Below are 53,384 nucleotides of genomic sequence, written 5' to 3' on the forward strand. Positions count from 1 at the left end.
GTGTGACAGAGGGTCAGGGTTGGTTTGGGCACACTGGCAGGAGCACTGGACTGGAACAGTCACTGTGCCCACACCACCCTGGCCACTGCCCCTTGTCCATCCCAGTACATAGCAGTGAAGCCAGATTTGTGGCACCACCCTTTCCCAGGAGCTGCTTCTGATGTAACCACTGCTTAAGATGCGGCCTAAAATGCAAATATATACACGTAAAATGTTAAAGCAATACCTCTTGGTGCTCTCCACAAATGATCTATAACATTCACTTTCAATGGTGCACCACAAAACCTGGCATAAGCCTGCAATGAAAGTTACAAAATAATTAAACTCAATGTTTTATTCTTCAGAATTTTGACAACCTAAATGTTAGGTAAAGAAGCTACTTATTTGATTTATAACCTGACTCATCTCAAAAGCTCAGGGTGCACAGTCATATTATGCCACTCCCATAATCAACATTAAATGCAACACTCAACTGTCACAATTAATGGACAATTTACTATGGACTTCAATGGGATGTCAGTTGGCTATGGGGCCAAGAGGAGCTAAGACAGTGCTGGAAAAAAATTGGGGCTCTCCTGGGGTTGTTGGATTTCAACTTATGTTATCTATGATGAATAGGCTATGTTGGCTGTGGCTGAAGGGAACTGGAATCCAATAACATCTTGAAGGTCACAGGTTTCTCAGCATGAATTATGGGAAAACATTACTAGTTTTAAAATACACTGACCTAGTTCCACCCAAGGAAATCCTTTCCAGCCCCGCAGCTCATGGGTATATAAGCTACATGTTTTATCTGTAAAACTCTCTTTGATTTGACTGGATGTGACCACTAGCTGTTACATTCCACTACATGCACAAAAACAGAGCTGGAATTGGGCTGAGATCAACCTATATTGTTAATATATGCCACAAGCCCAAGTTCACACTTCATACTCAGCAAAACTATGATTTCGCTCTAGATAGTGTGGTGGCAGAAGGACCCAGTGAGGTGCGAAAACTTAGTACTACACGCAAACTGAGCCACTATTTTTTAAAAGACATACAGTACAGACAACTTTAAAGCAATCGGAGATATCCATGGACCGTTCTCAAATTACCATTTTTAATACATATCAGCTTGCTTTCTCTTTTAAAAAGATGTGGATGAACAGAATAAGTCTGTGACAATATGCACAAGAGACAAGTTAACATCTCAGTAGTCACAAATGCTGAACTTTACTTTTAAAAAAACAAATGCCTGTCTTGAAGTGTTGCTGTAAGAGTGGACTCTGAAAGGAGACGCAACCTATATTCATTTTCTATTCCTGCTACTCATGAAGATATGTGAAACCCAAGTGCTTAAAAAAAGATTTTCAGGACTTAAATGAAATTGTCCTTATAGACAATAAAGGTTTTCTGATGGGACATTTCTATATTATCTTTTGGGTGCTCGATTGCACATTGTAGTCTGTCCTAGAGACAGCTGCATTACAGCACACTTCACTCAGAAGTTAAGCCTCACTCTGTCCAGTGGGGTGCCTCACGGGTAAATGTGCAACACTGCTGCAGCCACAGTCCGCTACAGCAAGCACATACACCTCCAGGATTAATTTTTTACTGTGACATTAACTCTCGTGTACTAGCACCACACCATGTCGGATCCATCCCATGAAGTGGGCTCTCTGATCCACAACATTTCATACCACAGTTAAGTGCCGGATATTGCTTATTTCCAGAATGTATACACCACTTTTGAAAGGCTCTTTAAAAAGCAGGATGGAAACTCCTTTGTATATTAAAATAAAAATAAAAATGCATAAATATATATACGTGAAAGCTTTCCCCCTTCAACACTGGAAATGTTTGAGGCTTTCCTCCCTAGGTGCAATCCATTGTGGCGGCTCCTCACAAGCCTCTTTCCGTCTCCCCCTCACACCCGAATCTGGACCTTCGCCCGCCCGCGCAAACCCGTCAAACCCGCCGTTACCATGACAACGAGGCACTCCGCGTGCACGGACGGCAACCCCCAATCACCGCCCCAGCAGCTCAGCTCCATGGCGGGCGCCATATTGGACGCGGCAAACCCTTTGCCCTCACGAAGCTCCGCCCACGGCCCCGCCCTTCCCCACCTCGCGGAGTGTCCGCCCTTCGGCATGGGCGGGGCGAAGAAGAGGCCCGAGCGGGATGCTCCGCCCTTTTTACGTTTTCTACGTGTTCCAGCGGCTACATCGAGCGCCTCTCGCTGACTGCGCGGCCTCGGGGCTAGAGCAGCGGCGCATATACCCAGCCCTACAACGGCTTTGATATACTTTCTTGTGGTGGTTGTGGGGCAAAGGTTCGAGAGTGCAGCTACAGTACTCATCTTTATTTATCAGGGCAAAGCATTGGCGTTGAAAAACGAAGGTTTGGTAGTGCAAAACCAAAACCCCAAAAAGCCCACCTCCATGAATTTCCTAGCTGTTGTTTGGCCAAAGGGTTAATTTCAGATTAAATAAATAAAAATAGTTGCCTTCTTACTTGCTCCATTAATGGATCCGCACCTTGCCTTACAAGTCCGTTGCAAGCAGAAAAACGCAGCGTAATCCCAACAAAGACAAATTTGGAATCCTAACCTTGTTTATTCAAAAGTAAATCTTGATCTCAGCGGGGCTTATTCCCAAATAGTTATGCAAAATTGTTATGCAACCTACACTTGACATTAAAAAAATATGCACATTACAACTATTAAGGAACTGTCGTCTCTTGTGTCTTGTCTACCCTACCCCTAAAGTGTGGATAATAGCAGCCAGGGCCTATGCCCGTTTACTTTGGAGTAAGACCCACGGAGTTCAGTAGGGCTTCCGAATAGGATTGTGGCTTTCATTGCAACTAAGGATACAATCCTTGGTAATGCTGCTACAAAGAGACTTTTATGTTCTTAGCTCCCCCACCTCCATCCCATAAATATATTTTTTTCTTTTGTATTTATGCCATGTGACACAGTTACTGAGAGCACCTGAGATGTGCCATGGTTTAGGGTTGCCACCTGTCCTGTATAATACAGGATTGCTCCGCATTTTAATGTAAAATGCTATGTCCTGTATTGATAGTTTTGTCCTGTATTTCAGGTCTCTCTCTGCTAAGTTAGGGATGCTCTCCAAATGCATGTTCATATATTTAAGTTCTAGGTAGCCAAGAACAGACAGATTTTATTTTTATTGAATTCATATACCGCCCTATACACGGAGGTCTCAGGGCGGTTCCCCCTGAGATTTACAAATTCGTGTGTGTGTGTGTGTGTGTGTGTGACAAATTTAAGAGGGGCATCCTGATAGGCTGCAGTAGATTGTAATTGATTGTTCTGAAGTCACCAGATGAAAAAAACACCATCCACCCTACCCTGTCCTGTATTTCGCCAGAACAAAGGTGGCAACCCTACATGGTTTCTATGTTAAAATACACACCTGCGCCATTCTAAAATTTTCCCAATTGCATCTCCCTGTAAAGAAGCATTTTAAGTGTTCATGCACCATTCCCATCTGCTGCCAGGTGCATGTATTTTGTCCCTGTATTTTGTGGTATTCATGTCTGCGAGTACAATACAGCCTCAATTGTTAAGTACTTTCACACATCCCAGAATTAGCTCAATTGGGCTACTATAGAAACAGCAATGCACTCATCTCGAAAGCACTTTACTGGATAGGCATTCTGAGATAACAGGTGGTGTAAACTTTATTTACATGTTATTAAAGCTGCGAGGCTTTTAATTTCATTCAAGTCTCATTATTTCATCTTTAAGAATCTAATATTCAAAAAGGTTTTGGAAACCTTTTTGAGGCACTTTGTAAGCAGATGCAAAGTTCTTTGCTGCACAACTAATTTTCAAGTCCTCTTTGTTTTCACAATGGATAGTTCACTCAGAATGAAAACTGCTATTTTTAAGAGAGAATATTTGGACAAATTAATGTTTATTGCACCTGGAGGCAGAAGGGAAAGTATTTCAGAAGCACAAATATTCCTTGTACCATATTGTATTGAGTCAGTGTTACCAACAGTTAAGGATTTTTATGGAGAGTTTATAGACTTTACAGAGAGACTTGAAATATTTTGTGGTTTCAGTAAAACCCCTTTTCCTGGAGTTGGAGATTTAGTAAGATTTATTTTTCACCTAAACCCTTGCCCACCATGGATATAGAAACTTCAGGGCTTCAGAAGTGAGACAACCAAAGAACACCCAAAAATATCCAGCTGCTTTTCACATTTCTGTTGAATTAAATAAACACATGCTTGACAATTACAAGCTAAACTTTGCATGTATCTTTGTGGATTGTTTCCAAACACAGAACTTCATATACATGTCAGGAAAAGTAACAGAAGCAACCTAAAAGACTATGGGGATTAAAAAGCAGGGGGGTCCTGTTGATCTAGTATGTCAAAACACAGGAAAGCTCAACAACAATTGATGTGATGCTACAGCAATAACAGGATAAAAAATAAGACAAATTGTTAGATGGCATTGGCCATGGTACGGGCTGAAAAATGACATATAAATACAAAATGACAACACAAAATACATAATAAAACAAGAACAAAAGCCAATAACCTCACTCCCACAAACATGTTTAATGTTCAATGTTCAATGAGCCAAAGGCCTGGTTTTAGAGATTATGTTCCCACAACATTGAAATCGAAGTACAGTGGTACCTCAGGTTAAGTACTTAATTCGTTCCGGAGGCCGTACTTAACCTGAAAGTGTTCTTAACCTGAAGCACCACTTTAGCTAATGGGGCCTCCTGCTGCTGCTGCTGCGCTGCTGGAGCACGATTTCTGTTCTCATTCTGAAGCAAAGTTCTTAACCTGAAGCACTATTTCTGGGTTAGTGGAGTCTGTAACCTGCAGCGTATGTAACCTGACGTGTATGTAACCTGAGGTACCACTGTATGTACTTTCTAGAGAGAAAGGACTGAAAATTCTGGGTAACTTTCATTGAATTTTTGCAGCATTAATACTCATATAGGAAAAAGTGATGTAGAAAGTCCCAAATCAGTGATTTGAGTATTGCTACCTTATCTAAGCAGAAAAGAATGCCTCTGCTAAAATCATCTTTTCCAAAACTCTGCCATGCCACTTCTCTTCCTAAGCCTCTCTGCACTGTCTCTTTGATATATTACACACCAAACTGCTACTCTGCATATGTGGACTTCTTAGCTTTTTATGCCTGCCTAAGGCTGAAGTCCTATACACAACTACCTAGAAGTAAGTCCCACTGAACTCTGTGTAGATATGTATATGGTTGCCCAGTAAATTTCTGCTTTCATGTCTGCCACACTCTTGTCCTTTATATTCTGTCTCTCCAGTAAGGCTCGTCTGCTGCCTTTCTTCCAGTTCTTCCATTGTAACTATGCTTCATCTTGGTAACCAAGCCACCCTACTTTTTCAAAAAATACAATACAATAAGCCTTTGCCCTTGAAGATTTTAGTTGACCAACACTTTTCTGACACAAGTATTAATGTTTCCTAGTGTGGTCCAATCAGAAAATTTAAAATATATTTATGAACATATTACAAGTATTAATGCTTACATCAGAAAAATTACAATGTAAATTAAGCTGTAGTTAGGCCTGCCTAAGGAGGAACTCCATTGCTGCTAAATTCAGTGCAACAACATCTAGCACCTTGTTTGCACAGTTACAGAACCAAGAAACGGGTAAATAGCTTGTAAATAGCTATCAAGAACAGTAAAGACATCCTATGTGAGTGCCTGGAGGTGGTTGGAGGGTGGATGGTTGTTAATGGATTGAGGTTGAATCCCAACAAGACAGAAGTACTGTTTCTGGGGGGCAGGCAGGTGTAGGGGACACCCTGGACCTGAATGGGGTAACTGTGCCACTAAAGGACTACGTGTTCAACCTTGGAGTCATTTAGGACTCACAGCTGTCCATGGAAGCACAGGTCAATTCTGTGTACAGGGCAGCTGTCTACCAGCTCCACCTTGTACAACAGCCCTACCTACCTGAGTCCTGTCTCACCAGAGTAATACATGCTCTGGTTTTCTCCCACTTGGACTATTGCAATGTGTTCTACCTCTGAAGGTGACAACTAATCCAGAATGCACCAGCTGGACTGGTGACTGGGAGCGGCTGCCAAAACCATACAACAGCAGGCCTAAAACATCTACTTTGGCTCCCAGTACATTTCCGAGCATAATTCAAAGTATTGGCACTGACCTTGAAAGCCCTAAACGGCCTTGGCCCTCTATACCTGAAGGAGCGTCTCAACCCCGGACACTGAGGTCCAGCTCCCAGGGCCTTCTGGCAGTTCTGTCCCTACAATAAATGAAGTAGCAAGGAATCAGGCAGAGGGCCTTCTCAGAAGTTGCACCCACCCTGCTGAATGCCCTCTCATCAGATGTCAAACAGATAAACAACTATATGACATTTGGAAGGCATCTGAAGGCAGCCCTGTACAGGGAAGTTTTTCATGTTTGAGGTTTTATTGTATTTTTAATATTTTGTTGAGAGCTGCCTAAAGTGGCTGGGGCAACCTAGTCAGATGGGCGGCATACAAATAAAATAATAATAATAATAATAAATAATAATAATAATAATAATAATAATAATAATAATAATAAACATGGTAGCAGTAGAAAAGCACTGGTAAGGATGTGAATGTTGGCTCACAGGCCACAGGTTTTGCAAACACTAAGAAATAAGCAACATTTGTAGTGCTTTGCAAAACTCTTTGAGCATGGTCAGAAGTGATTTTAGGGCAATGTGACTGGTTTGGCCACAGGGCGTGCCAAATTTTAGAGTTGCACAGGGCGCCGCTCAAATTTGGGAGCCCAAAGTGTGCCATTGGCATGGTGGATGTATACAACAATCAGCTCATTAGAGGCTATCAGCCAATATGCAACAGTTACCACATAACCAAATAGTAATGTGATTTGACTGTTAGTTGCTTATTTAAAATGGTGCTGGTCTCTTGCATTCAGAGTTGTAGATTCAATTCCTGGTATCTCTAGCTGAATGCTATATATGGTAATCAGTAGGGGGCTAAAGGAACCAATGGCCTGACTCAATACGAAGTAGTTTCTTGTGCTGTGACTTCCAACAGGATGATGCGAGTGTAAATGTCCAGGGATTGCTGCTGCATAGCTGTGATCTTCATCTCACTTGATTCACTGAAGTCATAGAGGGGGTTTGATCCAGAGTAAGTTATTTGAGAATGGCAGATTTGGTTCCTTCCTAAAAATACTGACTCAGAACTGTTTTTGAAATACAGTGGGTCTTCTGTGCTGTTTATGAACAAATGGTAAAACCTGACTGAATCAGTGAGTCAGTTTTTCGTAGCTTGGAATATGAACGAGCCACTGACATTTTCTTAAGTAAAAATCAACAGCAATGGACAATTTTTCTATAGGCCAAGCATGCAGAAGTCTGTTGATTAAATAAAAAGGAGGAAAAACTAATATTTTAAGAGTTGAGCTGAAACTCAAACACATATTTTTTTAACCTTACAGTTATATGTGGCTTAAAAACATTTTACAAAAGAAAATAGCTAAAGTCTCAGAAATTATCTATATGTACTTTAGACACAGGCAGACTACGACTTTGTGTTAATGGATGGTTAATAATAATAATAATTGAGAGAACTTCATAGTAAGAGAACTTCAGGGGTGCCAACTTGAATAAAATTTTGGGGGGCAAGTAAGCCCCTCCCCACATAATTGACCACAAGACGTGGCACACACATACCATGTGAGTGACAGTGCTCATCAACTTTGGGGGGCAGCCCTCTCAAATATTTTATGGGGGGATGAAGGGTCCCCTTAGGAGTTGGCTCATATGTCAGCACCGCATAATAATCAAGATGGCACCATACCATTTCTAGCATGAAAACTTCTATGTTTCGAAAACAAACAATGAAATTCAAGGCACTAGAACAAAACATGAGAAAAGCAACCAGGGCACATCCAGAATGCTTGTTTATTAGGGATTAGTAGACTTCATACTTGTAAGTTTTTTACAGATCATTCCAGAAACAAAATTTCCCCATTTAATCTGGATTTACCATTTCTGAAGGGAAGGCCAATGTGTAAAGAAAAAGCCTGTTAACAACAACTTTGCAGAGTAAACCTGCATAGTGACTGCAACAAATCAAACTTGGTAACCAAATCAGAACAAAAATGTGGAAAATTTGATTTGAAAGAAAGTAGAGCCAATCCAGTGCAGTGGTTAGAGTGCTGGATTAGGACACGAGGGTTCAAATCCCCACTCAACTCCCTTGGCCCCATTGGCATCTTGCAGCCTCAACTACCGTATTTTTCGCCCTATAGGACACACTTTTCCCCCTCCAAAAATGAAGGGGAAATGTGTGTGCGTCCTATGGGGCGAATGCAGGCTTTCGCTGAAGCCTGGAAAGCGAGAGGGGTCGGTGCGCACCGACTACTCTCGCTCTCCAGGCTTCAGGAGAGCCGCAGCGCCAGCGCCACAAGGTCGGGGGACAGCGGGGAGGCGGAACGCCGCCATCCCACTGTCTCCCGATCTGGTTTGGAGGCTGACGGCGGGGAGATGCGTGCTTCTCCCCGCCGCCAGCCCCGCAAGCTCCGGGGACAGCTGGGAGGCGCAGCGCGTCTTCCCGCTGTCCCTGTACCTGATCTGCAGGCGGGCGACGGGGGGAAGAGCGCTTCTCCCCGCCGCCTGCCCCGCAAGCTCCGGGGACAGCTGGGAGGCGCAGTGCGTCTTCCCGCTGTCCCCAGACCTGGTCTGCAGGCGGGCGGCGGGGAGAAGAGCGCTTCTCCCTGTTGCCGGCCCCACAAGCGCCTGGGGGGGAAAGAATTTTTTTTTTATTTCCCCCCAAAAAAACTTGGTGCGTCCTATGGGCCAGTGCGTCCTATGGGGCAAAAAATACGGTACCTCATAGGGCTGTGGTGATGCTAAAATATTATTATTAATATTAATAAATTTATACTCTGCCCATCTGGCTGGATATCCCCAGCCACTCTGGGCGGCTTCCAACAAAATATTAAAATACAATAGTCCGTCAACCATTAAAAGCTTCCCTAAACAGGACTGCCTTCAGATGTCTTCTAAAAGTCTGGTAGTTGTTTTTCTCTTTGATATCTGGTGGGCGGGCGTTCCTCAAGGGAGAACCACATGCGCCACCTCGAGCACCTCACAGGGAAGGTGGGAATGATGGACGTATAATAAAAACAAATATAAATAAAGCAAAGAAATGCCATTTTATATATGCACAACCATTATTTTTTCCCCATTTACAATGATCACAGCATCAAGATCGACAGATAGGTATGAGATTTGGAGAAGGACTATGCGCCCAGGCTGCTCCCAGAGTGCCTGAGCGTGTTGTCCCTATTATTTGACACAAACTTATTGGGACTGGATGGAAGTTGGGAGAGCTGGGAGGCTTCTTCGCGCTTTTCCTGCCCTTTGCAAAGATTCCTAAGCGCCTCCTCCTGGTCCTGAGGCAGCGCGAGCCTCGCCCGTGGCAGCCAATGGCTCGCGGCCCCGGTCCCTTTCGCTCCGCCCCTCGCAGCCCGGCTTAGGGTCTGCCTGCTCTCCCATTTAAACAGCTCCGGTCGGGGCTGCTGCAGTTCAGTGAGCCGGTGTCCGAGCAACAGGTGGGAGTCTCCAGAGCGCCGCGCGCCTCCATGCCTTTCTCCTAAAGAACAGATCCCGCGCGCATCCCTCTCTCTATCCGAGGCGAGCCTCGAGTGAACAGCAGCAGCAGCAGCAGCTTCTCAGCCACAGGTTTTGGGCATCTCTCTCCCTTCGCTGGACTGCTGGGCAGGATGAACAAGCGCAAAGCCGCCTTCCTCCTCTTGCAGATTGCCCTGCAGCTTTGCCCCGGCGGGGCCACTCATGCTCAGCCGCCTTCTCCTCAAGGTAAGAAGCAACAGTCCCAACCTGGAGGCGTCCAAAAAGCGGGTGGGGGGTGGGGGTGGGGAGCCTCTCGTTTCCCTCGATGGAGCTGAACTTTACAGAAGGCTGGGACAGGGAATAGGTGGCCGACAGTAGAATTCCCACCAGGATTAAGGGAGAGTTTCTTGTCCAGAAACGGGAGATTTGATGGGAAACATATGGCAGCAACTTGCAGCCTCTGATGGGGTGCCCCAAATCCATCTCTTGAGGCAAAAGAAAAGGAGCAGCTGGAGTTTAAGCAGACTTAAAGCCACCTTTGTAATGGGTGATGGTAACTGCGCTGTTATGAAACCGTAAGTTTAAGGAGTTCCTTTAGAACTGAATTTTTGATAAAGCAAAATCAGAATCATTGGATGCTTTTCTTTTGAAGGGATTTGTTTAGAATAAGGATAGTAAAGCCCTTTTTTAAAAAAAAGGTTTGATTCTTGTATATGTGGAAACACATTCCACAGATTCTTGACTCTCAAACCTTCAAAAAGATCTGTAGGAGCACAAGGGGGGGTACTTTTATCTTGATTTACCTCTGCTCTTTTCCTACTCTCTTGCCTAGGAATGGAAACATCTGTTGCTTTAATATTTACAGTATGTAGGGTTCTAGCCTGTTTGAGTAGCAATGATGTGAATACAGTATCAGATATTATTTTTTTATTCATATATATATATATGCCACTTTACCTTGTAAAGACAAAACAACAAATCAAATCAAAAATTGGACAAACTAGCAATGAAAAACAGTGCAGCACAAGCAAAACAACAACAAAAGTTGCAATAATAACAACCGGGGTCAACAAAAACAAACAAAAGCCTGACCAGGATCAAATAAATCAACTTCAATTTAGCTTAAATGCTACTTGAAAAAGCCAGGGTTATATGAAATCATATATTTGTTGCATCGACACATCATAATAAACTATGTTCTTTGTAAGAGAAAGAAGCCTAGTTGAGCCATGAACTCTCATTCCTCACCCCCTCCTTCTCCTCTCCTGATGCAACTGCAAGGAGATCAGAATCTTGTGCTTCTTATTTTGTTTCACCACAGTTAAGTCTTGTGCTGTAACCTTAAACTGTGGTTAATCTCAACTATTGTTTGTTGATACAAGGTAGTTTTATAACTTAAGGTTTGAAATTAATTTGTTTCAGACAAATCGGCTAAGTCAGTTTGTCATATTCAGATAGCAAGACAAACTGCAGATAATCAAAAATGGAAGTGAAAGCTTCTGAACTCCTTGTGAAGTGTGTGTGTGTGTGTGTGTGTGTGTATGTGCAAGCCAAATGCTCACCTGAATTCAGCCAAATGTCTGAATTCAGCCAGAGCCTGATCCTGGTGGGCTTCATTGGGGTGGCAATTCCACATAAGGTCAGCACCACACCTGTAAAATCCTTGCTAGACATATGATGAACCTCATTCAGTAAGAGTATCTGCAGCCTCTAAACTATAGCTATCAGGATTCTTTGGGGTGTGCGCACTAATTTAAATGTGCTTCAGAAATTGGGTGTGTACACACCCCTAAACATGCTAGTGGTTAAATTCCATTAAACTTGGGATTTTATCTAGTGACAGAAGACAGCTTGATGCAGCAGAGGCTTCTGCTAGCAGAAAAGGTAAGGAATGTGATTTTTACGTATTCACCCTCAACAGCTGCAGCCCTCATCTGTTCCCAATCTGCTCCCAGGGGTTGGGAGACTCACTGGAACAGTATAAGGAGCTACCAGGGAAGGGTGAATTAGTGAAAATAGTTTGCGTCCCCATTCCAGTGTCAAAACCCCACTGTTGGGTCAAAGAGCCTTTAATAAGAAGAGGGACAGCCTTGGATACATCCAATGTAATTTACCTCTGATTAGGATGGTGTTCCTGAAGATATTTTAATATTGATTCCAGATGGGGATAATTATTCAGCTTTGAATTGGCATTCATTACTGTATATGATTTGATTTAAACAGTAGTGTCTCATACGTTGCTGTGTTGTTAATATTACAAGGACAATAGCATAGTACTGTTGTTGAAAATGGGGATGAACGGTTTTTGTAGCTGATACCTGTTTGCAGATCACATTTTTATGGTTTTGATTTTCCCATGTAGGCACAATGCACCGCTGGTGCTAATTACCTTTGCAGAAAGGGCATGTTTTTAAATTCAAGCTGTTTAGTGGGCTGTGTGATGATAGATTGTGAAGACACTAAAGAATCATTCATTCGAGATTAATCAGTTAATCAACTGAACCACCTTGACTCCTTTCATGCATTACCCAAAGGCTGTAGGTGTGAGTAAGAATGAAATCTAAAATACTGTAAATGGAATGCAATGGAAAAGAATCTCTTTCATGCTTCCCAAGCGGAATTATTTCAATGAGTAGAATGTTGAATATGTTGTGATGATGCATGTAGGTTAATTTTTTTGAGCTGTATTATATCTATTAACCTAATGTATGCCTCCCTAGAACCATAGAACTGTAGAGTTGGAAGGGACCCCAAGGGTCATCTAGTCCAACCCCCTGCAATGCAGGAACCTCAGCTAAAGCATTCATGATGGATGGCTATCTGAACTCTGTTTCAAAACATCCAAGGAAGGAGAGGCTCTCATGGGAGCCTGCAGAACAGCTCTTACTGTCAGAAAGTTTTTCTGAATGTTTAGTCGGAATCTCCTTTCTTATAACTCGAAGCCATTGGTACGAGTCCTACCCTCCAGAGCAGGAGAAAACAAGTATGTGACAGTTCTTAAAATATTTAAAGATGGCTATCATATCTCCTCTCAGTCTCCTCTTTTCCAGGCTAAACATACCCAGCTCCTTCAAGCGCTCCTCATAAGGCTTAGTTTCCAGACCCTTTATCATCTTGGTTGCCCTTTGCACATTTTTGAGCTTGTCAGCATCCTTCTTAAATCATAGTGCCCAGAATTGGACACAGTAGTCCAAGTGTGGTCTGACTAAGGCAGAATAGGTAAAGAGACCCCTGACCGTTAGGTTCAGTCATGGACGACTCTGGGGTTGCGGCGCTCATCTCGCTTTACTGGCTGAGGGAGCCGGCGTACAGTTTCCGGGTCATGTGGCCAGCATGACTAAGCCACTTCTGGCAAACCAGAGCAGCACATGGAAACGCCGTTTACCTTCCTGCCAGAGCAGTACCCATTTATCTACTTGCACTTTGACGTGCTTTCGAACTGCTAGGTTGGCAGGAGCAGGGACCGAGCAACGGGAGCTCATCCTGTCGCAGGGATTCGAACCACCAACCTTCTGATCAGAAAGCCCTAGGCTCTGTGGTTTAGACTAAGGCAGAATAGAGTGGTACTATTACTTCCCTTGATGCAGCCTAGAATAGCATTAGCTTTTTTTGCTGCTGCATCACACTGTTGACTCACGTTAAGTTTGTGGTCACCCACTCACTGGATTAAGGATGATTCATAAATATTGCAGAGCAATTTTAAGCCCCTAATCCACTGGCTGGAGGGGGTTAGTATGGAGCAGAGATTTTTTTTTGGGGGGGGGGAATATCAGAGAAAAACAATATGCCTATGACCAAAGAGAATAATGAATGAATTGAGGGAAACACTTCAAAAGTTTGGTTATAAAATTATTGTTTTATTATAAAGTTAACTTTTGAAGCCTATTATGATACTATTTTTTTCAAGAAATTAAGGGTAGCAAATATGTACAAGACTTGAAACAACAGTATTACACACCTTAACATCTATCTAAAAATGTGTGCAGTCAGGGTTTTCCCATTGATTTTCCTGAACTGTAGCTGCCTTCTCACCATTTTGGGGCTGCATTGCTTTAACTTCACTTGAATTGGGGGGGAAAATATGGTGTTCTAACAGAACAGATGTGGGAAAGAGCATTTTGTTTTGATTCAGGAGACTTAGACCTCCCCCCCTCCCCAATAAGAATCTGAAAAAGCTATCATTGGCCATATTGTGAGTGTGCCCATAGTCCTCGAAGAAGTTAGCAACAGTAATATTGTCCACTGTGAAGGGTTTTTAGTTTTGTCTTAATTGCTTCATTATGATTTCCTAAATTTAAGTACAGGCGGTTGCTAGTGAAACACAAGATAATGAGACTGCAGTCCCTACATATCTGGGAGTAACCTCCCTTAATTAAACTCAATAGGATTTACTTCTGAGTAGACAGAGACCTGCACTGTTAATAGAGCGGGAAAGTGAGCAAAATGTGAGCAGAAACAGAAGGTGGAAACAGGACAGGAAAATATTTAAAGACAAAGTACAAAGTTTAAAGGACTCCATTTTGAAGGCACTGGAATGACATAAACTGTCAGGAGCATTATTCCAAAGGAATCTGTACCTTTTATTTAACAAAAGCTCCTTAAAATCATAAAGAGCCTTTGGAAATATATACTTTGTTAGAGAATAATGATCCAATGAAATGATATTATTTCATAAAGGGGTAATCCTACTATAGTGAAGCAGTGCAATCCTATACATGCCTACCCAGAAGTTAGTCCCATTGAGTCTGCTGGGGCTTACTCCCATGTAAGTGAGTAAAGAGTTGCAGTTTGAGGTCCTTTGTTATTTTCCTTTGAAATCAATGAGCATTAAAAGTTGTGTGGGTTGTGCTTTTAAGTTTCCAATGCATCATGGTCCCCTCATAAACTACACTTGGAAAAGCTAGCCACCCCACACCCCTCCTATTTTGAGTTGGAGGCTCATCATTCTGGAAAAGTTTGAGAATCTGTTTCTAAAGCTACCAATCTGTGTCCAGGTGGCTGTTGGAGTGCATGAACAATTGGTTTAATTCACTCTGGGAAGTCATGCATTCTGTGTACACTTGCAGGCTAATAAGCTTTTGTAGATGTTCAGCCCTTCTGTGATAATTAACCTCTGTGAATGTCAGCAGTTAGTTCTTCAAATAAGCACTGCTAAGTGTGTGGCTTCAGAAGACCCTTTACCCAAAGGCAATTTAACATGGCGTCCATTTAAATCCACTTGGTTATCTGTAACAAGCTACCAACTGATGGAAATAATTTTACCACTTCTCAGATTTTCAGTCAGGTGTAGATATGTTAAATAATCCACACCACATGGCGGGATTATTACATTGTGATAACTTAGCACTCTGCTATTGGATAAATCTAGGCAACAATTTACCATCTTCATAGGACTGAAACCAGAGGCCTGGTCTCACACATCCTGATGAAGATACAGCATAGTTAAGGAATAAGCACACCCTACCACACACATAAACATAGTGTGTGCAACAGGTGCTCTGTTTCAGGTATGAGGTATGACCATCCAGATACCTTTGGATGACAACACCCATCATCCCTGACCGTTCTGGCTGAGGCTGATGGGAGCTGGAGTCTAACAGCATCTGAAAAGCTACAGGTTCTCCACCCTTGCCCTAAATGGAAGCCAATGAAAGCTCAATTTGTATCAATTTTCTCCTGCTTTTGGAGAAGGAATCCCAGAAATCTTTCAACAATGTGCAGACTTCCATGTGAAGCGCTTGTATTTCATTGTGTTATAATATGTGTGATGTAAGAGAGGGGAATGTGCAAGCCAGCAGCACAAAGACTTGCTTGCATAAATCTGCAAATAGTATCTAACCATTTGCTTGTATCCCAGGGCCCTTTGCCTCTTCTCAACTTTTCCTCTTCTTTCTCTCTAGTTGAATCAAAAAGCCAAGACCTAGTCTTTGCTTCTAAATGTGTGTGCTGTGCTGTTTTATCATTCTTTACAAATATCTGGCCTTTGTTCACTACTGTCTCTTTATATGGCACTTTTAATAAGCAAATAGTTTTATAACCTTGTATATTCAGTGATCACTCACTTCAGCAAAATACCATCCAGCAGAACTGTGCTCTTTAGCTAAATCCAGAGTGTCTCCACCCAGAGCCAGAAATAAGTCCTGTCTGCTGTGAAAAATGTACCACCTACAGGGTAAGCTTGCAGGCAACAGTATCCACACTGTGGCTTATATATGAGTACAGTTTGGTCAGGGAGCTAGCACCATGTTAATTCCTGAAAAAACAAAGTTTAATTTGATTCTTGGCATCTATGAAGTCACATGAGTTTAATTCAAAGAGCTGTATATCCAGAAGGAACGCATTTTAATTTGACTACAATTAGTAAGGTCATTAGACTTAAACTTTTTTTCAGATCAGACGTGAAGCAATCTAACAAATAAATTATTGCAATCAAATAAGCAACAAGCATAAAATAAGCATAGCCGCTTATGATGTATAAATGTTTCCCATCTTCCTGATGTACTTTCCACCAGGAGATTGGTGATATGTCTCTTAACACTCTTTATTCTTTCAACACAGTTGGGTTAGTGAAGGGCGATTTTAAATAACACTAATAATCATTGGAAATGTATTGATTTATTTGTATCTGTAGCCACCTCCATCTCAAATACTCAGGCCAAGAAAAAGAAAAAGCTTTCCTTTTAGCAAAACAGAATAAAATCTCACCTCTTTAAAAGCCAGCCCAAGGAGGAATTTCTTGTAAGTTCTTCTGAAAGAACAGATGACTCTGATTTGTAGTTACAGATAGGTAGCCGTGTTGGTCTGCCATAGTCAAAATAAAAAAAAATCCTTCCAGTAGCACCTTAAAGACCAACTAAGTTAGTTCTTGGTATGAGCTTTCGTGTGCATGCACACTTCTTCAGATACACTGAAACAGAAGTTGCCAGATCCTTCTATATAGTGAGAAGGTGGGGAGGGGTATTACTCAGAAGGGTGGTGGGAATGGGTGATTGGCAGATAGCTGAGATGAGCCTGTTGACGACTCTTAACGACTGCAATAGGTCTTACGGGAAAAGGCAAGGGGTGAGAAGGTGAAAATTGGCTTAGTCATGTATAATGAGATAAGAATCCAATGTCTCTGTTCAGACCAGGTCTCTCCATGGTTCCAATGTCTCTGTTCAGACCAGGTCTCTCTGATTTGTAGTGAGTCAGACCATACATCTTTCTTGTTTGGTACTACAGGTGAAACTACCCACAGCTTCAAGGTGTTCCCAAACAGGCCACCTGAAAGATACTGTACTGTACTTGTAACAGAAGATGCCTGGGATTCAATCTGTGACCTTCCACAAGCACACCATGTGGTTACCACTCACTGAGCTATGACTCACACCAACTAAGGTGGCTTGAGGCAGTTTGAATCTGCAGCTGTAGAGCTCCATTTCTCTCATTGAACTAAATCAGCCCTTAAATGCTCAGCTTGGCATTTGGGCAAGGGGAAATGCAAAGTTGGGGGGGGTGATACTGGTGGTGAAATGGAATTTCCTGGAGGAGGACATAGCTGATTGGCCAGAAACTGAAACAGGAGCATTCCTGGTTTTGTTTGTTTTTATTTATTTTTCATGGTACAGAAAATACATTTTGAGAAAACAATTGTTACAGCAGTAAACAACAAACAACTTATCCTGATAAAATTACAGGCTTCTGTCATGCTACAGGAGTGTTCCTGTTGCAAGGACGAACTGCACCATTTTATTGAAGTCCCACTTGTATATTATTTATAATAACCAACTTAGTGAAATCCTTCTTATCTCTTTATAGTTTTTGATCTTCTTTCTACACCCAACCAGAGGCTAGTAAAAACCTTCTTGCAACAGACACTGGCCGATCCTACACTGAATGAAATTTACGTGCTGTCGACATTCAGACTGCAACCCAAAAGCACAGCTGTTGTATTTGGGCTATATTCCTCCACTGAAAACAGAAAATATTTTGAATTCACAGTTATGGGACGGGTGAATAAAGGTAAGTCCTACAAAAGTCGGGTGGGTGGGTGTGAAAGCAATGAATAGATGTGATTTTATTGGGCATATTCTGAAGAAGGTCTCTCACACAAATCTTCTACAATTAGCTTACATTTTTTGGTGAAGTTTTAATTCATTTAATTAATGTTTACTCCTGGAATTGTTTTTACCATCCTCTTAAACACCTCCTGAATACTTCTGTGCTGCTTAATATCCTTCTTAAATTCTGGTGCTCAGAGTTTATCGCAGTATTGGAGTCTTATCAGTACCGAGACTAGGAATGAAAGCTAATGTAAATACAATTCCAACACTTTGCTACTGCTTTTTATTGCCTGCTTGCATACTCATTGCATTCCACGCTTCAGAGAGGTACGAGAATTAGCTTATGGCAACATCCTGTCTCTGTGTTCTTGAACAGCCTTGATTCCCCATGTTGGGAGATGGGGGCTGGCATCTTTCTGCCAGCAAACTTCCCACTGGCAGTGATGAATGGTTCTCAAAGAACCAAGTCAAAGGTTTTTCTTTCTTCCTTTTTCCCCTTTGGGAAATCACTGTTTCAAATTACTGAGGAATTTGATAGATACACGCACATGCTGCATTCAGCATATGAAAGATGGGAACTTAATTTAGTTGATCCCGAAGTTTAGTTTTGACTGTGCAAGATAAACATTCCTGTTGCAAAGGCCTTATAAAATCAGCCACATGACAGAAAATGCTCTTGGCTGAGTGGAATGCGCTTGTTTAGAGCCATAGCACTGACTTGTGTGGAACTCTGCCATGCTATGGTAAATTCATGAATGTACAGCATGAAAAATGTGTGGTGTTATCTACAAAGGGAGAAATGGTTGTGCAATTAGAATAAACCTACTAACTAAAATTGCATGCTAACCAATTACAGAAACGTTTAGTTAAATTGCCTTTAAATTGGGGCTGCAACTCGTTAGTGATTGGTTAGACTAACAGATTTAAAAACTTTTGATTGACTAAAAGGTGAGCCTTTTAAAATGCATTTGGTTGGATCAAGTGCAGTTCTATACAAGTAAACCCACTGAGTTAAATGGAACTTTAATCCCAAGTAAGCATGCACAGGATTGCAGGCTAACATTGCAATCCTGTATATATCTGCTCAGAGTGAGCCCCATTGAAGCCAATGGGGCTTACTCCCAGCCAAGTTGGTGTTGCTGCCTAAAGGGATAGTCTGGGGTTGCTTCTAGAACCAATATTGTCATTTGAAGCCCAAGTGACCTCAGTAGCAAGAGTGCCTATTTCCAATTCATTCACTACCCACAACTGCATCTGGACTGCAGTACTCCAGCCACAGTACTACATGCTCTAGTAATCTTATAGGTAGCTCAACATGGGACTGCCCTTGAAGATGTTCCAGAAGTTGCAGCAGCTGCAGAATGTAGCTGCTAGATTAATAAATGCCACAACAAAATAGGATAATATTACACAGATCCTTAAAGAGCTGCACAGGATCCTGATTTGCTACAAGGACTACTTCCGAAGTATAAATCCCTATATTTGAAGCCCAAATATTTGAAGGAGTGTCTCCCATTATCTGCTGTCCCATGCAATAAGGTCTGTAGGAGAGGCCCTGCTAGTGTTTCTATTGGTGCGCATGGTCCATTCTACAGTCAAGCAATTCATGGCTTTCTATCTGTTGTGGCATCCTAGTTATGGAACTCAGTTCCGCTGAAGATACATTTCCCCCACTCCACTGGCATCCTTACTATGTCAAGTGAAGACTCATTTGCTTCTTTAAGCTGTGGGGGATTGGAAAAGTATGTAAGGTAGTCTGACTTCTGTTGTAATTATATTCTACTGAAATTCCCTTTTCTCCTTTTAATTTTGATGTTTTGATATGTTTTGTTTTATTGGAATAGTTGTAATCTGGTAACCTCCAGATTGAAGGGTGGTTTAGAAATGTGATGATGATGATGATGATAATAATTAATAAATTGTTATAAAGAAGTTTGTTATAAATCAGCAAATAAAGAACATGTGTTTTGCTTTAGAACAAAATGTTAGTCATATAAAAATTAATGCAAATATAATCTGAGAGCTAATGAACTGAGCTTGAACCCTGTGAATACGGAGGCACTGGGTTGGTGATTCCCATGTCCAGAAGACTGGCCAGTTGCCTATTCTCAACGGGGTTGCACCTACTCTGGAAAAACACATTCAGGGTTTGTGGGGGACCCTGGATCCATCTTTGTTGCTGGAAGCTCAGGTAGCCTCAGTTGCTAGAAGTGCCTTTTACCAGCTCTAGCTGTTACGTCAACTGTGGTGATTCTTGGACAGAGATAGTCTGGCCATGATAATGCACCATTTGTGGTCCACCAAGACAGGTGCAGGCCAGCATTAATTTATAGAAATCTTCTAAATCTCTGAAAGTCAGATTATACACTCTTGATGGGATTCTCTTGAAAACATAGAACCAAATAAACATAAGTCTTATAGGTCTCTGAAAGTCTTTGTGGGCTATGCAAGTCTCTGAAAGAAGCAATGGGTCAGAGTCATATCTGGTGAAAACAAGCCGTAAAGCTTTGTTTTATGACGTCCAACGTTGCCAAAGTGGTCCGTGAACAGACGTAGTGAACAGTGATTCTGGATATACCCACTGTTTCATGGAATTCTTCTTCAGCACAGCAGAAGGACACAGAAATGTTTCATAAACCCATCTATATGGTGAATGGAATTGTATAACAACAATTGCTATGGTTACTTACAGCAGTAATTTATGGCAGCTCAGCAGGGACATGACCATCTGAGTTGTGTGGTCTGACTGCCAATGCCTGTTGCCATTGCCAGGAGCAATATTTTAAAAATTCAAGTTTGCTTGTTTTTAGTATGGCAGAACAGTTTTATACCAATATATCTACATATGCACTCAAGGAACCCTTTAAAAATACAAGAGTTTGGTACCTTTTTTCCTCTGTGTGATGTTTTGCTATTCCAGAACATTTCTCTCCCCGCCATCTCTCTCTTCACTTGTTTCCCTTAGGATTGTAACATATTAAAGCAGAATCCACTTGCAATCTGGCCTTCTCAGTTTCATAACTGCATTGTCCTTCATGATGATTTCACTCTCGCTCTCCTAAAAGAGAAGAAGAATTCTCTTAGAACATGGGTTTCCAAACTGGTTGTGGACCACCAGTGGTCCATCAGTTTCTCTTTAACATTAATATTTATTTTCAATTGTATTTTATTGCGTCTTTTACTTCTGTTGTATTTTACTGTATTATAAAAAATAAACTATAAAAATAAAGTTACAAATCATACAGCATATAGCACAGTGCACTGTAATTGCTACAACAGGTGATCCACCAAAACCAGTAGCAATTTTCAAGTGGTCCTTCCTAGGGCAGGTGGGTGAGGAGCTTGGGAACCACTGGCTTAGAAGGCAGGCTAAAAGCTGCTTGTAATAAGGTTAATTTCATTGTCTCCATTGCCACATAACATCTAAAGGAAGTACAGTGGTACCTCGGGTTGCAAACACTTTGGGTTACAGACTCTGCTAGCCTGGAAATAGTACCTTGGGTTAAGAACTTTACCTCAGGATAACAGAAATCTTGCGCTGGCAGCACGGCAGCAGTGTGAGGCCCCATTAGCTAAAGTGGTACCTCAGGTTAAGAACGGACTTCTGGAATGAATTAAGTTCATAACCAGAGGTACTACTGCAGCTGCAATTTAGGGATTAGGAATTTAGGGATTATTCTGCAACCAGCCTTCACCACTACATTTGTACAAGTATAAACAATTGATGGTGGTTCAGGGCTAATGCTATAGTTCTATTAATAAGGAACGAATAAATTCTTGGCTATTGCATTGAAGGCCTTCGCTAAAATGCTGCTCTGCAATTCTGTGATTTATCAATTGACTACTGAATTTGTAATTTACTATTGAATTTAATGCATTAAAATACTAAAACTGTATCCTTTTCATTCTTCTCAAACAATAAGGACTTGTTTTTTTAAAAAAAGTGAAGAAATGAAAGTATTTTTTAACCAAGTCAGTAGTGTTCCAGAAGTGGACAGTGATCACAAAAACATATGCTAATCCATCAAAATATATGCTGCAGACTCCCCAGATACATCCATGTCTACTTTTCCCCCTCTCCTGACCTTCTCACCTGGATATACACTCAGAGAAAAGACTGCCCATCTTTTAAAAATAGCATTTTCTTTAAAAGTTGTGTGTGCTCACTTAACAACAGCTCTTTGAAGCCTAATCAAATATCCAACAGGATTTCTGGTATCCTAAATTGAAACCTTTTTTTACTGCCTTTCATAAGCAAAGCAGCAGGGACTCTGGTTTTCTCCACAGTGAAAACGACTGAAGTCTTCATTGTCCATTGGCACCATTAAATTCAAAGTTTTGCTGCAGTGGAAGAGTGCAGCAACACAGATGGTTTAAATATAATAATGTCTTTGGTCCTTCCTAGCAAGCATTTCCCCCTCTGCTCTCTCCCAAAAATGTATTCCACCCCCTCAGATGAACCTTGATCTTCCATCCAATCCAGCTGCCCTCCGGCAATCCTGTCTCGTGGCCATTGGCCAATTGTGAGCTCTTCCACCCCTTTCCTTTATCTATCTTTCTCTCATTCTCTGCTGGATTTATCCAGTCTTGCTCCAGATGCAGGATCTTTCTTATAGGGCTTGCCAGATTCAAAGCTGGAGAATGCTTACATATCTTGAAATCTGCAGTAGAGATCCCTCTTGTCTGTTGCATCCCAGGTCCTGACAACACATGGCTGCACAGGAGATCACTGGTAGCTTTGTTCCTGGGGCAAATAATGCAAGGGGGAGGGTTTATTTTTACAAGGATTACAGTACACAGAGAAAGGGCTAAATCCCCCCCCCCTTATCATAGTCCTGTTTCTTCCCTCAGTTGCTTTTATTTTCGAAGGGGGGAAAAACCCAAGGCATGTTCAGTGTTCTTCTAATGTGGTTGCCACTTACATAGCAGCTTTTAGTAGATAAAATGCTCTGTGGTCTTAACTTTTGTACCTTTGCTTAACAAACCAGCAGGGCAGATCTAATCCATGAGATAGTGGGGCCAGTTCCTAAAAAGCAAACTGATATCTCACAAGTTACTTCTAGTTTGGTCCTTAGGGAGCAAATATGCAGCTACATTAAAGGGCAAGAAATTATAAATTGTTCAGTTACTGCATATAATTTAGCATGGGGAGAGGTACTTTCTGGAGTTTTCTTTCCAGATGTCTTTAGCCAACCCTGCTGCAGTCCTTACTATTTCTGCTTTAATAATATGAAACGGAATCTGAGAACCAGAAACTAATTCAGGGCCAGATACAAAACAGAACTGAGCTCCTACACCTTCGTGATTTATAGAAGATCATTTCTATATCACTTAATATATAGTGGTACCTCAGGTTAAGAACTTCGTTCTGGAGGTCCATTCTTAACCTGAAACTGATCTTAACCTGAGGTACCACTTTTGCTAATGGGGCTTCCCGCTGCTGCCATTCGATTTCTGTTCTCATCCTGAAGCAAAGTTCTTAACCTGAGGTACTATTTCTGGGTTAGCGGGGTCTGTAACCTGAATCGTCTGTAACCCAAGGAACCACTGTATAAGAATAGATCTAAATGGTTTTTTAACATACTAGGAAACAAAAAAATTGCTTCTTTTAATCATCATCACCATCATTAAAATTTCTATCTTGCCCTTCCTCTCAAAGGACCCCAGGGTTGCAAACACTAAAGTGGTAAAAGGGTACAATTAAAATGAAAACCCATTCATAAAATGTAAAAATACACAATGAAACAAACAATTAAACAGCGACTAAAAGTACAGAAATGCCTAGAACTGCAGAGCTGGAAGGGACCATGAGGATAATCTAGTCCAACCCTCTGTTATGCAGAAATTTTTCGCCCGATGTTGTAGTTTCGTTGTCCCACCTGGCACTATGCCAACCTTCCCTACCCATTTTAAAAAATGTGCTAAAACTTGCTTTACCAAGGAGAAGCTTCTAAGATACATGAAGGTGGATATGCTTTGGTTTAGCAGGAATGATCCCTTATAGAGTTAAATTGACTTATTTGGACAAAGTGCCCTTTTAAGAATGGTTTTCTTTTAATAGATTGGTTTGAAGAGTTGAGAACCATGGGGCAAGATAAATTCAAATTGGACTCAGTTTGAATTGGGCAAGTGTATCCAGGCTGCAATTACACGATGGCTGGGACAAGTTCCACAGGGGGGGAAGCACTGGGACATCCGATCTCGGTGATCATGGGCAGGAGGCGGAGTTACGCTAAGACCAGACCATGTCATTACCGAGGAGGCAGGTTTAGTCGTTGTTTGAAGACTATCCCTGCCTCCGGGTCTGGCCTTGACCAGATGGATACTGGAATCAACAGGGGAAACCCACATAACCTGAAGGTGTTGCTGTGTAATGCCAGGTCAATGATGAATAAAACCACTGCCATCCACAACCTGATTGTGGATGGAGGATTTGACCTGGCTTGTGTGACAGAGACCTGGTTGAATGAGGCAGATGGGCCTGTCCTTGCTGCTGCTTGCCCACCAGGTTTCTCTTACGCACAGCAACCCAGGTCATGTGGGCGGGGAGGGGGGGTTGCAGTGATTTTTAGGAAGTCATTAGTTTGCATCAGGCGTCCTACTGGGAAGACCCAGTTTTCTGAGTGCATGTTCTGGAAGTTGGGCAATAGGGGCAGTACAGGATTCCTACTGGTGTACCGACCTCCCCGCTGCACCAAGGATTCCCTGCCCGAGCTGCTTCAGGTTGTGGTGGATGTTCTCCTGGAGACACCTAGTTTGGTTGTCCTAGGGGATTTTAACATCCACGCCGACACGACCTTACAAGGGGCCGCTCGGGACTTCGTGGAAAGCATGGCCTCCATGGGGCTGTCCCTGAATAAGTTGGGCCCAACTCATAGTCATGGACATGCCTTAGACCTGGTATTCACCTCTAGTGACGTGGGTGATCTGACACTAAGTAAAAGTGAAACCAAAGAAGTGCCATGGTCAGATCACTTCCTGGTGCAACTGGACTTCTCCGCGACCCTTCCCCTCTGCAGGGAGGTGGGACCAATTCGGATGGTCCGCCCCCGCCACTTAATGGATCCAAATGGTTTCCAGAGAGTGGTAGGGGATGCTTTATCCCATGTTGATGGCCTTTCAGCTGATTCCCTGGTGGCCCGCTGGAATGCGGAGTTAACCAGGGCTATTGACTGTCTGGCTCCGAAGCGCCCTCTCCGATTGCATGGAGCCCGGACAGCCCCGTGGTTTTCTTCGGAGCTGAGGGCGATGAAACAATCGCTGAGACGGCTAGAGCGTCGGTGGCAGAAAACTCACTCCGAATCTGACCGGACACAGGTTAGAGCTCAACGTCGAGCCTACCAAGTGGCGATAGCGACGGCGAAGAAGACTTTCTTCACCGCCTCTATTGCATCTGCAGAAAATAGTAGCAGGAGACTCTTTCAGGTGGTCCGCAATTTAACGTAACCACCTTTACCACCGGGGCCTTGTAAAGACCCCAAGATCTCCTGCAACGATTTTGCAAAGTTTTTTGCAGATAAAATCACTCATATTCGGAAGGAGCTAGACACCACCGTGGGAGCAGGGCTGGGGCGGGAGAGTGCTAGAGCCCTGTCTGGTCAAGTTGCATGGAATCAATTTCAATCCGTTACCGCCGAGGATGTGGACAGGCTGCTTGGACGCATGAAACCAACCACCTGTCTCCTTGATCCTTGCCCATCCTGGCTAATAAAAGCAAGCCGGGAAGGGCTGGGCGATGGGCTCTGCGGGGTGGTGAATGCTTCCCTCTGTGAGGGAACATTCCCAGATCCGCTGAAAGAGGCGGTCATTAAACCGCTTCTTAAAAAACCATCTTTAGACCCGGCCAGTATGGCCAACTATCGCCCAGTCTCAAATCTTCCATTCTTGGGCAAGGTGATTGAGCGTGTGGTTGCTGAACAACTCCAGGCACGCCTGGAGGATGCGGACCATTTGGATCCCTTCCAATCAGGGTTCAGGCCTCATCATGGGACTGAAACTGCCTTGGTCGCACTGGTTGATGATCTCCGGCGAGCTAGGGATAAAGGTGAGAGTTGTTTCCTGGTTCTGCTGGATCTCTCAGCGGCCTTTGATACAATCGACCATAACATCCTTCTGGACCGTCTTGAGGGGCTGGGAGCTGGGGGCACTGTTATACAGTGGTTTCGCTCCTTCCTCCTGGGCTGTGTTCAGAAAGTGGTGGTGGGGGATGAGTGTTCAGACCCTTGGGCCCTCACTTGTGGGGTGCCTCAGGGTTCCGTCCTCTCCCCCTTGCTTTTTAACATCTATATGAAGCCGCTGGGAGAGATCATCAAGGGGTTTGGACTGGGTGTCCATCAATATGCAGATGATACCCAGCTCTACCTTTCTTTCAAATCAGAACCAGTGAAGGCGGTGAAGGTCCTGTGTGAGTGCCTGGAGGCGGTTGGAGGATGGATGGCGGCTAATGGATTGAAGTTGAATCCTGACAAGACAGAAGTACTGTTTTTGGGGGACAGGGGGCGGGTTGGTGTGGAGGATTCCCTGGTCCTGAATAGGGTAACTGTGCCCCTGAAGGACCAGGTGCGTAGCCTGGGAGTCATTTTGGACTCACAGCTGTCCATGGAGGCACAGGTCAATTCTGTATCCAGGGCAGCTGTCTACCAACTCCATCTGGTACGCAGGCTGAGACCCTACCTGCCCGCGGACTGTCTGGCCAGAGTGGTGCATGCTCTAGTTATCTCCCGCTTGGACTACTGCAATGCGCTCTACGTGGGGCTACCTTTGAAGGTGACTCGGAAACTACAGCTAATCCAGAATGCGGCAGCTAGACTGGTGACTGGGGGCGGCCGCCGAGACCACATAACACCGGTCTTGAAAGACCTACATTGGCTCCCAGTACGTTTCCGAGCACAATTCAAAGTGCTGGTGTTGACCTTTAAAGCCCTAAACGGCTTCGGCCCAGTATACCTGAAGGAGCGTCTCCACCCCCATCGTTCTGCCCGGACACTGAGGTCCAGCGCCGAGGGCCTTCTGGCGGTTCCCTCATTGCGAGAAGCGAAGCTACAGGGAACCAGGCAGAGGGCCTTTTCAGTGGTGGCGCCCACCCTGTGGAATGCCCTCCCATCGGATGTCAAGGTGATGGACAACTACCTGACATTCAGAAGACATCTTAAGGCGGCCCTATTCAGCGAAGCTTTTAATGTATGATATTTTAGTGTTTTTTGGTTTCTGTGGAAGCCACCCAGAGTGGCTGGGGAAACCCAGCCAGATGGGCGGGGTACAAATAAATTATTATTATTATTATTATTATTATTATTATTATTTGGTCCTTTAAGTGCAAGTGAGCAACTTTCCATGAGTGCAAGACCACAGCCTATAATAAAATCTCATAGAAAGGCCAAGGCGAAGGCATCTCCCTCACGAGATGTCCAAACCTGTGCCAGCTATGGTGAATGCCAGGCGACATGGTTAATTGAAAGCCCCGAGGGGATTCAACAGACAGGATGTGTTGCTGTAGCACTATGTCAGTGTGAGACCACAGAAGAGCTAGCTTGACACCTGAGAAACACACAAAAATGGCGAAGGACAAAACACCAACTGCATTTTTCAGTCATTAGTGGACCTTCCTGCTAGGTGTAAAGCATAGAACACTATTGAGTAAATGGTCTCTTCCAAAGCGTTAGAATGCCACAAGTAATTTAGTAGCAAAACTCAACATGTGTTATTTTTATATGATATATTTATACAAAGACATCCATTTACAACATACGATGTTATTATTTGTGGGGCAAAAATTTTTAAGAAAAATTCTAGCCCCAAAGGGGGGAATAATGTGATAGGAATTTTATGGTTTTAGATATATGGCAACGTTCATAACCACACGTACATAGATCAACACAGGAAGACCAATCTGGAACCATTTTGATTCCTAAACTGACCAAATCCTTTCTCTGCAAGGTTAAACTGGAAAAGCCTCCCCATTGTCTCTTTCCTCACAAATCCTGTCTCAAGGATATGTCTGTTTGAATAAGGTGTGAGCCTGTGACCTGGCCCAGGAAATAAGTATTTTACCACTACAAAAGAATGGCCAGGCTCCCCAGGCAATCCAATCAAGTAACTTGCCAGACAGGAGATAAACAAGGACAAGAGAAAAACAACATTTAAATTTCTGTGATGTAGGTGGGATGTATCTGAGGGGTGGTCTTAGGTTACACCCCTTCTGTGATGTATGCATAATGTTTCTGGGGGTGGTCTTGATCTAGAGAATGGGAATTTCAAAAGTCTTTATAAGGCCTTGCAGGCCATTGTTCGGGGTCCTCCTCCTCTCCTGCGTGTGAGGGAGTACCCTGTTGCAACAGATCAATAAAGATCAAGCTTACTAGCTGCTTTGCTTCTCAATATTCTCTGGTTGGCCTCTGTTATTTTCTCCTACCAATAGGGAACCTATGTAAGGACTCTATATGGGCTCTTGGATACCCCATAAGGGAAAAGGGCGTATTTTTATTTACAACAGTAGCATGCATAAAAGGACCAGTTTCATGGATTGGGCAAAGGCATGGGCAAAAGATGTCTTCAAAAGATGTCTCAAGCAGATGACTGATAGATAAAAGTTGTGTAGAAGAAGGAACCCTGTTGAAATTCCTTCTTCCACACAACTTCTAAAGCTGCAGGAGGCCCTTCCTCTTTTTGCGTTTGGCCACCACCCAACCTGCGCGTCTGTGATCCTGGAGAGAGCTGGAGCTGACGGGTGCCCCCCTCCCTTTCTTAGCTATCTTATTTTTATCTGCATCTAGGACAATACTCCACATGGTATATGCATTTGCAAGTGACTTGTTAACTAGAGCTGTCGCACCAGACACGATCAAACCAAGAAAAGCTGAGCTGGCTTTCCTTAACTTTCCGCAAACTTCCTGCTCCATTGGCAGAGGTTTCACTGTGTACCAATTATACTGTGTTCTTGCCTTACAATAATGTTATTTTGTTCTAGTTTCCCTTCGATATTTGAGGAGCGATGGGAAGTTAAATGCTGTGATCTTCAGCAACGTGCCACTGGCAGATGGGAAGCGCCGCTCAGTCCTCCTCAGGCTAAGCGGCCTGCAACGTGGCTCCAGCAAAGCCGAATTGTACGTGGACTGTGTGCAGATGGATTCCGTTCAAGATCTGCCTAAAGCCTTTTCAGGACTGTCACAAAGCTCAGAGGCAGTGGAGTTACGAACACTGCAGAAAAAAGCACAGGTGAGCAGCTGTAGAGGAGTGATGGAGTCTTCATGCAGAAGCTCCTCTCGTGTCAGGGTGCTTGCTGATTGGGTGGAGACACATGCACTTCATTTGTCAGGCCCAGGGTGGAGAGGGAGCAGGGGAGATTCACGAGTTCATCGGTCAAGTTCTTCCCCTCAGTCCTCTTGATTCGTGAGTATAACCTTCCCTTGCAACTGAAGAGCTCTGTGGCTCTACCAGAGAACTACTTATATATATGAAAGGAGACCAATTAGGGTTGCTAATGCGGGTGGCGCTGTGGTCTAAACCACTGAGCCCCTTGGGCTTGCCAATCAGAAGGTCAGCGGTTCGAATCCCTGCAATGGAGTGAGCTCCTGTTGCTCTGTCGCAGTTCCTGCCAACCCAGCAGTTCGAAAGCACGCCAGTGCAAGTAGACAAATAGGTACTGCTGCGGTGGGAAGGTAAATGGCGTTTCCATGCACTCTGGTTTCTGTCAAGGTGTTTGGTAGCGCCAGAAGCGGTTTAGTCATGCTGGCCACATGATCTGAAAAGCTTTCTGTGGAGAAATGCCAGCTCCCTCAGCCAGAAAGCGAGATGAGCGCCGCAACCCCATAATCGCCTTTGACTGGACTTAACCATCCAGGCGTCCTTTACTTTTACCTAACTTTTTTTTACCAGAGAACCTCTTACATATATGAAAGGAGACCAATTTTATTTTCAACAACTCTGGCATCTCAAACTGAGCCTGTCTCTCTGTGTACTTTTATGAGGAAAACCAACTTCTCTTTTAGTTAATTGACTTAAAGTTACGCTAACATCTAGGCATGCGCAGTATTCCTTTTGCCTCTGGCACAAAGCAACTTTAATTTATTTTTGATAAAAATCAGTGACTCCAATGAAAGAAAGCGAACTCTCCTTCCTTTTAAAGCAGAGGTTGGATGGCCACCTACCATGTATGATCTAGTTGAGATTCCTGCACTGCAGGGGGTTGGACTAGATGACCCTTGGGGTCCCTTCCAACTCTACAGTTCTATGATTCTATGTGCAAAGTACCCCAATCTGCTTTAAAAAAAGATGCAATGGATAGAAAGCGGGGGTGGGGTGGGGAATACCAGTGGCACATGGAATTTTTTTTCCTGGTTTGACATTTACTATATCATGCCTTTGATCAAATGATCATCATTGTAATTGAAGAATGCACATAGAGACATGCCCCTAAACCTGCACAACCCAGCAGCCCTTCATTCTCTGGCTGATGGATGGGATCATAATGTTCATGTGTGCATTCTTTTAGCTCTGCAGTCCCAAGAGGAGCCAAGTGTTCCTTCTGGCAGGAAGTGAAGAATCAATTTCTTTGCAGTTGCTTATTTTATGGCTGATGGGTGGTGCAAGGTTGGTCACAACCTGAGATTCAGGAATAACCTTCTAGTGTCTCAAGGTCCTGATGGCAGAGGCCAAAGCTCTATAGCCCCATTCTATCCTGACAACAAGCCAGCCAGATGAAATTCCGTCTTAGACAATAATCTGGCTGGCCTGTACCTTTTAAGGCAGCCTTCTTTAACCTTGGGCCTCCAGATATTGGATTACAAGTCCCCTGACCATTGAGCTAAGCTGGTTGATGGGAGTTCTAGTCCATCAATACCTGGAGACACAAGGTCAAAGAACTCTGCCCTAAGGGCAGCTACCTAATCTCTGCTTGGTAAAGATACCAATATTTTAAGATACAGGGCACATGTAAGTTTTCTTAGCTGGTCATAACCAAAATGCATATCCTTCAGGTTCTTGGGAAGCAACTTTTCCTATGACTGTTACAGCAAGAACATTTTCATTCATGCAACATATAGATATACATATTACTGACTTCTGTGTTAGTAGCATTTGCACGTCATCCCCTAAAAAAAAGTTCTTGCAGCTGCCTGTTGTGTTTGTGAAGGTCATGAAAGGCATTTGAACTGTTGTGAGCTTTCGAAAGGAGAAGCTGGGATACTGCCTCCTAATGTTATGCCTCCAAATCTCTTTTGTCATTGCAGGACACTTTGGAGGAGCTGAAGCTAGTAGTAAAAGGGTCATTGTCCCAAGTAGCTGGCCTCCAGGACTGTTTTCTTCCACAGATTGAGCCAGCAGTTCAATATCCAGGTAGTTTTTATATTACAAAATAAATGTGCTTGGCCATATGTAATATTGTATTCAGAGCATAACCAGGTTTCCCAGTGACTATTTTTATCCTAGCTGTACTGCAAGAGGAAGCAAAGATATACCATCCTTCCAAGAAAGTCTCCTGTAACTAAGCAGTGGAGTTGCCACGTCTTGCCCTCAACACCAGATGTTGTACTTTAATTCTCCAATTGACGTATGAGAAAAAGGCAAGGAATTGCAACTACAGCACACATGGCAGATAGCCATCCAACCTCTGCTTTAAAAGGAAGGAGAGTCCATCATCTTTCATGGAAGTCTGTTCCAGTGTTGAGCAGTTCTTACTGTCAGACAGTTCTTCTTGATGTTTAGTCGGGATCTCCTTTCTTGTAACTTGAATCCATTGTTTCGAATCCTAGCCTCCAGACCAGGCAAAAACAAGCTCACTCCATCTGCCTTGTGACAGCTCTTGAGAGATTTGAAGATGGCTATCGTATCTCCTCTCAGTCTCCTCTGTACCAGGCCAAACATAAACAGCGCCATCGACTTGTTGTTCCTTAGGCAACTGCCTTAGGAAATAGGTTAAATCCAAACCAGAAACATTAAAGAAATAGCAAAACACACAAACCTGCATGGATAGTCAGTAGAGTTTCACCCAAGTTTCAGGAGGCGGAAATTTCTCAGAAGAGAGTTCTCTGAGGAAAACCTGTTATTGGAATTTCACTTAACTCCATTTTATGAATAGTTTTAGGAGGCTATTTTTGCTCAGTCCCATAACGCTGGCAAGGTGTTCATCTTTTTCAACAGTTTTGAAACTCAGCATGAACTCCCCACCTGCATTTAAGCATTTTTTGCTGCTTTTGTTTATTTTATTTTAAAGAGGGAAATCAATGCAAAAAGAGCTGGAAAACTGCACCAAGGATGTTGGGGGAGTTGGATTTGTGACATTGCATCCACCAGCCAATCAGGCCTGTGCAAAGATAGACCTTTGACAGCACTGCTTCCCCCTGAGTTTAATCTTGGACAGGTCTGCATAACGTGGCAAATGCCACTTCATAGCAGCTCGATCTCTCAGTGTCTATCTGTCAGCTGGCTTTTCTTTCCCTGTCCTCCTTTTCTGAGGACAGACAGCATGGCAGCAGGGGCTGGTAATAATCACCACTGGATAAGGATGGGAAGTGACTTGAAGGAGGGGCACCAGAGCCTTTTGTCTCTATGCCAACAAGGTATGAAGTCATGCAAAGAAGCTCATCCTCCTTTCAGGGTAGATGCATGTGTTCTTAGAAAAGCATTGACTTGGCTCGCATTGTTCTATGGGCATGTTTTCTAGCCTTTTTCTAGTAAACCTGTTCAGCAGATATCAAAGTAGTGGCCAGAAACAATTTAAACTAGATTGCTTTAGCATATGTTGGGGAGAAAAGAATCATATCATCAGTGCATGGGCGTTTTTGTGTATTAGCTGAAATGAAGTCATCGGTGGTTGATCTTGGGAGAGCTGGTGTGACTTGGATTTTAATGCACAGAATTCTGTAGCAGCTGCTTCTGTTTAGGAGAGCTCTGCACTTTAAGACTGCTGCATCAAACACCAATGCCACACAGGGGCCTCATGTGCATGTGCTCATGTGTGTACGATGCCCACTCTTTACATGCTTGCTGTGAGGAATGTCAGTACAACACCAGTGTTTCTTTCAACAACTTTAATTGTGTGCATGTGGAGGGGGGAGGATGACATGTCAGTGTTCCCACCATTGCCATGTGTTGAGAGTTCCCTCCATGCATGTACTAATTTGATTATTTAGGTATTTCTACGCTGCCTTTCAGGGCCACACAGTCCTCAAGGCGGGCCACATTTTATTATACAAAGTGTCACTGAGGAGTGGCATTGTCATTGGTGGATGGTGACATCATTTCCAGTTTTGCTGCCATCTGCATGTGCAAGGATGGTGTTAGTAATGCTTGATCCATGAATGGCTTGCTAACACATTTAAGCGATCACTTGATTCTGTAGACACAGATAGGTAGCCGTGTTGGTCTGCCATAGTCAAAATAAAAAAATTCCTTCCAGTAGCACCTTAAAGACCAACTAAGTTAGTTCTTGGTATGAGCTTTCGTGTGCATGCACACTTCTTCAGATACACCCAGTAGATACACCCAGATATACCCAGTGTGTATCTGAAGAAGTGTGCATGCACACGAAAGCTCATACCAAGAACTAACTTAGTTGGTCTTTAAGGTGCTACTGGAAGGAATTTTTTTATTTTGATTCTGTAGAGGTTGAGCTGGCCCTTAAGCTGCAATGCAGTCCTTGAACTACTAGACCAAGGCTGCTTGGGAGTAAGCCTCAGTCGAACAGTGGGACTTATTTCCAAATAAGCATGCATAAGATAGGGCTGCATGGCTGCAAAACTAATAATAAACTAGCTGGAAATAAGTCTTATTGAAACTAGTGGAATCTCAGAGTAAACATGCGTAGAGACAGATGGTAAGTTTGCTGAGGTCCAAATTCTAGGCAATTGTGAACTTTTATGAAGTACTTTGGAGGTTAGATAAGTGTCAATACTGTTGAGTTTCTGAACTTCTGCATTACACTTTTTCATAACTTTCATTTTATTATAGGTGTCTCTACAAGTGACTTTAACAGGCAGTTATTAGGTCACATGATGCAAATGAACCAAATACTGGGTGATGTGAAAGATCTTCTCCGACAGCAGGTATAAGACACATGTTTATATAACACTTACTTTGCTGACCACTAGCTAAATGGGTATCTTATTATTTCTGCCGAAGTTTCACCCATAATTATTATTATTATTTTTTCAATTTATATACCAGCCTTTATCCAAAGATCCCAGAGCGGTGTACAACATTAAAAACACACTGCAAGTGAGACTTCTGGGCAAACTTCTTTCCTTTACATTAAGAAATAGGTAATGAAATAGTCCACTGCAATTTAAGAGAGAGACTTGGTTGTTTTTGGATGTGCATGGCATAGTTCATTCCTGAATCATACCACTGGCCTCCATGGATTAAATTCTAAGAAAGATCGTGGCTGAGAGCATGAAGGATATGCTTAACTTTATAAAGTTATTTATGAATGGTGATGGCCTGAGCCTGCACACTTTTCCAGACTTGGGAAAATCATGAAGACTCCTGGAGCTGATTTAGTGATATGTGAAGGCAATTACCGTATTTTTTGCTCTATAAGACTCACTTTTTCCCTCCTAAAAAGTAAGGGGAAATGTGTGTGCATCTTATGGAGCGAATGCAGGCTGCACAGCTATCCCAGAAGCCAGAACAGCAAGAGGGATTGCTGCTTTCACTGCGCAGTGATCCCTCTTGTTGTTCTGGCTTCTGAGATTCAGATTTTTCTTGTTTTCCTCCTCCAAAAACTAGGCGCGTCTTGTGGTCTGGTGTGTCTTATAGAGTGAAAAATACGGCAAATGAGGCAAGGCTGAGCTCAGGCATGTGTCTACAGTTCACTCCAAAAACATTTAAAGCCCAATTAAAGTTTAAGCCTTGCATTATTATTTTTGTTTGAAGGCCAATGGGATTTTTGAGCTGCGGTGAGCACTATCTGCTCTAAGTAGTTCAGCTAAAGATAGCAGGAGGTTAAAATATGAAATCATAACTGTTTACATGGAGATGACTTGTCAATTATGCCAAAAACAGTACCAAGTAACTGTTTTGAAAAATTAGGCAGTATTATTGGTTAGGTTGTATAATGTGCATTGTCTGGTTTTTCTGGTGGCAATTCAAGAAAAACAAGCCTGATGATTGTATTTATTTTATATAATTCAAAGGTTAAAGAAACAACATTTTTGAGGAACACAATAGCTGAATGCCAGGCATGTGGTAAGCACTTTTGTATTTCCTGATTTAAGATATGATGGTATAAACCAAATCATCAAACCGAAAAAGCAATATTTGTTGTCCTTAGCCACACCAATTGTGAACACTTCCTTTGAAGTAAGGTCTACTGAATTTCGTAGGAGTTCCAAGTAGACATAGGGGGAAATTCAACATGCTTAGGTGTTTGTTCCATCAGGGCTAGCATTTTGGCTCTCCTACACCCCCCCCACTTTTCCAGGGGTTCTCCCCTGAGCTAATATCATGGTATCATGGGGGGAAAGCCTTGCTGAACAAGTGGAAGTCCTTGTGCAGAGCTTCTGCTGGTGGGACTCAATAGTTGAGTTTTTAACTGACTGATTGGCAGATTAAAACAATATACCGTCCCGTTCTATGCATGCTTACTCAGAAATAGTTGCCACAGTAGCACTCCTCCATTGTCTCCGGAGACAGACAGATTTGTCAACCAACCATTCAGTGAGGCTTACCCCCAGGTAATTGTGCATAGAACTGGAGCTTAAATGATTGAGAGTATTCTTCATATTCATATTCATATTCATATTCATATTCTTTTGAATATACTGATTGCCTGAACACCAAAGAGAAAATAACCCAGTTCTAGGTAGTTTTGTTTTCTGCATGTCTCAACAGAGAACATACCTGTCAGCACAAACAACAAATAGTATTTCGGCACCTTTGAACATTAAAATTTATTACGGCATAAGATTTCATGGAATTTATTCCACAGGAATGGAATAATGCCATAATAAATTTGTTAGCCCTTCATACTTTTTTTTTTGTTTTTTTTGTTTTGGGGTGCTGCAAAACTACCAGCCCATTGCTCTTAAACAGAAAACAAGAGAAGTCATGAAGACAACCTTGAAATGATTTGTCCCATGCAGAATTCAGAGCCACACTTTTCAGATTCCTTACACAGTTATTACTTTCATGTAGAATGTGCCTTGATTTTTTGTGCATTGTTGTGAGACAAACACACATGTATACCCCCACCCCTGGACAGGCAGTGGGAGGCAGGGCTGGCATCAAAAGTCAGTATTGTTGAGCGCCTGATGGGGCCAGCACCACAGATGGTGTGACCCCCAGATCCCTATAGCCCTTTTCCTCATTCCCTTGCTATTGCAGCTTGCTTATCTGGCCTCTCTAAGCATAAGAGCAGTGGCAAGAGCAAAGAGGATTGGCAACTTTCACTTGGTTTGCAGGCTCCTTCCGGTCAGATTGCACTTGGAGGGAGTTGGGCACTGGTGACACACTCACTGCACACAGTCTGCACCAAGGTCTTCACCGAATCTGGAGCCAACAATGGTAGCTGGCCGTGGTGGTTACTGTAGTGTGTGCTAGAAGCAAAATAGATACACAATTATCTCAGAAGATATCCAACCCAACCGGAGGACTGATCCACTGCTATGCATGGTGCAAATGTTCAACATTTACCTCAGGATTTACTGATCAGCAGCTGATTACTAAAAAAATAAATTGCTCTACCTCCAATCACAGGTTTGGGAGCTGGAAATTTCCCCACACCATCCCCACCGCCCCCTAAGCCCAAATGTGAAGCCAACACTTGTTTCCGAGGGGTGCGATGCATGGACACGGCGGATGGATTTCAGTGTGGGCCTTGCCCTGAAGGCTTCACTGGAAATGGAGTTATATGCACAGATGTTGATGAGGTAAAATGTTGTTTAAAAGCACCCATGCACAGCCCAGTGTGAAAGGAGAGGTTCAGCCTATGAATTCTGGATCTAGAAAAATCCAAGATGTCTCATCAATTGATGACCAAGGGTAAATAAATTCCTGGTGCTCAGAGTGAGTTCCCTTTCTCCTGGTATTACATTAGAAAACGAGTGGGCAACCTGTGGTGCAGGGACCACATGCAGCCCTCAGGCTGGTTTAACATGGCCTGGGGGGCTATTTGGCTTATGTCCCTTTCCTTCCCCATTCTATCTCCATTGCAAGAGTAAGAGAGAGACAAGGGTGCGGGGGCAGGAGAAAAAGATGATAAAGAAGTAGGGGAAAAGGTAGAGGAAATACACCATGTTTACTAAAGCCATGACTGCTCTTACTATAAATTACTATTATTATAACTCCTACCCACTGCTCGTTCTGTCCCATGCCCATTTCTTGTGAGGTTACGTTAACCCTCTAGAGAAAAAAGCTTGCCTACTCCAGTGTAAGAAGTAGTTGTTAGAACATGAGCTTCCAGCAAATGTCCAAATGGACTCTTAACTTTGCTGGCTGAAACCTATATAATTAATATATTGAATCACTTTGCTGGTTTGCCTTTTAGTGCCGGTATAATCCATGCTTCCCAGGGGTGAGATGTGTGAATACAGCTCCAGGTTTCAGATGTGAGGCCTGCCCATCAGGATACAGCGGGCAAATCATTCAAGGAGTGGGAATCAACTCTGCCAAAAATAACAAACAGGTGTGTGATCTCATTGCAATCCATCAAAAGCTAGTAAAAGTCTAGCTCTGTATCTGTTTATGGGTGCACTGCACAGCTGAATGTATTTCTCTTAAAGAGCTTAACAGATATGTCTGTAAAAAAATGTCTGCGCTGCTTCCGAATGTATGGCAAAATAATGCTGGCCTAACTAAAGGCAGTATTAAAAGGTTTATTCGTGGACAGAGCTGTGGCTTTTCTGGAAAAAGATTCCCATGATTTGCACTGGAAATTTTTCAGTTTGCATTAGAAAACTTGCCATAGAGCAGGACCTACTTTAGCACACTTACCGTATTTTACTTGAAACTGCCAAATATGCCTAATATTGTCTTTGCAACTGGCATCCCTCGTACCTACAGGACCGCCTCTCCTGGTATATCCCACAGAGGAACTTACGGTCTTCAAACAAAAACATCCTGAAGGTCCCAGGCCACAGAGAGGTTAGGCTGGCCTCAACTAGAGCCAGGGCTTTCTCGGCTGCGGCTCCAATCTGGTGGAACGCTCTGTCACAAGAGACTAGGGCCATGCGGGACTTGACATCTTTCCGTATGGCCTGCAAGACAGAACTGTTCCACCAGGCCTTTGGTCAGGGCGCAGCCTGACTCCCTCCTTTGGCAATCTTCACAGAACTTTAGCCTAATGGTTGCCATCAATTTGAGTTGAATTTATTTTATAATGAAATGATTTTAGAATGTTGTACTATTTTATTGTTGTTAGCCACCCTGAGCTCAGCTTCGGCTGGGGAGGGCGGGATATAAATAAATTTTATTATTATTATTATTATTATTATTATTATTATTATTATTATTATTATCCATTCATTGTTACTATCGAACTTCTAAAATGGAACGTTTTCCATTACAACAGCTCAGCAGCTACAGCAGAGATTAGTTGATCTATCTATTCAACTACTACTCTGAAACGATCAAAGGACCTTTTGCTGTGCTTTTTAGACTATTTCACAATTGCATTAACACCATATTAAAAAAACAAACCAATAAATTTTAACAGATTTATGCTAGTTATTTTATACTTTAATAACTGACTCACTGTACCTAACTTGTTTTTGTTTTTATTGTGTTAGATCTGCTTGGACGTAGATGAATGTCAGAACAATGGAAACGGGGGCTGTGTTCCCAATTCCCAGTGTGTAAACACTGTGGTAAGCACATGGTTATGTCAGATTGTCATTCTGCATGTTTGAGGAGCTGTCCCAAAACAAGGGGACAGTTCACACAAACCACCGTCAAGTGATTATAAACTCAGTGGCACAACATTCACTTAAATGCCAACCACATAACGATTGTGTGAAGCCAGCAGATAGTTATGCAATCCCGTTCTGGTCCCCTTCCACTTAATGACATTATCCAGTGTGTTCCTCTTCTGCCATCTGTGAAAAAGGGAATTCCATCCATGTGGTTGCAACAAGAAAGATATATGAACCAGATACATTAACAAGAAAAACAGTTTCCCTGTGCAAACCAAGGGAGACATAGGAAACTGCCTTATATGAGCTCAGATTCCTTGTCCATCCAGCCTGATATTGGTTATTATGACAGCTAGTAGCTCCTCAGTATTTTCAGCACCTGATACTGGGTCTTTTTCCCTGGGAGATGCTAGGGATTGACCCCAGCACCTTCCAGCGGCAAACAATGTGCTCTGCCACATGTCTTTCAAGTGCCCAAGGATGTGCCTTGGTGGGTGTAATACTAGGTCTGAGTTTACCTTTTTTGCATAAAGTTGCCAGTAAGAGATTTAAAATATCTGTGCAGACTTTAATGAAGTGCCTTTTGGAACCTCAAGAAACTCAAAGTGGGCCATGGGTATTACATAGTCCCTCCCCCCCTGCCCATTGTAAATTTCTTCCTCTCTTCTTAACCACAGGTTTATTTATTTATTCATTAAGTTTTTATAACCCACACATTTATAAAAATATATCAAGGCAGTATACAGCATATTGGAATAGACTCCCTGTGCTTGGCTTCCAAAGTTAAACAAATCAGTAACACTACTGTTGTGAGAAAGTTTTCTTATCTTGAAGCAACAAACAGAAAGACACTTTAATCAATTAATTGTTTAGATCCACCAATTTACATTTTGCGGAAGGATTAAAAAGTTACCTTCAATTAATCAGGCGGTGAATCTTTTAAAATATGCATTATTTTTAATATTTTTTTAAAAAGGGCGTCTACTAAAACACTACATTTTAAAAAAAGGAAAATAAAGAAGTGTAGATGTGTTAAAACATTCTCTCTCTGAGGAAAGAATACCTCTTTTTAAATTGTTCCTCCTACAATACGTGCACGGACCATTCACAAACAGTGCCTGACTGGCTTATATGCTTGTTTGCTTTCATCAAAGGGCTCGTTCCGCTGTGGGACATGCAAACCAGGTTTTACTGGAGACCAGGCCAGGGGATGCAGGCCTGAAAGGAGCTGCAGGAATCAAGCTCTGAACCCTTGCAGTATCCATGCACAGTGTGCTGAAGTGCGGCAAGGAGACATCTCATGTATTGTAAGTTGATGATCTCACAGATTTGTTTTAACTTGATCCCTGTTTTGACATTCTTCAGTAAAATCTGTAATTCATTTTTTTAAAAAATGTATTATGTTATCCTTTGGGGGTGAGTCATATTTCTCAAAATAAAAAAAAAGTGCAATTAATTTGACAATATGCTCTAAGCAGGACATCATAACTACATACAAATTATTTACATTTTTAGTAGTACGTAATTACACTGCCCTGCTTAGAGCATATTGTGAGTCTTCTAATTCCATATCCGACAGCACTTGTGTATGTTTGTAGAATTACTTCCTCAGCCTGGCTTTATTTTGTAACACTTTTGCTCACAGTGTGGTATTGGCTGGGCTGGCGATGGCTTTGTGTGCGGAAAAGATATCGATATTGATGGTTATCCTGATGAAGAACTTTCATGCTCAGCTGAGAGTTGCAGAAAGGTAAGATCTAAGAGGGCAGCCACCTTATCTCTCATGTCTTCTTCATTTTAAATCGCAGCTCAGGAGGGTGAGAAACAGAGCAAACATGAGTCAGCAACATATTGCCTATGGACACACATGGTCTTCCCTGACACCAGCACTCCTTTGCTTATGAAATTAGACTTGGAGAAATTAATTCTTCCCTCCCCAGCTGCTCTCTCCAGGATGGTCACTTGTCAACTAGGTTTTTCAAAAAGCAAAAACACTTCTTCAAGCTTTAAATGCTGGTGGGGAGGGGTTAAATGAATGTGCATGCACATGTATGGCTTCATCATGCGCATGATGCCCATAATAGTTTTGGCAGTTTGCAAATATGCCCACAGCTTGCAAACCATGATCAAAAGCATGGGTTCTAGATTACCACCTTGTTTTCCCCCCATAGGACAATTGCAAGGTGGTTCCAAACTCTGGACAAGAAGATGCTGATGGAGATGGAATAGGAGATGCCTGTGATGATGATGCTGATGGGGATGGTATTCCGAATGAGCAGGTACTGGTTATAGATATTATTTATCTGTGTAATTTACATCCCTCCCGTACTCAAGCAGCAGGATTGTAAGCATCAGCCTTTATATCAAGCACCTGCACAGCCTCTAGTGCATCAATGGCCTTTTGCCATTTACTTAGATCAACACAACAACAACAAACCTATGGTTACGTGTAACATACTCAATAAACACAAGACGTAACTGGCTGTACTTTTGAATAAATAAGGTATACTATTCATTGTATCAAATTGTAGATTTCAATGGAAGTCTCATAACGTTCAACGAAAAAAGCAGAAGACCCAGTGGATCAGTTCATTCTCTAGTCAGTTCATGCATAAGGTCCATACATGTACAGTGGTACCTTGGGTTATATACGCTGCAGGTTACAGACTCCACTAACCCAGAAATAGTGCTTCAGGTTAAGAACTTTGCTTCAGGATGAGAACAGAAATCGTGCTTCGGCGGCATGGCAGCAGCAGGAGGCCCCATTAGGTAAAGTGGTGCTTCAGGTTAAGAACAGTTTCAGGTTAAGTACGGACCTCCAGAACGAATTAAGTACTTAACCTGAGGTACCACTGTAATAGTATCTATTCCACTGTTCTGTTCAAAGAGTCCAATAATCCACATGAAGGGTTGTTACAGTTCCACAGAATCCTTTCACAGAGTCTAAGACAAGGATTTCTGGAATATTAGCCTTGTTTCGCCATCCTAGGCTTCATCAGTAGAACAGGCTCATATGTAATATTACAGGATAGTGGATCTTATAGCATAGTAGTGGTCTTCTGCTTTTTTCATTGAACTTTATGAGACTTCCGTTGAAATCTACAATTTGATACAATGAATAGTATACCTTATTTATTCAAAAGTACAACCGGTTACGTCTTGTGTGTTTATTGATTAATTACTTAGATCAAACAGGTCTATCTGTATGCAGGACTCGATTGGACATATAGAACGGTAACAGATATCAGTGGGGGGGAGCATTTCAGTCTCCCAGGACATGGTACAGCAGACCTTGTAAGAGTTGCCAGGCATCATCATCAACAACAGAGTTTCAAAAGGAGATTCCCTGTGTGAACCCACTGAGCTGAATTCATCTGCAAATTCATCACTTGCAAAAGCCAGCAGAGAGTGATGATGATGAGTGATCCTTCTCCAGAGAGACTCTAGCCTAGAGCACTTTGCCTTTCTCTGTTCCAGGACAACTGTGTACTGGCTTCTAACGTTAACCAGAGAAACAGCGACCAAGATATCTTTGGTGATGCATGTGACAATTGCCGTATGGTCTTAAACAATGACCAGCGAGACACGGACGGAGATGGCAAAGGTGATGCCTGTGATGATGACATGGATGGAGATGGTGAGTACATCTTCGCCTGTTAGATACCCTCTCTGTTCTGCGCTTGAAACTGGCACAGGAGGCACCTAGCATCAAAGCTTGCATTTTCAACATTGACTTTTTAAACAGCTGTAGCACATTTTCAGGCCCCGCTTACTTAACACAGCTCTCAGAGCCCCAAAGAGCTGCTTCTGAAGACTAGGAGGCAGCAATGACATAATGAGGTCCCTTAGTCACAAATGACAATTAACAAAGCCCTCTTCGGCTCCTGGCCTATTTATTGTCATTGTGAAAATTGTGATCTTTGTGGTGAGTTCATCTTTTCTTTTTATATGTGGAGAGTGAGCTTTTATTTACCACAGCCGATTCACCTTTTAACCACTGCAACCAAATATCTGTACTATACTGTTTACTAGGTTTTGCTATAGCTTGTAACTATATAACCCAGTAGCTGTGGTATTTTAGATGTGGTACAAAAGCAGCCAGACACACTTGTATCATTAAATAAAAGTAGCAAGATATACCGTATTTTTCGCCCTATAGGACACACTTTTTCCCCCTCCAAAAATGAAGGGGAAATCTGTGTGCGTCCTATGGGGCGAATACAGGCTTTCGCCGAAGCTTGGAGAGCGAGAGGGGTCAGTGCGCACTGGAGGCTTCAGGAAGCTATCAGCAAGCCTGGGGAGGCTGCGGGAGTTCCCGCAGGGCTCCCTGCGCTGCGGATAGCAGCCTGCCGCCCAGCACGCAGGGCACCATGAAGCAGAGCGCCCCTCATGCCGGGCAGACATCCGCAGCGTGGGGAGTCCTGCGGGAACTCCTGCAGGGCTCCCCGCGCTGCGGATAGCAGCCTGCCGCCCAGCACGCGAGGCGCCCTGAAGCAGAGCGCCCCTTGCGCTGGGCAAACATCGGCCAGCCTCACAAGCTCGGGGGACAGCGGGGAGACGCAGTGCCGCTATCCCGCTGTTCCCTGACCTGGTTTTGGGGGGGAAATAAAGGAAACAATTTTTCCTTTATTTCCCCCCCAAAAAAACTAGGTGCGTCCTATGGGACGGAGTGTCCTGTGGGACGAAAAATACAGTAATTTGTATTTTTTTTTATTAAAAAACCCCCTATACATGTAAAGTAAGGTAAACAATAACAATAGCTGGTTACTGTTTAAAACTGGCTTACGTTTTCTGTTGTAAGGTTGCTGTATCTTTAACTGACAGTTACAGAGGTTTACATAAGGCTGGCTGGTAAAGAGAAGTTCCTAGCACTATTTAACCTATATGGTAATTATTCAGTTGATCCCACCGCCAGTTACTGTGGTACTGTGGACTTCACCTGGTTTCCTTCAAGCCAGACTAGCAGGCAGTTCTCATTCTGATCATCTTCAGAAGCGCCTTGCTGAATTCTCCTTACTGTTCAATGCCCTCATGGCCAATCTTTGGCTTAAGCCAATGATTCAGCTCTTTGGGGGCAAATTATACTACCAGGTTTTTCTTTCACCTCGATAACCTCTTTTCCATCTTGCTTCAGCTCCAGAGTCTAGACTTTAGCCTTCTCCCTCAGCTTATTCTCAGCTAGTCTCATCCTAAATCATCATCTTCATTCTTGTCTTCCTCTTCTTCATCTCTTTGCTCTTTTCTCTCTCTCTCAACAGTAGTAGAATAGGCCTATTTATCTTCCAGCCACCCTGTCTTTCAACACATCAGATTTGAGTGGCATATAAGTCTCCCCCTCATCAGGCCATTTTTGCCATTCAATGATTTACCAAGAATTTCTACCTAGCCAGCCACTCAGAACTGCAATTTTACAATCTTCTCCTTAAGAATCTAGTCTCACCGCCCCCCGTCTTATGTAAGTAAATAAAAGCCAACTGTCAGTCACCAACAGATACCTAGGACATCAAATTTAACCCTTTACACGACCCCATATACATAGACATTGTATCTAAACCCAACCCTGTTCTAGTAAACATTTTTTTAAAAAAACGACTTCTCCACAATCCTCATTACTACTGTTGTTCTGTATCCTTCCTCTTTTCCAAAGAGCTCAGAATTATATGTGGGACTATCCCTTTTCCTCCTCAGGCAAGACCTTTGAGGTAGATTAGGCACAGAGATCCTAACGAGCCCAAAATTTCCCAGTGAATCTAATGGCCAAGTAGCAATTTGCAACAAGGTCTTCCTTGGTCCACATCTCATCTGTTAGCCATTATGCCATGCTGACTCTTTGTTTCTGGCCTTATGAGTTGCTAGAGCGATGCAAAGCCAACATTGATTTTGTGTCATCGTTTCATTCAGGTATTAAGAACGTTTTGGACAACTGTCAGAGGGTCCCCAACCGGGAACAGAAAGACAGAGATAATGATGGTGTGGGTGATGCTTGTGACAGCTGCCCAGATATTAGCAACCCAAATCAGGTGAGCAACAGCAGGAAAAAAAGCCATAGGCCAAGTAGGCAACCTGTGACCCTCCAGATAATTTTTGACTATAATTCCCATCATCCTTGGCTATTGGCCTTGCTGACTGGGCGAATGGGAGTTGGGGTCCAACAACATCTGCATGGCACCAGGATGGGGAATCAAAGTATTTGGTTATTAGTGGAAGCAAAAATGGAACTGTCAATTTAAGATTATGAAAATTTCAAGTGTGGTGTTCCAGTTCCATTGTGGCAATAAATATTTAGAAAGAAAAGTACAGCTCTGTTAAACTTTAGTATGAACTATGATAACTACGGTAATGCTGTAGTTATTGTTTTCCTGTATGACACAAGTCTTGATCTGACATTTAATCGATCCATGCATAAAGGTGTCCAGAAAACCCAAAAGGGTTTGCTACCTCAGCCTGACTGGTAGTAGGTGTCTAAGAATCTCTGGAAGTGGCTTTTTCCCAGTTCTGTACCTGACAGCCATTATTTGAAGGTGTCAGATCTAACATGGGACTTCCTCCTTTCAAAACATGTTCGTCACTCCTGAGCCCTCATTTGTGCAAATCACTGAGATAAAGCCCAATGCCAATAAATGTTCTCACTGAATAAATAGCCATAGGGATTAAATGTCAATCTTCTTTAATTGCAAAAGCAAGCAAACAAAGAAACTGAAAAGGATTTTATGCAGGGGGATCTCTCTAAGGATAAATAATCTGTGCCTATAGAATACAGAATTGTATGCACACCTGGGATCCAATCCATCTTTCCACCTTTTCAGATATTAATCCCCTGCTAATACAGATGTGTGTTGAATTGTAATGACTTCCAGCAATGTAATTTTATATTTTCGCCTCTCTGCAATTTAGTAATTTAATCTTGTTCTATTTCTGTTTACAGTCAGATATTGATAATGATCTGGTAGGAGATTCCTGTGACACCAATCAAGACAGGTAGGGTAAATCTTAATCAGAATCAAATTCATCCTTGTTATGATGCTGCTGGGAGGTATTTAACTAACCTGCCCCATCACTGCAAATATTTATGCTTGTGTAATGGGACATGCCTGCACCCTCCCTCAATCTGCTCCTGATGTAGGGGGCATGTGTCAGGGGGAAAACATTCCCCTGCACAAGCAGATATCCTTGAAATGATGAAACATTCACTTTGTTGGATTCCATCCACTAATTTCACTGAAATTGCACCTATGTCTCTACCAAGGTAAAAGTTTAGCTTAAATTATTTTCAATACACTGTACTCATTATTGGAACCAATGCAGATTTACGATCTATTTCCACAAATCATCTCTTTTCATATATGTTAAAAGCACCCTCACAGGCTGAGGCAGATAGCGATTAAACTGTCTCATAACCAGTTCACCTCCCCAAGTTACTATTTGCCCAGCTATGGACTAGAGAGGTGTGAGGATGTCCTTTGAGAAAATAGCATAGGAGAAAGAGTTAGCCACACCCCAGCACTGCAAGGCTCACCCCCTAGCTATTCCTTTTTAAATTAATCCCGTTATTTAAAGCAGAAGAGCAATAAAGCTCATTTCAATAACAACTGCATGATGGTGTATAGAAAACAGGTTTTTGTGTGCCAAAAGTACATGGAAACAAATACAGCAAAAGACCATTTGGGCTTTACTTCATACAAGTAAAATAAGCAAATATTGTCAGAAGGGTTGAAATCATTTGCTGGATCCCTCCATTCTCAGTAATACATCAAGGATGGTAGTCATTATAAACCTAACTGCGGGAACGACTTCCCTTATGGCTAAAGACCTCAATTCAGGCTGCAGAATGTTTACCATTCTTAGGACAGGAATAAACATCAGTGTTTCCCTTCATGTCTAGTTCCAGCTTGTAGTAACCTCAGATTTATTCTGGTTAGAGAAGATTCAAGAAGTTCCCTGAGATCATGTGAATATCTCCAATTGTTTCCTCAAATAAGGTGGTTTTGTCTCCTAGTACTAACTGTCACAACATACCTTCATTAGAGGCCTTCCAGTGTAACAATGGATACAGGAAAACAAACAAGCATTCCTTGTCGGTAGTACAAGAAGTAGTAGCCAACACTCCTATTACTTAGAAAGACAGAAATAGGAGCTAACACAGGGTGTTTTTGCTTTTACCCCCTCCTACTTTACTCCCAGCGATGGGGATGGACACCAAGACAGCACTGACAACTGTCCCACAGTCATTAACAGTTCCCAGCTAGACACCGATAAGGATGGGCTGGGGGATGAGTGTGATGACGACGACGACAATGATGGAATTCCAGACCTTGTTCCTCCAGGCCCAGATAACTGCCGGCTTGTTCCTAATCCAGGACAAGAAGATGACAACAGTATGGCAGACATTTCTTATTCTTTCTCTTTTTACCTCAGTTTTTTTTAAAATGCACAACATATGGTGACGATATGGTGCCTTCTAATCCTCAAAGGAAGCTGATGATTTCCTTTGATTATAAGGAACCTATATTTTCCAGAACTGAGCTTTGCTTTGACCTTGAATAAGTGTCAACCAAGGGATTGGCTCTTCTGGATCGAATCCAGAAGGGACCTACAGCTAATTAGAAGCACCACATTTCCCCCTTGGTATCCACTCTTGAAAACAGAGCATTTTAGAGCTAGTTATGTGACCAGACTCTTACCAGCTTCCTTAAGAAATGCCTTTATTGAGCTTTATTGACTGGAACAATAAACTTATATTGAATGAGAATTGAATATAATTGATGATTATAAGGCGCAAGGGCCATTTTATCCATAGTAGGAGCAGGAAGTTTTCCCCTTGTGCAGACTGTCCTGTCTATCTCAGTTTCTTTTGCAGAGCAGAGGTCTGTCTGTCAAACCAGACTCTACCACAAGTGTGAAAAATTTCGTGCAGGTTACAAAAGGCCATGAGAGGGCAGTGGTGGAAAGGTTTGGTATGAAGCACATTAAGTCAAGGCTACATGCGCTTAATGAAGCCCAATAAAATTAAGATGTAAAGACCAAACAACACTTGTAATTGTATAAAGGTAAAGGGACCCCTGACCATTAGGTCCAGTCATGACTGACTCTGGGGTTGCGGCACTCATCTCGCTTTATTGGCCGAGGGAGCAGGCGTACAGCTTCCGGGTCATGTGGCCAGCATGACTAAGCCACTTCTGGCAAACCAGAGCAGCACACGGAAACGCCGTTTACCTTCCTGCCAGAGTGGTACCTATTTATCTACTTGCACTTTGATGTTCTTTCGAACTGCTAGGTGGGCAGGAGCAGGGACCGAGCAACGGGAGCTCACCCCGTCGCAGGGATTCAAACTGCCGACCTTCTGATCAGCAAGCCCTAGGCTCTGTGGTTTAACCCACAGCGCCACCCGCATCCCCTTGTAATTGTATAAATGGGTATAAATTGCACCCGTTTATTTTTGGGTGATTCATTCAGAGTAACCACAGTTCCCCGATTTTATCCACAAACATGGTTAGAACCCACATTTTATACATCAGTATGCACTTCAAGTGTAACCCACAGGGAGCATGGGCTCTTCCCATGCTTCTTGTCTGAAGTACCAGGGCAGTGATTCACAAGCTGCTACACCTTTGCTTTGTTCACTTCATAGCAAGGCAGCTGCTGCTTCTCACCTATTTTCACCAGGTGGTGTTCAAATGGCTGCCCTACCTGCTTTATAGTAGTTAATGAAACCTGAAATGGATTCAGTTCATAATCTGGCTTCAACCAGAGTCTCCTAATGTGATGTACAACTCTGTTTAATTCAGTCCTCAGGATTGCTTACACATCACTCAAATGCTTCCCTTTGGTTTTATCTCTTGGTACCTGGCCATTACTAGGGTTGCTCCACCCCTCCTCCCTTTCACTGTTGAAGGCAATCAGAAATGGGGCCTGATGCAATTCCTGCATATCTGTGAGCTTGGCAAATGAACATAAGTATTTGTTTCCCCCTTTTAACTGCTGCTGAAACAGCTGTTTTGTGAAAACAGCTATCAAATCACATCCTTTGGGTGTTGTGTTCATGTGTCCAGGTGATGGAGTTGGTGATATCTGTGAATCAGATTTTGATCAAGACACAGTGATAGATAGGATTGACGTTTGTCCTGAGAATGCAGAGATCACCCTGACAGATTTCAGGGCTTATCAGACTGTCGTCCTGGATCCAGAAGGGGATGCTCAGATTGACCCTAACTGGGTGGTTCTAAACCAGGTAAAACATTTTTTAATATCTTAAAGCATCCAGAAATGATAGGCAGGAAAAAGCAACAAAAACTTTTCTCAAAACTTGGAAGAATAAGGGTGTTAATGTTGAAATGTGGTGGGGTTTATTTTGGCGAGGGTGGTACATTGGAGGAAAACAATCTGGATATTTTTCGCAAAGAACGTAAATGTGTTGGACTCACAAGGCGACACATGGATGAGCATTGATAATGAAAGTGGTCTTTATCCATCATCTTGGGCATGACTTAATAAAACATTCTTAGACTAGCTGCATGAATTATATTGCTTATGTTTCATAGGGCATGGAGATTGTGCAGACCATGAATAGTGATCCTGGACTTGCTGTAGGTATGTGAGTTATTTTTTTTGTAGACACTCACACGGCAGCTCACAAGTAGAAATGGATTAAACCTATTTGCTCAAAAGATGCCTATAGTGATCCCCAATTTGTTGCCTTCATCCAGCTTCAGGATGCTTTGGTCTATAGTCTAGTGCTAGGTGCATTAAATCCCAGATAAAATCTCCAGCATTTCTGATTAAAGCAGGGCTTGGGGTCTGGAGTAGTTGATTGGACCTTTTGCATCTAAAAGAAGAACAAGTATCGAGTTTTACACTTATAATTGGTTTGGACTTGATGTGTATACCTATACATTCGAACAGGTTACACAGCTTTCAACGGAGTTGATTTTGAAGGCACTTTCTTTGTCAACACGGCAACGGATGATGACTACGCCGGCTTCATTTTTGGTTATCAAGACAGCTCCAGCTTTTATGTGGTGATGTGGAAACAGACTGAACAGACCTATTGGCAGGCAACTCCGTTTAGAGCTGTTGCAGAACCTGGGATTCAGCTGAAGGTACAGGCTTGAGCCAAAATGACCCAAATCTCATTAATGCTGTCATCTAGCGTTGCGCTGAGATGGAACTGGCAGGGCGTTTGTATGATGTGGTTTCTAACGTTCGTTTATTTGGATGTTCCATTACAGAATGGGAAAAGAATTAAAACTTCTGGTTTTTCTCATAATACTCGGAGAAATGTTATTGTTATTAAAGGAGATTTCTTATTTTTGACTTGTCTTTGTACTTGTGTTCTGTGTAGGCTGTTAAATCAAAAACTGGGCCTGGCGAACACCTCAGGAATTCACTTTGGCACACAGGGGACACTAATGATCAAGTCAGACTGCTTTGGAAAGACCCTCGAAATGTAGGCTGGAAGGATAAAGTTTCCTATCGCTGGTTCTTGCAGCACAGACCTCAGGTTGGGTATATTAGGTAAGGCGATGGGCAAAGCAGGATACAATGCAATTCTAAGTGAACATCTATTGTGGTCTATGTGTATACTTAAAAATGCAATACTGTCGTACCTTGGTTTTCAAACAGTTTAGTTCTTGAATGCCGCAAACCCGGAAGTGCTGTTCTGGTTTGTGTACTATTTTTGGAAGCCGAACATCCAACTGGGCTTCTGATTGGCTGCAGGAGCTTCCTGCAGCCAATTAGAAGCGGTGCTTTGGTTTCCTAACATTTTGGTAGTTGAACGGATTCCGTTCGACTTCTAAGGTACGACTGTACAGTATGTGAAAGCAAAAAACAAGCTTCTGTTTCACGATACACACTACCATACAGTTGTGTATACAGTGGTACCTCGGGTTAAGTACTTAATTCGTTCTGGAGGTCCGTTCTTAACCTGAAACTGTTCTTAACCTGAAGCACCACTTTACCTAATGGGGCCTCCTGCTGTTGCCGCGCTGCCGAAGCACGATTTCTGTTCTTATCCTGAAGCAAAGTTCTTAACCCGAGGTACTATTTCTGGGTTAGCGGAGTCTGTAACCTGAAGTGTATGTAACCCGAGGTACCACTGTAAATGTAGCTCTAATGATGGTAATGGGTTTGCTTTTTATTTTATTTTATTGGTTTCCAGTTTTTGTCCAGTACCTGAATAGTCTGTTGCAACTATTAAATATTGTATGTAGAACATGCTATCCTCCCCAAGCCTTCATTCAGGATATACACTTAATTAAAGTTCTTCTTACTTTGCTTTAAGCAACAGTGCCCTTCTGCTGCCTCAAATATGTAAATGTGAATTATACTCACAGACAAGGAGATGAGTTGTAAAAGATCTGGCATGTTGTCTTCCTGCTGTCAGAAATTATTACCAAGCATGATTCTCAGCAAGCTCATTTCCCCATCAAACTAAGGCTGAGTTCACACATATTGGTAACCACAACATATGGCTTTTCACCCCAATCACAGTGCTTTTCACTAAGAACTTATTAACACATCCAGCTGCAAGTCTTCCATGTTTGTTTCACGATATCATAACATGAATCAGCACCAGGTTCTTATCTTTTTAAAAAAGAAAGATGTTTCCATATTTTTGCAATTTATATGCTTAGTTATTTTCACCTCTAAGCGGCGTACAAGTAACTCTACAATAAAGATAAAAACCAGTAAAACTGCAAAATGAGAATTCATAGATGTGTGTGTGCTTGTAACAATGCTCACCAATACAAAGTACCTTTTTCCTTTTTCTGCCCATGGCAGCCATTTTGTGCTGCCACTCACAGCACTTTTATCTATCTATATCTATATATGAGTACCAGCACCTCACTTTAAAAAAGAAAACAACCCACTGTGTGTAGAGAATCAGGATACATCTATCTTTATTTGTTCTACTTTCAAAGGGCAAGGTTTTATGAAGGTTCTGAACTGGTGGCGGATTCTGGAGTGACCATAGACACTACCATGCGTGGAGGAAGGCTTGGTGTTTTCTGCTTCTCTCAGGAAAACATTATTTGGTCCAATCTGAAGTATCGCTGCAATGGTAACATTTCCCCCACATCCTCCTCCTGCCTAATCAAATGAGCAACTGTAAAGAGGAAAGCTGTTTTAGGGAGGTTGCATGAATGACTTCCCAGATAAGGCATTGCATATGCTTTCCAAATCTGCAATGTGACTTAGCAGGTCTCTGGGCTGCTCAGATGTGAGTACAGCTGATAACTCAACTGCTGTGTAAATGTCAGTTGCTTGCAGAAGACCCTTTGGAGATCTAAAAAGCGTGCAATTAATCATGTTAAAAAACCAGTAATCTTTGCACAATACTGAGCATTTTGGAAATATTGAAATAAGAATCTGGGGGGGGGGGGGGAGATGCATCTTCAAGAAGTAACAGGTGCATCCATTGACTCACATTATTTCTTTTAGGTAGTCATATTCCCACTGTTACTTGGGCCAAAAAATAGGGAAAAATTGATAAATGGAGAAGCCCTCAGGTGTAGGCTTTGCTGTTCAGATCTTAGTCATAGAAACTGTTCAGCTGATTACTAACAAAAGTGTACAGCCATGGACAGTTAAAGCTGCAATCTTAATATGCAGTCTTACTTGGCAGGAAGGCCATTGAATTCAGTGGGATGTAAATCCTTCCTTACTTCTGTGGCTTCTTGCATGAGACAAGTCCAGCTTTAAGCAGAGGGACATGTAGACTTGAGCAGTTCTGCTTGCCTTGGCGAGTGTCATGCCACACTCTGGCACCTATGATGAGTGACTTGCCTTCTTTCTAACCTCGAAATTGCAGAGGTCGGGTAAGATTTTGTCCTGGCAGTTTGCATGCGAAGGTGCCTGGGATTTGCTTGGCAGATGCACAGCCAAGGTCCCTAGAAATCTTGGCCATGCAGAATCATACTGGCAAAAAGCTACAAGCTTGTCCTGTTCAGGGACAGGGAAGGTGGGTGAATGAGATAAGGATGAACACTGCTGCGTGAAGGCACCCAGAGCACTTTAGGAAAGGAATGGAGGATAGCTAAAGTTTGCACATTTTCCTGCTTAGGACTGGACTTGTGCCATGTAAGAAGCTGAACCATTTTGACCCCTGCAGATGCAACATGGGTAATAATAGCCTAGGAGTTCACGATGCTGGCCTTACGGTGTGCTTTCCCCCCTGTAGAGACCACACTCATATTTAATTAATCCATCTGTAAAACAGAACTTCTAAAAAAAAAAGTTACAGCTGTGTGTAATAAGCAGGCACCAGCTCTTAACCTGAACTTTGAAAATAAAATGCTCATGAGTTTCATACCAAGATTAAAGACTAATCATGTGTCTTCTGTTTCTTGTTTTTAGATACTATCCCAGAGGACTTCCAAGAATTTCAGGCTCAGCAATATGGAGTTGGAGATATTTAAGAATACAAGCTGCTTTGGCAAACAATAAAGCAATGTATATTAAATTCTTATACGGCTTTTTTTTGGTGCAAGTCCACACTACGCTTGTCATTATTGGTGTAAAGATAGCACACCATAGATAGAATAGGGTGGGGGTCATTTAGGGTTGAATTTCTTTTTTAAAGTTAAAACATTTAGGGTCCAGCTGATTGATTTGTTCCTGTAAATCAGGGGTGGGGAATCTTCTTTATCAGACGGGGCCACATTCCCTCATGGGATGTCTTCTGGGGACCATATGCTGGACGCAAAAGTGGATGGAGCAACGCATGTGCTTCTTTCTTCACAGTAGGGCAGCCTTCCAGCCACAGCAGTTTCAACAAGCAGCCACCTACTGTCATCTCATTCCATCCAGGTCAGCTGGAGGCATTGTAGCAGTTCAGGGACACAATCCAGCCAGGCAGAAGCACAGAGCAAGGCTGGTGTGAA

At 42.7% G+C, this 53,384-nt stretch overlaps 2 protein-coding genes across 2 annotated transcripts in view; one reads left to right on the forward strand and one right to left on the reverse strand.

The window, feature by feature from the left end:
• The window catches only part of MTX3 (metaxin 3), a 13,645-nt gene extending 11,524 nt beyond the window's left edge, over positions 1-2,121 (reverse strand). Inside the window, exons 1-2 of the mRNA XM_083465524.1 lie at positions 1,967-2,121; positions 227-296 (exon numbers count right to left, since the gene is read on the reverse strand). Of these exons, the coding sequence (XP_083321650.1) occupies positions 227-296; positions 1,967-2,047 (151 nt within the window). The 5' untranslated portion in view covers positions 2,048-2,121. The remainder of the gene's footprint in view (positions 1-226; positions 297-1,966) is intronic.
• A 7,381-nt stretch (positions 2,122-9,502) lies between these two features.
• Positions 9,503-52,963, forward strand: THBS4 (thrombospondin 4). Its single transcript, XM_083465223.1, has 22 exons — positions 9,503-9,863; positions 17,415-17,618; positions 28,626-28,873; positions 30,886-30,991; positions 33,605-33,699; positions 34,789-34,840; positions 36,350-36,522; positions 37,140-37,277; positions 38,380-38,457; positions 39,657-39,809; positions 40,148-40,252; positions 40,674-40,781; positions 41,980-42,139; positions 44,404-44,522; positions 45,428-45,480; positions 46,684-46,877; positions 48,552-48,730; positions 49,041-49,089; positions 49,402-49,598; positions 49,841-50,013; positions 51,423-51,562; positions 52,858-52,963. Exons 1-22 carry the CDS (start codon positions 9,770-9,772, stop codon positions 52,917-52,919), a joined length of 2,880 nt encoding a protein of 959 aa, XP_083321349.1. The 5' UTR covers positions 9,503-9,769; the 3' UTR covers positions 52,920-52,963.
• The last annotated feature ends 421 nt before the right edge of the window (positions 52,964-53,384 follow it).

Source organism: Podarcis liolepis (assembly GCF_965112155.1).
Source record: "Podarcis liolepis genome assembly, chromosome: 11".
In the NCBI taxonomy this organism is placed as follows: Eukaryota; Metazoa; Chordata; class Lepidosauria; order Squamata; family Lacertidae; genus Podarcis; species Podarcis liolepis.

Bases quoted from the DNA above. Each gene is read 5' to 3' on its own strand.
- THBS4 (XM_083465223.1), top strand. From the start codon at position 9,770: ATGAACAAGCGCAAAGCCGCCTTCCTCCTCTTGCAGATTGCCCTGCAG. The intron at 28,874-30,885 runs GTGAGCAGCTGT...TTGTCATTGCAG, and splicing joins CACTGCAGAAAAAAGCACAG to GACACTTTGGAGGAGCTGAA. The intron at 46,878-48,551 runs GTATGGCAGACA...TCATGTGTCCAG, and splicing joins AGGACAAGAAGATGACAACA to GTGATGGAGTTGGTGATATC.